The following is a 72,089-nucleotide window of genomic DNA, read 5'->3' as shown; positions in this document are numbered from 1 at the left end:
TTTTTAATACCGGGCCATACCTCTGATCTGTAGAGATACGTGAACTGACTCTTTTTTGTCGCTTAATGCTTTCGCATTTTTTTGAAAATTCACAGAGTCGCCACCGACCTTTTATTTTATCCAATTAAGGAAAGGTTTATAAAAGAAACAGAAAAAAGACCTTTAAGAAATTCTGGGTAAGGGGGTAGGTTATACAAAGGGAAGGTGTTAGCACCCTTTGTATCCATGGTTATCCATGGGCTCTTAAGTTTGCTTAGCTCACTTGTTTTTCGATCACTTTTCAATTGCTCTGAAATTGCTCATATGTGGTTTCAAATACCTTTGTAATTTGAATTTTGTAATGATCCGTGTGTGGATGTATACAAAATGCTTGTTTATCTTTCGAAAGATGTTTTGAAAAGAACGTTAACTTTGTAATAACCCGTGTTTGGATGTATACAAAGTATTGTCTTTTTTGAAAGTTTTGAAAAATCAACAGTGTATGAGAATTTTGTTTGTTTTGATTTTGAGCAAGCAAACTAGGAGGTCTACCCTGAGTTGTAAGGTCTTTATCCTATTTCCTTTAAAAATCTATCCTTTCACCGGATATAAAAGCAAGGTTCGATTTTGTACTCAAAACAGTGGAATTTTGACTTTGATTTTGAAAGGAATGAGAAGGGATTACCTGAAGAGGTGCAAGTGTGATTGTGATTGGATTCAGATATTTTATCTTTGAAGTTAGTGATCTAACGGTTCAATTTTATCTTTGACATACACGCAGTTTATATTTGCTGGAAATTAAAGTGCGGAAATGTAAAGTGCGGAAAGTAAATCTACGCTATTACATCGATTGTGCAGGAAATATAAACTAGCCTATTTACATGAATTTGACATCCTATACATTTATCTAGGAATTTAAATTGCAAGAAAAATAAAAGGCATGTTTTTGGATTTTTTATGATTTATTTTAATTATAATTAATGCATAATTAATTAAATTAAAATGAAGAAAAAAAATGAAAGTAGATTTAAACCTAGAAATTAAGTTTAAAATATGTACAAAATATTTGTTAATTAATTTTAAAACAAAAACTAATTTTTTTTGGAATTTTTGAAATTGGTTTGAAATTGATTAAGTTAATTAATACATAATTATACAAATAATTATACAAGTAATTAAAGCTTAAAAAGAAAATTATTCAAAATATGTACAAAATTAGTTTATAATATATAAACAATATTTAACACAAAGAACAATTTTTTTTATGATTTTTTGATTGGTTAGAATAATTAAAAAGCAAATATATAAATATATACTAATTAATTATGCAAAATATTGAAATTATGAAGAAAATAAAATATTTTTATTTCAGAAAATAATATATTATTTTAGAAGTCTAAAAATATTTTTTGTGTATTTTTTGGATTTTTAAAACTATTTTTAATTAATTTAACAAAGAAATTAAAATAAAATAGAAAATAAAATAGAAATTAAAAGGGATACTTATCAGGTGTGATGGGATGGATAGTGCATGATATGGACTGCTTGTATGATGCGTTGGATTGGCTTTGAGATTGATCATGTGGCTCAGATTGAAGAGAATATGGTACACTTGTGTTGACCAGTCACGTGGGATTATCAAGACCTTTAGTAAGTCAGACTGGGCCCCACTTTTGCCTGCGTGGACGAAGACAAGTTGACTGACGAACCACGCTTGGACGCGTGGTCGTCTTCAACCTCCATCTCTTTTATTTTTTAAACAGATAGCGGGGGTTTTTAACCTCCCCTATTTGTACGTCAGAAACGCCATTTTTGATGGCTTCATTAACTTTATATGATCTTAGAAGATGATTGGAATGATTGTATTGTATTGATATTGATTGGAAATATGAAATTGAAAATTACAAAGTTATGGAATTTTGAGAGAAGTTTGGTGTGTTTCTATGCTATGCTTGCTATATTTTCGTGGGTGTCTTGGCTCCCTTTGTTGCTGAAATATCTTGAGCTATTTATAGGCCAAGATGTGCTTAAATTTGAAGCTAAGAAGCATTGATGGCTTTTGTTGAAATTTTGGCTTTCAAACTTAAGTTTCAAGCAACCATTGCTTGATTTCTACACACTCTTGCTCTAGGCCTTCATTGAATCTTCTTTGCTGCAGAATATTGACTATTTTTTGATGAGTCATGCTTAGGAATTAAGCTACCATTTATCCATGCATTTTCCTTTTAATTTTAATCTTAAAGTAAGATAAAATCATGCAAAAATGGATAAAAAAAAGCATGGGCTTAGTCTTGGTCGTGGGAGGCCCATAACATCATGGAAATGATGTTTGAATGCTGAAAACTTGGCCCCATTTGGAAAAAATGCAATTTTGAACAATGTTGATTTCATGTATTTTTCCAAAATTTAGCCAACTTCAACAAGGTGTAAATCCCTCAATTTTTGTCATATGAAGGAGTTATTGCACTTTTTGGAAACCTCAAAGAGTCCTCTAACCAATGTCTTTGGTCTCATGTCAAAATGATTTTTGAAGCTCCTTGTGTGTCCTTTTGAAAAAAGTGTCTTTTTGTTGACTTTGAAAATGACCTGTAATGTCTTTGATCATATTTTTCAAATGGTGAATCCAATGACCATGGGATCAATGGCATTTGAAAGATAATTGAATTTCCTTCAAAACAAGCTTTGGTTTGAATTTTTTGGATGAAGGATGAGAGAGTTATGATCAGTCAAAGTTGAGTTGACTTTTCAGGCAAAAACCCTAATTTTGAATCTTAGGGTTTTGTTGATTTTTGATCTTTCCTTGATGAATTATGATCATCCAATGATCAAATGATGAATCCTTTGACAAAATATGGACTTTGACAAAAAATTTCATTTTTGACTGTCTGTTGACTTTTTTGGTCAAACGGGTCGTTTGTTGACTGTTTGAGCTGCTGACGGTGCGTCTGAGTGAATTGAAGTTTGAAAATTTGTATGATGGTACTTTGAGATATATGGATGTGTATGAAATCCATTTGAGCTCTCAAAAACTTGTTGCTCCTGTAAAAACAAGAAAAACCCTAGTCAGGGACTATTTATGTAGGAGACAGTTAAGCGTACCTGATTTTTGCGCAGTGTTAAGTCTCTGCTAATAGTACAGTCTGAGTTTCCTGATTCTGCGCCTGCAAAAAGATTTAACTCTGTACCAATTGTGTAAGTACTATTTATCTGTAAATAAATAAATAGCATGTGTGAAGTAATAAACAGTATTTGGCGTTTGCGTAAGAATAAATTCAACTGCAAGCCAAATTACTGTATAAGAAAAATTCTAAAAACTAAGTATTTCATATGTCAGGATATTTGTTGAAATAAAAATCCATGATTATATGAGACTCTTAATTTTCAGATTGGAGTTTTCTTGAAAAATATGTGGGCAAATTTTGGGGTATAACAGTTGCCCCTATTCAATCTTCTTAAACCTGAAGAGATTGTCTGAAATCTGAAGGTAGAAGATGATTGAATATTTAGATGCCCTGAAAATTTGCACTTACCTTGATCAGAAGAGATGTTGGAAGTTGCATTTGAATGTCGTCTGCGAAATGTTGTTGGCAGATTGAAACATTACCTGAGATGGGCTTTCAGATGCCACCTGGTAAATGGGTTGAGGGTTTGTTCATCAGAATGAATCCATTGATTATATCTTGATGAAGGATTTGAAAGTCTTTGTGTTGACTGTTTCGGAACCGTCCAAGGTTACCGCTTTAAGTCTTGGAAGATAATCGTTACGGAACTTGTCCAAAGTTTTTCCGATTTAGATTTTGGAAGTTGATCATTGTGGAACCGTCTGAGGTATCGCTTTAGATCTGCAATGTTAGATCGTTCTGGAACCGTCTGAGGTATCGCTTTAGATCTGCAACGTTAGATCGTTCTGGAACCGTCTGAGGTATCGCTTTAGATCTGCAATGTTAGATCGTTTTGGAACCGTCTGAGGTATCGCTTTAGATCTGCAACGTTAGATCGTTCTGGAACCGTCTGAGGTATCGCTTTAGATCTGTGATGCTAGATCGTTCTGGAACCGTCTGAGGTATCGACTTTGATCTGTGATGCTTGTTTTTGAGTTGGTAAGTGATCAGAATGAATCTTCGGCTTGATTATATCTGAGAGAACCGTTCATGGAATTCAGGTGAACACGGCATGTGATTGAGAACATCTTTGTTGAAGATATCTGCCTACCTGAAAAATCAAGTTAGTGATATGCAATGTTTATGATGCATGTAAATGTGAGATATTCCCGGAGAAATATGCATGTTATGTTGTGTATGAATATGCGCATGATGCATGATGTATGATGTATGATGTATGAATGAATGTATGTGTAATGTATGAATGTGATGTATGTATGAATGTGATGTCAAGCTTCTAATTGGAAAAATAAATTCCCACTAGTCAGCTGGACATGAATGTATTGTGATCGTTGATGATCTTTTGTCTTGCTTGAGTACCCTCGTCTGGGGAAATTCTTTGAGAACCCGGGTATCCCGTTGAAGGATCTTTGACTACTGCTTGGGGAACCAAAGGTAACTGGAAGTTCTGATGCCCTTTCAAATGGGAATGAGGAAGATGCATAATCCTCCGATGCACTATCTGACCAAGTCCGGGTGCGGGGATCACACCTTCTGAAGATAGTAATCTGGAACAACCCTGCTGGGGAATAAGACTTCTTTTGAAGAGAAAATCTTTTTGAGGAATTTGCTGAGAAATGCGTTTCTCTTGGTGATTTCCTTCTGATGGAATGATGTCCAGATGATCGGGACATTTCCTGAATGCCATTCCTGTTTTTCCTGGTAAACATCAATCATATTCAAATGCATATGTTCATTCAAAATTATCATTGGGATGCTTACGTATTTAAACAGAAAAAATGAAAATAGTGATTTTTGAAAGAGCTGCATTGAAAAGAGCCATGATAGGCGGGTTAGCACAGGGAGACAACAATCCTAGAAGTAGGAAACTGTCAGAAAGTTTTGAAAAATATTTATGAAGATAAATAGCTATGTGAAAATGATCCAGTCAAGTTTCAACTCTGCTATTGCCAATCTGTCTTCGAGCATCTCATCCCTCACTTGTTGGAAGAAAGTGATTAGACTGATCGGTGTCTTTGAGGTGTTGAATCTTGATGGTGAGTAGGCAGCTGAACGGAACACAGTTGTATGCTTCATTCCCTAACTTTTGCCTAGGCCGCCCTTTCAGGTTTTCAGCCTACCGGGATAGTATTTGTTTAGTCTCTAATTTTTGCCTGGACCGCCCTTTCGGGTTTTCAATCCACCGAGACGCTCATTTTTGCCTAAGTTGCCCTTTCAGGTTTTCAACTTAGCGAGCTGTTTTTTTTTTTTTTTTAAGAGAAGTATTTTTTGACTATGTCAGCATTCACAGGGTGTGGGAAATCCTCGCCATCCATGGTGGTAAGCAACATGGCGCCGCCGGAGAATATTTTCTTGATTATGAATGGTCCCTCGTAGGTGGGAGTCCATTTGCCTCTGGGATCACCTTGTGGTAAGATGATGCGTTTGACAACCAAGCCACCAGTTTGGTATGCTTGACTTTTGACTTTTTTGTTGAAGGCTTTGATCATACGCTTTTGGTATAGCTGACCATGACAAATAGCTGCGAGCCTTTTCTCATCAATCAAGTTTATCTGGTCCAACCGTGTTTGAATCCAATCGTCTTCGTCTAGATTGGCTTCTTTCATAATCCTTAGGGAAGGAATCTGAATTTCAATTGGAAGAACTGCCTCCATACCATAGACTAAGGAGAATGGAGTTGCCCCTGTTGAAGTACGCGCAGATGTGCGATAACCATGAAGAGCAAAAGGTAACATCTCATGCCAGTCTTTGTAGGTTACTGTCATTTTTTGTATGATTTTCTTGATGTTCTTGTTGGCAGCTTCCACCGCGCCGTTCATCTTTGGTCGATATGGAGAGGAATTATGATGTTTGATCTTGAACTGTGTGCAAAGTTCAGTAATCATTCTGTTGTTTAGATTTGTGCCATTGTCCGTGATAATCCGTTCAGGGATGCCATACCGACAAATGAGATTGTATTTGATGAACCGGGCCACCACATTTTTGGTGACAGAAGCAAATGAAGCTGCTTCTACCCACTTTGTGAAGTAGTCAATAGCGACCAGGATAAAGCGATGTCCGTTGGAGGCAGTAGGTTTGATTTCTCCAATCATATCAATACCCCACATTGCAAAAGGCCAAGGAGCCGTCAGGACGCTTAATGGAACTGGAGGTACATGTACTTTGTCAGCGTATATCTGGCATTTGTGACATGTTCGGGAGTGATGATGGCAGTCTGTTTCCATGGTAGACCAGTAATAACCTGCTCTAAGGATCTTTTTAGCCATTGTATGTCCACTGGAATGAGTACCGAAGGCACCATTGTGTATTTCTTCCATGATCTGTTCTGCTTCCTTCTTGTTTACACAGCGAAGTAAAGTCGAGTCATGGTTGCGTTTGTATAGGGTTCCATTGCTTAGAAAGAATTTGGCAGCAAATCTCCTTAGAAACTTTCTGTCATTAATGGATGCCCCTTCAGGGTACTCCTGAGCTTCGAGATATCTTTTTACCTCATGGAACCATGGTTTTTCCTCGGTTCCTTCGGTATTGATCTCATTGCAATAGGATGGTTCATCTTGCCTGTAGATGGTGATCATAGGCGCCTCGTTGTCCCACCTGACTTTGAACATGGATGACATGGTAGCTAAAGCATCAGCTAGTTGATTTTCCTCGCGTGGGATGTGTTCGAAAGTGATTTCTTCGAAGTAAAGAATCAAACTCAGCACATATTCTTTGTAAGGAATTAGATTTGGGTGCTTCGTGTCCCATTCCCCTTTGACTTGGTAGATTACCAAGGCCGAGTCTCCGTAGACTTCCAGGAATTTGATTCTTAGATCGATTGCAGCTTTGAGACCCAGAATACATGCTTCGTATTCGGCTATATTGTTAGTGCAATTGAAGCATAACCTGGCAGTGAATGGTGTATGACCTCCTGCGGGGGAAATGATCACAGCTCCGATGCCATTGCCAAGTGCATTAGAAGCTCCGTCAAAAACCATAGTCCACCGGGATCCTGGCCCGGGTCCTTCTTCTGGTCCTGGTTGTTTGTAGTCATTGACTAGCATAATGTCTTCGTCTGGGAAGTCAAAGTTCAATGCTTGATAATCATCCACTGCTTGATGAGCCAGATGATCAGCTACCACACTTCCTTTGATTGCTTTTTGTGAAGTGTATTGAATGTCATATTCTGTTAAGATCATTTGCCATCTCGCTATTCTTCCAGAGAGAGCAGGTTTTTCGAACACGTATTTGATGGGATCCATCTTGGAGATTAGGAAAGTGGTGTGATTTAGCATGTACTGTCTTAGTCGGCGAGCTGCCCAAGCTAAGGCACAACAAGTTTTTTCGAGTAGTGAGTATCTTGTTTCACAATCGGTAAACTTTTTGCTAAGATAGTAGATTGCGTGCTCCTTTCGGCCGGATTCGTCATGTTGTCCTAGTACACACCCCATTGAGTCTTCTAACACAGTTAGGTACATTATCAGAGGTCTGCCTTCCACAGGTGGCAACAAGATTGGAGGTTTTTGGAGATATTCTTTGATTTTGTCAAAGGCTAACTGGCATTTGTCATTCCACCTTTCCACTTGATCTTTCTTCAACAGTTTGAAGATCGGCACACAAGTAGTAGTCATGTGGGCAATAAATCGGGCGATGTAATTCAGACGTCCCAAGAATCCTCTGACTTGTTTCTCGGTACGAGGTATAGGCATTTCTTGAATGGCTTTAACCTTGGCGGGATCAACCTCAATACCTTTGCTGCTGACGATGAAACCTAAGAGTTTGCCGGATCTTACTCCAAAGGTACACTTATTTGGGTTCAGTCGCAACTTGTATTTCTTGAGTCTGTCAAACAACTTGTGTAAATGACCCAAATGTTCTTCCTCGGTGTTGGATTTTGCAATCATGTCATCGACATACACCTCTATTTCTTGATGAATCATATCATGAAATAGCGCTACCATTGCACGTTGATAGGTTGCTCCTGCGTTTTTCAGACCAAAGGGCATTACTTTGTAACAAAAGGTTCCCCAGGGTGTTGTGAAGGTTGTTTTTTCCATGTCTTCGGGTGCCATCTTGATTTGATTGTACCCTGAGAATCCGTCCATAAAGGAGAATACCTTGCATTGTGCGGTATTGTCAACCAGTACATCGATGTGTGGTAAAGGGAAATCATCTTTGGGGCTTGCCCGGTTCAGATCTCTGTAGTCCACGCACATTCTGACTTTCCCGTCTTTTTTAGGTACAGGGACGATGTTAGCTATCCAAGGAGGATAACTTACAACTTTTAGGAATCCGGCATTGAACTGTTTTTCAACCTCGTCTTTGATCTTTTTTGACATATCAGGCCTACTCCTTCGTAGTTTCTGTTTGACTGGAGTGCTACCTTCTTTGATTGGTAGGCGATGAACTACGATGTCCGTGTCAAGGCCTGGCATATCCTCATAGGACCAGGCGAATATCTCGACGTAGTCTCGCAGCATTTGAATCAGTCTTTGCTTGACGCTGTGTTCTAAATCAGCCCCTATTTTGACTTCTTTCTTTTCTTCGTTGCTGCCCAAGTTGATGACCTCAATTGGCTCCTCGTGAGGCTGTATGGCCTTGTCTTCTTGTTCTAGCAGCCTTGCAAGTTCTCTTGGCACTTCACAATCTTCCTCACTTTCGTCCTCAGTTTGGTAGATCGGATTTTCAAAGTCATGACGGGCAATAGCAGAATCGTTGTTGACTGGATCCAGAGTGTATGTGAATCTGCAAGTTAATTATGTGAGTATGTGTGAAGAAAAAACATAGCTATTTGAAAGCGAAGAAAGAAGGAAAAAGGATCACAAAATTTAAATATGCAAGCGTCCCATGATTTTATTGAATGCACATGATCATGATATGATAAGCCCTTATAGAAGGACCAGTGTGCTAAGGCACACGGCTTTCAAGCTCATGGTTCGATTGTTCAGGAACCACTTTTATCTTTGCACATTATACACAAAGAAAACAGGAAATGGCATTTACTCCTGGTCAAAGGAGATCACATCCTCAGCTTTCCAGTTGTTCAATCCACTGTTGTGAGCAGGGGGTACCCAGCTGTTCCAGTTGCAGTTGTCTTTTTCATCTTCCACAGCATTGATTTCATTAGTGGGAAAATGAGCCGGTGATCCTTCGGGATAAGGGATATACTCTGCTGGATACGAGAGCCCAGGCTGAGATATCTCTGTTGGCTGAGCGAGATGCTCGATAAGGCCGTCCCATGAAGTCGGGATGATGTCTTGAATAGAGACTTGTGCATCTTGGTGAGGAGTGTATGCTGACAGAAAGCAACCCTCGTTATTTGGTATTTCCCTGGCTTTTTCAAGAGCGAAATTGTCATCGTAATGTTCATCCCATCCAGTTGGGACAATGTCCTCCATGGCAATTTGTGAGCTCGGAGGAGCGGAATATTTCACCATATAGTCATATTTGCCGCTGGGTTCTCCTAGCGTGTCCCATACTTCTTTGGGTGGATTTTGATATTGCTCAGTGACGGGACTTGTGAAAATTTGATCATTTCCAACTTGATCACCCCATCCAGTCGGGGTAAGGTCCTCCATAGCAATATAAGAATTCTGAGGTTCGGCATACTGATAATTATACCCGCCGTTTGGTTCTTGAACAGCATCCCACATTCCCATGGAAATGGGTGGAATTTCATCTGGATATGGCTGAATGATATGGTTCATGAACACTCCTTCATCTTCAATAGCGTTTACTTCTTGGCTGACGAAGTGTGACATTAATCCTCCAGAACGAGGACTTTGATCATTCTTTTGATTTTCACTATCATAGCCCAGACCTAGCTTGTCAGATTTGTAGGGTATATCGGGAAGCTGTCCCCATACTGTGCAATCACCCTGTTCAATCATGGCTTTGGCATCTTTGAGAGAAGCCATAGTTGTAGTTGGAGTAGCAGGAATATGCTTGGTGGTAGAGACATCTGGAGAGACCACCTCAAATGATTGGCATGGAGTTTCGATGAATTCGTCCTCCAACTCGACATATTTGGAATTGCTTAGGTGACTAACCACATATTCCTCTTCGCCATAGACTGTGACAATCTTTCCTTTTACTGGATATTTTAACTTCTGATGCAGGGTAGAAGTTACAGCGTTTGCCCCATGTATCCAAGGGCGTCCAAGTAAACAGGAGTAGGCTGGGTGAATTTCCATTACGTAAAAGATAGAATCAAAGATTTGAGAACCCACTCTGATTGGGAGATTCACTTTTCCGTATACCGTTCTGGTTGACCCGTCAAAGGCTCTTACCACAACATCACTTGGTTGTAACACAATTCCTTCGAAGTCAAGCTTTTCTAGTACTGTTTTCGGTAACACGTTCAGAGAAGAACCGTTATCTACTAGCACATGAGATAGAGTGGTGCCATTACATTCAATGGAGATATGTAAGGCTTTGTTGTGATTTTTTCCAGCAGGGGTTAGATCCACATCAGAGAAACCGAGACCATTGCTCACGGTTAGATTGGCAACACAATTCTCAAATTGGTCGACTGAGATCTCTTGAGGCACATGCGCAGCTTTCAGGAACTTCATCAGAGCTTTGGCATGAGCTTCTGAATATTTTAGCAGAGATAGCATTGAGATTTTTGAAGCAGTGTGCCCCAGTTGCTCAACAATATTGTAATCACTCTTGCAGATGATTTTCAATATTTCCTCCATTTCTTGCTTTGATGGATCCTCAGCAGTGATCTCCACCGGGGTTTGAATTTGTTCAACTTGTGGCTCTTTGCCTCGAGCGTTGACATTTTGATTAGGAACTGGGACTCGGACTGGACCAGCAGCAACATTTGGAGAAATTTCTGGTGAAAAGATTCTTCCACTTCTCGTGATCTTGCTGGTACCCACAATATTACCCACAGTTGGAGTAGTTAACTTTGCGGTCTCTTCAGTCGAGGTACTCTGCTTAACTCCATGAATGTAAACATTAGTGTCATATCCCCATGGGACAGCTTTGTCTGAGGAGTATGGAAATGGAGTTGGACTAGCAATGACTACTGATGCCACTTTGAGTGTAGCAGAAATTTTGAATGGAGCCTTGGCAGAGATTTTGAATGGTAAGCTGGAGATCACTGAGGCATCCTCTATTCTTATCCCGTTTGCAAAGACTTCGCACAGTACGTCCATAGAAGGGAGCCTCTCAAACATAATGATACGGCGATCCATCCATTTTTGAATTCCCATCCTCAGATTTTCACAACCATTGGGCAGGCATGAGCAGTAAAAGCAGTCGGGGTCACACCCTGGGAAGTAACCAGCTCGGATTAGCTTTCCTTTGACTTCGCAGAGTGGAGTTGATAATTCGTTCACATCATAGATGTAAACAGTGTCCAGGATAGCGTTGACAGTTTTGTCATGCTTTGGCATAGGTGCTGTGATGACATTTGGAGTTTCTGGAGGATCGAACTCAATTTCACCAGCATCTATCATATCTTGTATTTTATTTTTCAGGGCCCAGCAGTGATCTGCGTCATGTCCTGGACAGTTTGAGTGATAGGCACATGTCGCATCAGGGCGATAATTCAGAGAGGAAGTGTTGACATTCTTTGGAGGACCTCTTAAGGTGATCAGATCTGCTTTTAGCAAGTGCTGCAATGCCTGAGAAATTGGCATGTTGATTTTGGTGAAATTTCTTCTTGGTGCATCTGGTCGATGCGTATATTTTGGCTGTTGATCTTTTTGAGGTGCAGATGCGGAGATCAGAACTGCCCCTACAGATTGATGCTGCTCACTTTTGCGACTTTTTTGAATTTGAGTTGCATTGACCTCATTTCTCCCACTGATGGGCCTTTTTGTAGTACCAGAGGTGGAACCTATTTGAATTTTTCCATTTTGAATGCCACTTTCGACACGTTCTCCGGTCAGTATCAGGTCAGTGAAACCTGATGATGAACTTCCCAGCAAATGGCTATAGAAAGGGCCAGTTAAAGTGCCCATGAACATGTCAACTAGTTCGCGATCAGATAAGGGTGGTTGAACCCTTCCAGCCATATCTCTCCACTTTTGTGCATATCCTTTAAAACTTTCTTTTGGTCCCATAGACATGCCCCTTAGTTGAGTACGGGTTGGCGCAAGATCAGCATTGTATTGGTACTGTTTGTAAAAAGCAGCAGCTAATTCTTCCCAAGTATGAACCTTGGTATTTTCCAGCTGGTAGTACCACTCGAGTTGTGTACCCGACAGACTTTCTTGGAAGAAGTGAATCCACAATTTGTTATCCGTTGTATGAGGTTGTATCTTCCTCACATAGGATCTCAGATGTAGTTTCGGGCAAGAAACTCCATCATATTTTGCAAAGACAGGAACTTTGAATTTTGGAGGGATAACAACATCCGAGATGAGCCCCAGATCATTGAAATCTAAGCCAGGTATTTTTTGTATCTCCATAGCTTTCATACGGTCTTCCAGCTGTTGGTATTTTTCATTATCCGGTTCGTCCCCAGAATGATCATTTTCTTCATTTGAAGAGAGAGAGGGTTTAGCAGAACCCTGGTTGCTTTGATTGTCTTCTTGTTCATCATCACCGACTGTTTCAGGGATCGGTGGCTTTGTGAACTTTTTGACTGGAATTTTGATCTTTCTTCTCAGGTGACTCACACCTACAGATCCTTTGGGCTTCTTTTTCTTCTTGATTATCAGGGCTTTCAGTTCTTGCTGCCCCTTTGCCAGTTCCAGAATTGCCACTTGAACTTGGGCATTCTGTGCTTCGAGATTCTTGATGCTCATTTCGGATTCCATCTCTTCTGACTGAAATAAACAGCGAGAAGATGAGAAATCCGTCATGTGAACCTGTTATGCAATGTGTATGACTGGATGCCATGTGTATGCAATGTATGAAATGTATATGCAATGTATATGAATGCAATGTATGAAATGTATATGCAATGCATGAAGTGAAATGTGTGTGCAATGTTTCAAGGATCTTAGAGTTTAGATTTGTTAAAGAAGAAACAAACGTTAGTTAATCAATTTATTTCTTTTTTTTTTTTTTTTTTTTTTTTCTTTTTTCTTTGCCTCATTTGGGCTTACAAGACAGAAATAAAATAAATGATCCTTCAGGTCTCCCGTGGACGCTTTCTCTTTGCCCCCAGGAATGTGTTGATCTGCTGTTCTTCTTGAAGCTGTCCGGTGAGCTCCAATATCCTTCTCTCATAGTCCTGACAGTATGATTTGAAGGTGTCTCTTTCCTCTTTGAGTTGAACCCAAGATTTTTGCAACTCTTCTAGGTCAGTTGGCATGTCCGGGTGTAGAATAACTTGAGGTTCATATCCTTCGACCTCTGGTTCAATAGTCACAGGTAGAACAGCAGGATATGGCATAAGGAGTTTCTGAGCATGAGTGCGGACCCATCTGAGGTAGGGTTCCATAGGAATAGAATTCCATTGCCCCAGAGTTTTGCTTTCTATTCTATAGACACTGCCCCATGCATGTATGAACCTTCGTCGGTGTCTATGAGAATCATTCTCGTAATCAAACACAATGCCATGGATAATCATGTCATGAGGACCGTTGCTCCTTGCATATCCGAATTGGCGTAGAGCTAAAGAGGGATTGTAAGTGATGCCTCCTTTGATGCCAAGGAGTGGCACATTAGGGTATTCTCCACAATGATCAATGATAGTAATGTCTCTTTGAAAGAAGTTGTTCCACCGGATATCTGAATGAGACAAAGACATAATCCTGCGAGACCAATGCATTCTTTGTTCATTTCTCAACACTGATCGGGGAAGATGAAATGTAAACCACCTAGCCAGTAGTGGTATACAGCACATGAGAGTTCCTCGTTTCTTCATGGTACGAGTGTGTAGAGAATGTAGAATGTCTCCCAGCAATGTTGGTACCGGGTTACGGATTAGGAAAAGGTTGATGATGTGTACACTTATGAACTGGTCGGGATTTGGGAATAAAACCAACCCATAGATCAAAAGTGCCATAACTTCCTCAAAAGCTGGATAACTTTTGTTTTCTAGCAGTAGTCGAGCCTTTTCCAATAAGAATTTGGCAAGTAAACCCTTAACTCCACTCTTTGTTTCCCAATTGGACTCGATTTCTGATTTCCGCAGATGTAAAGCAGCAGCAATGACTTCAGGTTTTGGAATCCTTTCTAAACCAGTGAAAGGTAATTGATTTCGAACAGGCAATCCAATTAGTTCAGAGAATTCTTCCAAAGTGGGTACCAACTGGTAATCAGGAAAGGTAAAGCAATGATGTTCAGGGTCAAAGAACTGGAACAGGACCCGTATCATGTCTTCTTCAAATTTTGAGGTAACCAAATGGAGTAGGTGACCATGCCTTTCAGTGAATTGAACATTCCTGGGGAATTCTGACACTAAGTCTTTTAGTTCAGATGGTACCGTTGAGATGTTGATTCGGATGTAATCTTTGGTGGCGGGAGCCATTACCTGCAAAAACAAAGGTAAACTCTTTGATCCTTGAAGTGTTTGGTGCAAAAAATGATATGCTTATGATGCAAACATGTGGCACACAAAAACAAATCAAACAATAGCCTTAGGTTTAAAGGCTTGCATGGAGCTGATAGGTGATACCCTCCCCACTGAAGTTGAGTTGGTTAAAACCTGTCCTAGAATAGTATTCGGGTTCTATGATCCTTGGAAGTAACATCTCAATACGGCGCTCGAGCGGCCGATCAAAATATTCCTCGAGGATAACTAACTTCGATCAATTTCAAAGCTAGCCACTTAATAGGCCACAAGTCAAGTTCAACTAAAAAGGTTCTAAGACAAATTAGTGTTTAATGACATTTCGGAAGCCTAATATACTCCTTGATCGTTTTCAAGGGACATCAGTATAAACCAAAGTATCGCACTAACGATGACTACCAGATCAACCGTATCGGTACATGCCGTACAGTTTCCTTGGTCTATTGTCATATACTTAAGGTATCTCGAGATTCGGGTTAGAATCTTTCACACAAGCAAAATACCCAAACAAACCTTTGAAAAATAGAGCAATCAAGTCAATCAATTGAAAACATCGAAGTGATCTATTCTCTTAAGGTAACCCCTTTTGAAAACATTTTGTTTTTGAAAGTATTCCCCAGCAGAGTCGCCAGTTCTGTGGACCTCCGATTTTTTTTAATACCGGGCCATACCTCTGATCTGTAGAGATACGTGAACTGACTCTTTTTTGTCGCTTAATGCTTTCGCATTTTTTTTGAAAATTCACAGAGTCGCCACCGACCTTTTATTTTATCCAATTAAGGAAAGGTTTATAAAAGAAACAGAAAAAAGACCTTTAAGAAATTCTGGGTAAGGGGGTAGGTTATACAAAGGGAAGGTGTTAGCACCCTTTGTATCCATGGTTATCCATGGGCTCTTAAGTTTGCTTAGCTCACTTGTTTTTCGATCACTTTTCAATTGCTCTGAAATTGCTCATATGTGGTTTCAAATACCTTTGTAAATTGAATTTTGTAATGATCCGTGTGTGGATGTATACAAAATGCTTGTTTATCTTTCGAAAGATGTTTTGAAAAGAACGTTAACTTTGTAATAACCCGTGTTTGGATGTATACAAAGTATTGTCTTTTTTGAAAGTTTTGAAAAATCAACAGTGTATGAGAATTTTGTTTGTTTTGATTTGAGCAAGCAAACTAGGAGGTCTACCCTGAGTTGTAAGGTCTTTATCCTATTTCCTTTAAAAATCTATCCTTTCACCGGATATAAAAGCAAGGTTCGATTTTGTACTCAAAACAGTGGAATTTTGACTTTGATTTTGAAAGGAATGAGAAGGGATTACCTGAAGAGGTGCAAGTGTGATTGTGATTGGATTCAGATATTTATCTTTGAAGTTAGTGATCTAACGGTTCAATTTTATCTTTGACATACACGCAGTTTATATTTGCTGGAAATTAAAGTGCGGAAATGTAAAGTGCGGAAAGTAAATCTACGCTATTACATCGATTGTGCAGGAAATATAAACTAGCCTATTTACATGAATTTGACATCCTATACATTTATCTAGGAATTTAAATTGCAAGAAAAATAAAAGGCATGTTTTTGGATTTTTTATGATTTATTTTAATTATAATTAATGCATAATTAATTAAATTAAAATGAAGAAAAAAAATGAAAGTAGATTTAAACCTAGAAATTAAGTTTAAAATATGTACAAAATATTTGTTAATTAATTTTAAAACAAAAACTAATTTTTTTTGGAATTTTTGAAATTGGTTTGAAATTGATTAAGTTAATTAATACATAATTATACAAATAATTATACAAGTAATTAAAGCTTAAAAAGAAAATTATTCAAAATATGTACAAAATTAGTTTATAATATATAAACAATATTTAACACAAAGAACAATTTTTTTTATGATTTTTTGATTGGTTAGAATAATTAAAAAGCAAATATATAAATATATACTAATTAATTATGCAAAATATTGAAATTATGAAGAAAATAAAATATTTTTATTTCAGAAAATAATATATTATTTTAGAAGTCTAAAAATATTTTTTGTGTATTTTTTGGATTTTTAAAACTATTTTTAATTAATTTAACAAAGAAATTAAAATAAAATAGAAAATAAAATAGAAATTAAAAGGGATACTTATCAGGTGTGATGGGATGGATAGTGCATGATATGGACTGCTTGTATGATGCGTTGGATTGGCTTTGAGATTGATCATGTGGCTCAGATTGAAGAGAATATGGTACACTTGTGTTGACCAGTCACGTGGGATTATCAAGACCTTTAGTAAGTCAGACTGGGCCCCACTTTTGCCTGCGTGGACGAAGACAAGTTGACTGACGAACCACGCTTGGACGCGTGGTCGTCTTCAACCTCCATCTCTTTTATTTTTTAAACAGATAGCGGGGGTTTTTAACCTCCCCTATTTGTACGTCAGAAACGCCATTTTTGATGGCTTCATTAACTTTATATGATCTTAGAAGATGATTGGAATGATTGTATTGTATTGATATTGATTGGAAATATGAAATTGAAAATTACAAAGTTATGGAATTTTGAGAGAAGTTTGGTGTGTTTCTATGCTATGCTTGCTATATTTTCGTGGGTGTCTTGGCTCCCTTTGTTGCTGAAATATCTTGAGCTATTTATAGGCCAAGATGTGCTTAAATTTGAAGCTAAGAAGCATTGATGGCTTTTGTTGAAATTTTGGCTTTCAAACTTAAGTTTCAAGCAACCATTGCTTGATTTCTACACACTCTTGCTCTAGGCCTTCATTGAATCTTCTTTGCTGCAGAATATTGACTATTTTTTGATGAGTCATGCTTAGGAATTAAGCTACCATTTATCCATGCATTTTCCTTTTAATTTTAATCTTAAAGTAAGATAAAATCATGCAAAAATGGATAAAAAAAAGCATGGGCTTAGTCTTGGTCGTGGGAGGCCCATAACATCATGGAAATGATGTTTGAATGCTGAAAACTTGGCCCCATTTGGAAAAAATGCAATTTTGAACAATGTTGATTTCATGTATTTTTCCAAAATTTAGCCAACTTCAACAAGGTGTAAATCCCTCAATTTTTGTCATATGAAGGAGTTCTTGCACTTTTTGGAAACCTCAAAGAGTCCTCTAACCAATGTCTTTGGTCTCATGTCAAAATGATTTTTGAAGCTCCTTGTGTGTCCTTTTGAAAAAAGTGTCTTTTTGTTGACTTTGAAAATGACCTGTAATGTCTTTGATCATATTTTTCAAATGGTGAATCCAATGACCATGGGATCAATGGCATTTGAAAGATAATTGAATTTCCTTCAAAACAAGCTTTGGTTTGAATTTTTTGGATGAAGGATGAGAGAGTTATGATCAGTCAAAGTTGAGTTGACTTTTCAGGCAAAAACCCTAATTTTGAATCTTAGGGTTTTGTTGATTTTTGATCTTTCCTTGATGAATTATGATCATCCAATGATCAAATGATGAATCCTTTGACAAAATATGGACTTTGACAAAAAATTTCATTTTTGACTGTCTGTTGACTTTTTTGGTCAAACGGGTCGTTTGTTGACTGTTTGAGCTGCTGACGGTGCGTCTGAGTGAATTGAAGTTTGAAAATTTGTATGATGGTACTTTGAGATATATGGATGTGTATGAAATCCATTTGAGCTCTCAAAAACTTGTTGCTCCTGTAAAAACAAGAAAAACCCTAGTCAGGGACTATTTATGTAGGAGACAGTTAAGCGTACCTGATTTTTGCGCAGTGTTAAGTCTCTGCTAATCGCGTGATATTCAGAAGACTTCTAGAACAAAAATCTTGGAATTTTGAATTGTGAAAGATTGATTTGATTGATGGTACAAATCACTGAGAATTGTACTGCCAGCAGTTTGGCTGTCAACTGACTGTTACCAGTACAGTCTGAGTTTCCTGATTCTGCGCCTGCAAAAAGATTTAACTCTGTACCAATTGTGTAAGTACTATTTATCTGTAAATAAATAAATAGCATGTGTGAAGTAATAAACAGTATTTGGCGTTTGCGTAAGAATAAATTCAACTGCAAGCCACATTACTGTATAAGAAAAATTCTGAAAACTAAGTATTTCATATGTCAGGATATTTGTTGAAATAAAAATCCATGATTATATGAGACTCTTAATTTTCAGATTGGAGTTTTCTTGAAAAATATGTGGGCAAATTTTGGGGTATAACAGCACCCAACCAGATGCAATTACAGAATATGTCACAAAAGAAGGATGAATCATTCAAGGAGTATGCCCAAAGGTGGAGGGAAATGGCTTCTCGAGTCCAACCTCCCCTAATGGAAAAAGAACTGGTGGACATATTTATGAGTACCTTGCAAGGAGCATACTACGACAAGATGGTCGGAAGCATATCTTCAGGGTTCTCGGACTTGGTAGTCATTGGCGAAAGAATTGAAGATGGGATAAAAAATGGGAAGATACAAGGGGCACCCTCAGGTTCCTTTCACACAAAGAAGTCATATGACGGAAAAAAGGAATCCAACACTGTGGGGGCAATCATGGGTAATCAGACACCAACACTACAACAGAAGGATCAGCAAAAACAACAGGGTGGCCAACGCCCCTGGAGGTCCAAGCCAAAACGGTCATTCACCCCATTGCACATGCCACTGTCTCAAGCTCTGCAACGTCTGCTCAGTCAGAACTTGATAACTCTGCTGCCTCCATACTCAGCTCCGGCTAACCCCGCTCTCGGGTACAAGCATCATGCTAGGTGCGCTTATCATTCAGATAGTCCTGGTCATGATACAGAGGATTGTGGTCCATTGAAGCACAAGATCCAAGATTTGATTGAAGAAGGGCTCGTTGAGTTCGAAGATCCTCACAAGTCTAACACCGTAGGTGGCTAGAAGGAGGATTTCTTAGATCATTAGTTTTGTTTCCATTCGCAATTTCCTTCTGTTTTTTTAAACATTAGTCTTATGGCATATGCTATGTACTTTTCAAAAATCATTAATGCATTGCTTACGTTTGTCTTGATTCATTCCTAGTGTTCTCACTATATTTAAAACTGTGTTTTACTCGATTTTCTCATTTGTGATATTCAACTCTCGCTGAAAGTTTTACACCTTTAGAGGGAGAATGACGAAAACGATACCACAACTTCATGAATTATGCTTTCGAACAGATCGTGTTGACGATGTACAAGCATTGTTTCGATTCCCAAATAATGGAGATATAAGGATGTTAATCCCTCGTCAACCCCTTTGAGCCTAAAGAAGTAGGAGTTTTCCTTCATATAAAATAAAACCCTTAATACAAAACCTGGGGTAGGGTAGTTGCTCAGTTAATTTAATTATTCCGAGTTGTTCCTTTGAACGTAATCACCGATGGTTCCCCGTCATCATTAATTCCGGCAGTCAATATCCGCAGAAGAAAACAAAGAAAAAGAAAACAATGCAAGAGCCTGCTAAGTCAAAACCTATTAAGGAGACTTAGGCAAAATTGGGGCATCCCGCTGACTGTGGTTTTAAAACAAACAGTTCAGAAAAAGTTAGGGATAACAAAGTCGAAAAAGGTTACTATGTACCTTCGACAAAAGGAAAATATCACAAAAAAGGAGAATGACTGCCTTTGCAGATAAACCTTTGGTTTTTGAACCATCATATTACAATTCCTAAAGTCTTTTGGAACTTAAACATATAGTCAACTGAGCATAGGACTGGAGAACATCACGAAGATGGGGATGGGTACAAATAAACTTTGAGCCTCTATCTTTTGTTTCTTTAAACCGTGAACCAGGCCACGTTACAACCCTTAAAAGTCCTAACTGAAGCATGGTTAGTTCGAAAGCGTACTGTCACCAAAGGTATCCCGACTCCTTAAGGTCTACTTTAACTCTTGAGTTGATATCACTTTCTTACAAAAAAAAACTTTGTTTCACTCAAAAAATGTTTTTAAACTTTCAAGACAGACATATGCATTCGCATCTTATGAATTTCATTACAAAGTACACTTGTCTATATAGATTTAAATGTTAACATCAGGGAGAAGTTGCATGAGGCATGGCTAATGGTTAAAAATCCTACTGACTGACGAAGTAGCTTTAGAGGCTCATCAAAAGGAGAAACATCTCTTACACATGACTGAGATAGCTAAGGTGTACACGGGGAATAACCCGTCATTATCCCATTTACATGGGGCAATCTAATCAAGATCCATTGGAATCTCTCAAGGACGCTGAATAGCCCATGGGGCAAGCCCATTGTCTGGGGCATGTTGCAGAGGTCACTCAGTATCAGATGGCATCAATGCCACTCTCACATCCTTTCCAGGAACCTTTACAGGATATTTCTCAATCTGTCCATATAGTCTTCTTTAAGACATGTTCAAATACTTCTTACCCTTTCTAGGAGCCTTTTTCAGACAGTCTTTTAAAGACCCACCTTCTTATCCTTTCTATTTTCAAACCCTTTCAGACAGTCTTCTCTAAGACATATTCATTTCCAAGAACCTTTTCTAGGTAGTCTTCTGTAAGACATCCCTTAACTTTTTTCAGTTAGTCTTTTAAGACATATTCAAACTTCTCTTATGCTTTCAAGAACCTTGTCAAACTTTGTTTAAAGTACAGAGTCTTTTCTAAGACAGTTCACCATCCTTTCTAGGGTGATCTTCTTCAAGATGTTTTTTCCTAAGTTTTGTGTAAAACCCCACATTCCTTAAAACAGTCTTTATCCTCTATAGGAATCTTTTTGACCATCTACACAAACACATCCCTTTGAGCTTTGTTTAAAGCGCAATCTTGTTTAAGACAATTTCCCATTCTTTCCAAAGACCTCTTCAGGTAATCTTATAGCAGACATCATCTCATTCTGAGTACTCAGCAAATCACTGTCTGTCAGGATGCGACCGAAATGCATGACTCGTTTTGAAAAGCATCTGCTTCACATTCAAACCAATACTTACAATCAAGAATCCTATTGACTAGGGCCATATCTTTCAAGAGTTCAAACACTGGGGCAAGGCATATCAGGCAAGACATGGTGAAACTCGAGTTCTCTCTAAAGGCCCCTCCTTCAGATAAAGGGGTATGTCTCAAAACTTCTGATATTCGGGAAGTCACACTGGCATCATACCAAGAGCATTGTTGCATAATTGATCTTCCCACGCTTGTGCTATTTACATCCCGTAGTGTGGGATAGGCATACATGCATAATTCTCATTTATTTTGAGAGTCTCATTACATGACACATGCATCATGACATTGCATAAAACTAACGCTGCCTTTTCAGGTCACTTCATAATCAAAAGGATGTTATCATCCAATTACAGTGCAAATACGATCGTATCAACGATTCAATCTTAACAGATACAATTCCAATACCTCATTCCAAGTCTTTCTTCAAAGACAATCCATAAGCAATCAAAGAATTTCTTACCTCTCCAGGTAGTCTTGTCCAAGACAATCATCCAAACCTTTCCAAGCAGTCTTGTTTAAGACATATCCTAACCTTTCTAGGTAGTTTTGTTTAAAATATTTCATAGCCTTTATAGGAACCTTTCTAGGTAGTTTTGTTTAAAACGTCTTACGACCTTTATAGGAACCTTTCGAGGTAGTTTTGTTTAAAACATATCGTGTCTTTTATAGGAACCTTTATAGGTAGTTTTGTTTAAAACGTCTTATGTCCTTTATAGGAACCTTTATAGGTAGTTTTGTTTAAAACGTCTTATGTCCTTTATAGGAACCTTTATAGGTAGTTTTGTTTAAAACGTATCGTTCCCTTTATAGGAATCTTTCTAGATAGTTTTGTTTAAAACACATCGTTCCCTTTATAGGAATCTTTCTAGATAGTTTTGTTTAAAACATATCGGTCCCCTTATAGGAATCTTTCTAGATAGTTTTGTGTAAAACGTATCAAAAAAAAAAAACTTTCCTAGGTTAGTCTTGTGTAAGACGTGTCCTAATCTCTCTAGATAGTTTTGTTTAAAACGTTCCACGCCCTCTATAGGAATCTTTCTAGATAGTTTTGTTTAAAACGTATCGTATCCTTTATAGGAACCCTTCTAGGTAGTTTTGTTTAAAACATGCCATATCCTTTATAGGAATCTCTCTAGGCAGTTTTGTTAAAAAAATCTCACATCCTCTATAGGAACCTTTCTAGGCAGTTTTGTTTAAAACGCTTTCAAATCCTTTATAGAAACCTTTTTAGATGGTTTTGTTTAAAACATACTATGTCCTTTCTAGGGGCCTTCCCAGGTAAGTCTTGTTTAAGATATCCCGTATCCTGTCTAAGAGCCTCTCCAGGTCAGTCTTGTCTAAGACATATCACACCCTTTCCAAATACTTTTATAGGTTAATCTTGTTTAAGACGTATCATAATCTTTCTAGGCAATCTTGTTTAAGACATGTAATAACCTGTATAGGTAATTTTCTTCAAAATGTTTTCAAATCCTCTCTAAAAAAAAACCTCTTCAAGTAGTCTTCTTCAAGACATTCCTTTTTTTAAAGCCCACTTTCAGGTAGCTTTCTTCGAGACATTCTTGTTTTAAGTACCTTTTGAAGTAGTCTTCTTCGAGACATTCCTATTCTAAGTACCTTTTCAGGTAATCTTTTTAAAAAAAAAACAACAATTTGGCATCCTTTTCAGTCTTCTTTAAGACATTTTACGAACCTTTCTGGGTGGTCTTTTCTAAGACATCCATTGTCCTCTCCAAGAACCTCTTTAGGTAGTCTTTGTAAAACATTTTCAGTCTCTTCAGGTAGTCTTCTTCAAGACAAATTTTCATATCCATTCCAGAAACCTCTTCAGGTGGTCTTATGTAAGACGTTAGTTCTTCTCTCCTCAAATACAATCAAATGATCAAGGTCAGAAAAGCATATACTTTAGACAAGTATCCTGCCAGACAAATAGGTGGCATCTATAAGCCCATCTCCCACAGAGCTCTTTCCCTACGCAAGCAAATTTCAGGGCATTTCAGTGTCCAATCATCTTCTACCTCTTCAGGTTCAAGAAGATTGAACAGGGACAGCTGTCATACCCCAAAATTTGCCTCCCATATTCCATCTACAATGATTCAAAATTCAAGATCCAGTCCCAAAGATTATTCATTCAAAAGTCCAGATGATCCACAGTCAACTGGTTTGACCTAAAAGTCAACCATAATCAGAGCATAGTCAAAGCCTCCCAATTTTGGTCAACATCAAGTATATGAAGCATAACCATCATTTGATCAAAGATTGATCATGATTCCATTAATAGAAACTCAGAGATGAACGAATACAAAAAGGTTCAAATTAGGGTTTCTTAGGAGAAAGTCAACCCAACTTTGACTGGGCATAACTTTCACATGGAACATCAAAAATTCCCCACTCAAAGCCTAGTTTGAAGGAAATTGGATTCTCTACAACTTTGTCTCTCACAAGCCAGGGCTAGAAATGATTCATTTGAGAGATACAGTGCAAAAGATTACAGGTTATTTTCAGGCACCCTTCAAAAGCAGTTTTTTGTCAGAGAAGATATGATCAAGATAAAAGCTCCAAATGAAAAATATGTTCCAAAGTGGCTTGTAGAGGACACTTTGAGGTTTCCAAAAAGTCTTAGAACTCCCTCATAGCTTAAAAATTGAGTGAGATGTGATTGATCAAAGTTGGGTGATTTTGGAGGACTAAATGTGAAAAGAGAAGGTTCAAATTGAGAAATTTTGCAAATGGGCCTATGGTTTTATGATACAAACTTGATCCACAAGCTATCCAAACAACATGCCACGAATTTCACCCTTTATTTAATTTATATAATTTTATTTCATTTTTTAAATGATTTAAAATAGTTTAATTAAAGAGAAAATCAAATATTCTATTAAAGAGGTGCATATGGATTGATTTTAATCAGCATTTATGGCAAAGTACAATTCAATTTCGTGCATATTGTTTAGAGAAAAAAAATCAACACAAAATAGGGCCAAAATAGAAGGTTTCTATTTGAAAACAAAATCAATTTTCACAAGAATGGCAAGATTGGATGCAAAGGATTTGGGCTCTTTTTGTTGACCTAATTTTGTTCCCTATAAGTAGTAAACACAAGCCAAGGGAATAAGGGGAGGGATTCGGATCAGAGGCAAGAGTGCAAGAACAAAAAAATCTCTAAGAAGCTCACATTCGATTTTTACAAATCAAGAGGATTCAAGGAGATTCAAAGGTCCCAAAAGCTTCCTCGAGGCATTGTGAATCGATTGGGATACTCACACTACATCAGCAACCCCAGATTAATCTCCATTTAGCCAAGGTAAGTTGTTCTGAAACTTGAATCGATTTGCATAATTGAAGCATCCATATGTTAATTTGATTGTGTATTATGATTGGCATGATGACTGTGAACGTTTTTGAATAATTAATTGGATTTCTAGGCGGGTTTGGCATGAATCACCATTATCGGCCGAATTAGGGTTCATAGATGGGATTTGGGGCTTACTGGTTAGGGGTAAAATCAAGGGCAATTAGGAACACCATTGAGTTTGTATCATCTGGACGAAGAGTTTGGGAGGGTCGCGAAGTGTTTCTATGGCGTGTGCGTGGTTTTGGTAAAGCAGGGTTAAAAGGCTACGAATACGTTCGTAGCAAAAATCGTAGCAAAATCCATGTGCAATTTGCAGGTTTGGTTGGGGACGATGACTACGTGTCCTCATGGCATTGGCGCATTTGAAATTTGCGCGCGTTTGGTTCTGGGTCACCAGGTTTTCAATATTATGATGTGGGCGCGTAAAATAAACAAGTTGGCACATGTGGTTGAGTGGTTAAGAGAGACGGTTGCGAGGGAAGGGTCGCTGGTTCGAATCCTTCCTCCAACAATATTTTTTGAATGAATATTGATTCATGATTCAGTGCGTGTACAGCACTGTGGGCGCACCACACTCCCTCAGATCTGGACCTTAGAACCACCAGCCATGTAGATCTAGCGCGTCCAGGATGTAATCCCTATACCATGGTCCTTAGCAATAACCACATAGGATTTTAACCTTTAATAAAATTTAAATAATTTCAATTATTTATTTTGTTTTAATTAAAATACCTTTTAATATCTTAATTATATAATAATTATTTTTATAAATAAATTATTATATGATATTTATATTAAAATGTTTAATTTGTTGTTCGTGCCGATTAAATCGATTAATCGCTATGGTCAACAATAATTTTAATTAAAAGGATATTTAAATAAAATACAAATCAAATTATATTCGATTAAATGGTTGCAATTATCTTATTGATTGTGATGATTAATCCTCCCTTGTTCTAAATTTAATTTGTTATTATTTGTAATCGTATTAATCGGTTATGAGGGGTAACAATACAAAATAAAATTCACAAAAATAATAAAACACATTAATTCATTATTAGTGATAATCGAATCAATCGATTTGAATTGGTAATGGTACAAAACCCCTAATCTCTTAACTATGGTGATCAAACCTATTGATCATTGCGGTTAATTGTGCCAAATCAGGGTTGTACGCCCGAATCTTAAAATATTTCTTAAATCCATTCAAAACTACAAAATCATCAAACTACGAAAGGCCATTCAAAAAGCCTCTAAAAAAACATTTCTAATCAAATTCAATTCTAATGGCGTACAACCCTCCCCGAACTACGTAGACTCTGATCCTCCCTAAGGAGGTACGTATGCACTTGGCAACAAGGCGAGTCCCCCTCTTTAAATTTCTAATCATATCAATACAATTCTGTTTGCCACCCTTCTTTATGAACCCTGCCATGAAACCCTGATCTTTGAAATATTAGCCTTTAGGAAAGGGTTGAGGGTGCCTAACACCTTCCCTCAACCTGATTATAATAACTTACCCTGAATCTCGTATCTGCGTAGGGTTTCCTATTCGCCCTTCAGAATAGGTGGCGACTCGAAGTTTAAATTTTTAGGCAAGTTGCTACATTGTATACAAATGATAAATAGTCCATTTAAAATTATATTTTATCTAAGGCCAAATATCATCTGTTTTATAAAAAAATTTGTTCATTTCAAAGTTTTTGTTTAAAATAAATTTTAATGATTTTTGCTTGAAATTGACTATAATTAATCAATTTTATTTTTGTTTAATTAATCCACTTTATTTTTAAATTAAAATCAATGAAAAAGACAAAAATGTCATTTTTGTTTAGACTCTTTTCTCATTTGGGTGGTGGTTTTCCCACCATTTTGGGGAAAATTGGTAAAAGTTGATACCGCCACTTTCTCTCCACCTACACACTACACACAATTGAACATCAAAATTCAAAAAAAAGAAAATTGCTTAGTAGAAAACCCTAGTGCTTGGGTATAATAAGCAAAGAAATTTTTTTTTTTTTGGCATAAGGGAGGTTCCAAAATATGAGGCTAAAAAAAAATAGAGAAAAGAGAGTATTGGAGTAAAAAAAAATAGAGGTTGAGATGGCAGAAAGAATACTCATTTTCATTCTAGAAAGACACCACTTTTTTACTTCCATCAACAATCCAAAATCACCATTTTCATACATAGAATCTTCATCATTTTTAGTTCCATCAAGAACAACATCACCACCTTGAACTTCACAACATCATTCCTTTTCTTAAGTTTGAAAGTTTGTTTTTGTTAGTGGAAATATTCATGTTAGTGGTAAGACATATTCATGTTGTTGTTGTTGTTGTAGTTTTGTGTGTTCTTCATAGAACATATTCATGTTATATTGTTTTAGTTTTATATGTTGTTCATAAAAAAATACATTCGCATATATGCATGTTCTGTTGTAGTTTTATGTGTTGTTCATAGAAAATACATATTGCATGTTGTTGTTTTTTTTTTTTTAAGTAAACTGGAATTAAAAAGCACTAGGGGTGCTTAACCCAAATACAAGAATACAAAAAAACGGTCGGTGAAACAAAAACTAACCAACCTATCAATGAATAATCCATCTAAAATCATAACGTGAAAAAACCCGGATCTAAGAACCACTCCTCCCGGGACCTATTACAAAAACATTTAAAGAAAACACTAAACCATTCCCAAGAAAGAGCTTTCATGCGAGATAAACCATCAAAGGATTTTACATCCATGCCATTGAAAATTGCTTCATTCCTACCAATCCACACAATCCAACAAAAAACAAGACCAAGGAACCACTTCAAACCAACTCCCCCCACTTTATCACAATGCTTCTCCATCCAACAAAGACGACCCACTATCGAATCAACCGCGGAATCGTCGATCAAATGTAACCAATAAAGAAAATTACTCCACCAACGATTAGTAAAAGAACACTCAAAGAAGAGATGATTGAGATCTTCCTCGAAATTAAGACAAAAAGGACAACGAATCTCACTTGGATTAACCAAAATGCCCCTCTTAGCTAATTCAACCTTGGTTGGTAGCCTATTCCAAATCAATCTCCAACCAAAAATAAGGATTCTACTAGGAACTTTTGTTTTCCAAAGACTAGAGAAAGCCACACGGAAAGAGGATTCCAAAGAAAAATCCGGAACAACACATAAGGAGAAAGAATCATAAGCATTACTAACCGAAAAACCGGAAGCGTGACGCCACCACTTGAAACCATCCTCTTCCACCCTAGTAGGATGAACCGGAACTAGAAGAATCTTGAGTTCTTCAAACTGAGCCGCGGCTGCCCGATCCATGGGTCTAATAAAAGATGTCAAATGCCAACTCCAAAAAACTCCATTCCAAAACCCCATGTCCGTTACCTTGCACCGAGAGTCTTCGGCTAACAAGAACAACTCCGGAAACATAGTGTTTAGCGGAATGTTACACAACCAATTGTTGTAGTTTAATGCGTTGTTCATAGAAAATACATATGCATGTTGTTGTAGTTTTATGTGTTGTTCATAGCAAAAATTCATGTTGTTGTTGTAGATTTGTTTGTGTTAACAAAAATATTTATGTAATTATTGTTGCATATGAGTATTGGTTGTTGTTGATTGGTAGAGGAATAAAATGGTGCATGAATAGTATCTCGCATCCCTTAACTAAACAATATTTTTTTTTGAAAATTCTCTATACATTTTTATACTTAAAAATTTCAAGTGAATTTTTTTTAAATTTTTTGGTATTAATTTCGGAGATCCATATATAAAATAACTTAATTTTTGGTGTTAAGATTTTTCAGATAAATAACCTAATATTTATTAAAAAATTAAAATTAAGGTGAATTAATTGTATTAAAGGAAATACTAACCAATGCTTTTAAGGCACTCTTTAAGTGATTAAATTGATAAAAAAAATTTAAAATGTTTGTATTTAATGTATTGAAAATGTATTAGAAACTGAAATATTAACTTTTATAAATTTTTTATTTATTTAGTATGTTTAAATGCCCTGAAGTTAAAGAGTGTCATGAAGACACTCGTTAGCAAAAACCTTGTATTAATAATATAATTAATTATATTAATCAAAATATATACCATTATAATCAAGATATAATAATAATATCAACCTATTAAATATTTAAATTAACACATTATTTTCATATAAAATTAATTAAAAAATTAATATAAATTAAAAATTATAATGTTAATAGGAGAATATTTTTAACATGATAATTCCATTAATTATAATGCATAATATTGTAATCAATTTAAATGTAATTACTTTTATAATTTAAAAAAATTTATGACAAATAAATTATTACAAAATTAAATTTTTATTGAATCTCTTTATTCCTTATTTATAACAATTTGCATTTAAATTATTTTTTATTAATAATAACTCACTTTAATTATATTATAACTATATTATAAATAAATATTTTTTAAAAATAAAATTAAAAAAATTGTGATATTGTTTAATTCAGATACGTGTATCTAAATTAGAATGAATGAATATTCTAAATTTCTTTTGAATGCTTTGATTAAACTGGGCTCAAAAACTTATTAATACTGAAAAATACTAAATTGCAGCCACTCAGGTAGACCACACCCCCTTTTCGTTTTCTATTTCTTGGTTAAACTGCGCTCAAAAGCTCATTAATATTGAAAAAACTAAACTGCATGCCCTCAGCAACCTGCACTCCCTCTCTTTCCAAGCTTAGTTTTTTTTTTTTTTTCGATTTATTTTTATTCCTTTTTTATTTATGCTTTAGAATACTTATTTTTTTATTCATTCTAGTTTTTATTTAGATTATTGATAATGGGCTTATATCCATTTGGGCCATTGACTTATAAGGTCCACTCGATTCATATTACTTATTATATCTTTTTTTTCTAAAATTAATTATTCTTTTTTTATCAAAAACTTGTATTGTATGAGTTAAGTCTATTAATCTTTTATTGGTTTATTAGATGTGATTTGTTTTCAATTAATAAATTCTTAGAAAGTGACTGTAATTTAATTATTTTAAAATCGAAGTTTCACTAAATTATGAATAATAATAATAATAATAATAAAATAAATAAGCAGACAATTAAAGTCAGAATATAAAATAAAGTAATCTGATATACATTCTTTTGCTCTTTGGATGTGCTTGACAAAGGAGAGAAATCTACCATATAAGAAAATCTTAAGACTATGAAAAACTTTTCTAACCTTTAGCCTTCTTCTGCCACGTCACAAATTTAAGGGTAAATTGAGTCTTTTTTATCCAAATCTTAACTATCCAACAAAATGTTTTGTTCCTAACCTAAGATGTTAAACCATACATGGTATATGTACATATATTGACAACTGAAAAACTTTTTACAGGTAATCAACTCTCGATTAACTACAAAACTTCTGAGTCATGCCTTTCTGCTTGATGTCCCATCCCAGTTGTTCCTACCGCTCTTCTATGCAACTTCACGCTTCCTTTCCTATCACTTCTCTCTACCATAACTTATCCTTCTACTCTCTCTTTCTTTCGTTTTCTCACTCCCAACTTTACTGGACTTTTGATTTCTTCACGACATCCACTGTTTTCCAAGGGTATCGACATGGCGAGACCTTACGAGATGATCAATGTTCTGCACCGAAATCCAGTTTTTTCCATAATATTCAAGCTGCAAATCGAGGTTTGTTGTTCGTTACTTATTTCTAACAAAAATCGTTTTAAAGTTTTCACCTTGCTATATTTATTTTAAAGTTATTTTGTTTTAACATTCAGATCTGGTGTGGCGGCAATGAGTGTGGTGGTGGTGGAAATGGGTTTCCGCCAATGAGTTGGGTGGTGGTGGTGGAAACGGATTTCCGGCGATAAGAATGATGGTGATGGAAACGAGTTTTCGGCGACAATTGTCTTAGTGGTCAGATTCATAAAGGTTTTATGTATGACTTTATCAATTTAGGTTTTGTTATTAACTTATTATGGTGGATTTGATCTGTTTAGGTTTTGAAATTTGGGTTATTGTTGTGGGTTATTTTTTCGTGGTTGATTCAATTTTTTATTGTATATGACAGAGACGACGCAATATTAACAAACTCCAGCGCGAAGTTATAATGATACACCATTGATAGATCTAAAAAAAACATGATTGCAGCTCCTAATGATTATTTTTATAAGAAATAACTGTTCTTTAAAAATAATATATAAAAATTGAAATATATATTTACTAATTTAAAACAATTTTAATAAAATAATTTTTTATTTTAAAAAACAGTTATTTCTTATAAAAATAATACCAAAATAACTATATGTGCGTATCATACCTGGACATGTGCGAATCCACGAATAACACATCAGTACCTGTGAACGCACGAGTAATCATACCAAAATTCGTAAAAATGCACGAGTTTTATATTTTTTTATGACAAACTGGTGACAATTCCACGGTCCACACCAGTACTCGTCTGAACGCAAGGGTAAACACCAGTACTGTGTGAACATATGGGTAATCAGTATTGAGAAATACATTTAATTTTTATCTATTTTGCACATTTTTTTCCTAAATTAGTGTTTAAATTTTTTCTTAACAATCATTGATTTAATTAACTTATATATTTATCTTTGATTTTTTTTTTTGAATTTTCCTTTTAAATTAACTTTAATTATTTTCTATTTTATTTGAATTTCAAAATCAAACGGGTGATAATTCCACAGTCCACATCAATACTTGTGCAAACACAAGGGTAACACATCAGCACCTATGCGAAGACATGAGTAATACAACAATATCGTGCGAACCCACGGGTATCATAGTAGTACCTGTTCAGACGCACAAATTATTACATTAAATACATATTTTTATGTGAATTATACTACTGACTTTTTTTTTAATGTTGTAAACTATAGTCCAAATTTTAATAAATACAACATTAAACTTAATTCTTTTATATCATTATCTTTTTGGACTTTAATGTAAAATTATGTTTCTACTTATTTTAAACTAATTTTAATTTTGAATATTTATTTTTCTCATTTACTAAACTTTTAAAGTTATTTTATTATTATAATCTTATACAATTATCCTGCAGTCTATTTTCTTTATTTTTTCTAATAATTTTTTAATTTTTTTAAAATTTATTTAAATTCGTCTGACAAATTGGTGACTTATCAACGATCCACACCAGAACCCGTACGGACGCAAGGGTTTTCCCTAATTAAGGAGAAAGAAAAAATGGCTTGGGCCCACACTTTTATTCTTCTCTCCAATATAGTGAAGAAAGACATATGAATGTTTAGATACTGCTGCTTTTATGTTTACTAATTCAAATAAAATGAAAAATAAGTATTTAAGTGTGTATAATAATTTTAAATTACAAATTTATTATTATATTTAATTAACTAATCAGTAAAATGTAAAAATTAGCTTAACTAATAACTAAAATAATAATAAAAAATAATAATTATATTATATTTAAAGAACATTAATTTAATATTTAGCATTGTCTTTTTCAAAATTAAATACACTTATCTCTCTTTTATTTCTTTTTTCTTTCTCTTGAATCAAACAATATCATAAATCTACTCTATTTCTTGCTTATTCCTCTCTTCACATCCTCTTTCTCACCTTATTCCCTCTTCTCAATTTATTTTTGGAATCATACATACCCTTAAGGATTCGGATGTAAGACCCACGTCTTGTCCGTTCTAACCCTCATTTTTCTCCTCAAATACAATTTAGTCAATCTAAAATTCGTTCGTCCTTTTTAATAAAATAATAACTAATTAAAGTGCAAAGAGATGTACATCTATTTTAACCGCCGAGTTTACGAGACGTAAGTTGTACAACTTGGTCGTTTCAATTCTTCATTTTTTATAAACCAAAATCGGATTTAAAAGGAAACAACTGGATGATTCTTTTATCCTTGAGTAAATGAACGCAATTTGTACGACTTGTTTTAGTTCAAATGCCCTTCTCCATCATAAAAACAACAACAACCAACAAACGTCTTCTGTCCGCCATAGCGAAAGCAAATTCCTTTTTATTTTCAATCAACGAACCTTTTTTCGCTTCTGCGCGATCAATTTTTTTAAATTTAAAATCAACCAACACACAAGTTTTTGCTACCCAGAACTATGTAGCTATGAATTCCCCATCACTCCTGAGGATACGTAGGAGCAAGATTCACATCTTGTCAAGCACCCTAATAAAAAAATTCTTTTTTCCATTTCTTGTAAATATACTGTAATAATTAGGAGAAATCAAATACATCATGAAGGATACAACTTCATTGAGTGTTGTGGTCATATCATACTCCCCCAACTCTACCATCGGGGGAACTCCTTTCACACTGGTGTATAGGGAGGACGACATGCTTCTAGTTGAAATCGACACGCTACAATGAAGCTCCTAGTACATTAAGGAGGAAAATGAGGATGGGTTAAGATGTGTCACTGGTCTAGTTGATGAAACAAGAGGCGCCACCCATATTCGAGAGTTTTTCGCTAAACAAAAAGCATTCATAATATATAACTCCAAGATGAGTCGATAAGAGATGCAAAAAGGCGATTTAGTACTGCGACAAATCGTTGTGCCTGCCCAACAGGAGAAATTGCAATCTAAATGGGAGGAACCGTATCGCATATATTTAAAGTTTCCTTGTATAACTTACAAGCTCGAAGAATTTGATAGACTACTCATTCCCAGTAAATGTGAGATTTTGTTATAGTTGATTGGTAGGAAGGCGAATCACCTATTTATTGAAACTCTTGTAAAAAGTTTTGATATTTACAATGGGTTATTATGCATTGGTTTTCAATAATTAAAATTTTGGACTTCCATAGGAAGATCCCTACCGCCCTATGGGGTAATTAAAATTTTGGACTTTCACATAAAGATTCTTGCCACCCAAAGGGGTACTTAAACTACTGGACTTCCATAATAAGATCATTATCGCCCTACGGGGTAATCAAACTAGTGGATTTCCATAGCGAAATCCTCGCCGCCTATGAGCAACTGCATTGCAAAGATCTTTTGAACTTCAATGAGGGACTTAACTAAGTCTCGCTCGAGGGACTCAACCAAGTCTCGTCAAGAAAACAAAATATGTCTCACCTGAGGGGATCGAATAGGTCTCTAACGATGGAATTAATTAAGTCTTGATAGGAAAACTAAATTAAGTCTCGTTTTAAGGAATCAAGAGTGTCGTTAGGAAAACTCAACTATGTCCCATTAAAAAGACTCAACTAAGTTTCTCTTGAGGGACTCAAATAAGTATCACTTGAGGGACTCGACTCAGTCTCGTCGAGAAGACTAAACTAAGTCTCTCTTTAGGAACTCAACTAAGGTTTTTTAGGAAGACTCAACTAAGTATCATCGGGAATACTCAACTAAGTCTCGTCGGGAAGAAGTAACTAAGTCTCGCAGAATCAACTAAGTCTCTTTTGAGGGACACACCTAAGTCTTGTCAAGAAGACTCAACTAAGTCTCGTCTGAAAGGCTCACATAAGTCTTGAGAATCGAAGGTAGGAATGAAGCTTCGATAACGATCCTATGAAAATCCCAAGGATGAATTACATGCTAAAACACTTCAGCCTCTACGAGCCCTCATGCTTGAGGGACTATGTAGTAGTGTAATTTGAAGGGGTCATAGAGGTGTGGCGAAGGTATATGTTTCACTCGTTGTTCTTTCCAAGTCGCCCCTTTGTTGGTTCGAGCGTCACTCTTTCGGTGATGGCACCCTTTTTTTGAATATGTTCCTCGAATTCGCCGTGTCTTCTTCTATAATGTGTGATCATGCGGGTAATGTGTGTTGGATCAACAAATGTAACACAGGGAATCATGGGATTCAATCGCGTTTCTTGAATTTTAGATATTCAACTACCCATTCCCATAGTGGTTGTTTCACCCTAGGAAGTCTTTAGTCTAGGCTTATGGTAGCTATAAATACCACAATATCGTGATAAGGAGACCTAACTTAGAAAGAGAAATACATGCATACATAACTTCTCATCCCACGTGAGCTACCTCTCAACCTCACAACAACCTTAAAGTCTCTAACAACCCTTAATCACTGGGAATTGTCACACATTTGTACTTTTAGCAAGTACAATTAATTACAAAAAATGTGACGCAAATTATCTCAAACTATGTCCTACTAGGCGTGTCAATTTGTCAACTGTAAATTATTTACTTTCAACGAATGAACTTGAATGATCAATCTAAAATTCAAGTTATATCTTATTGAGTTTTTAGTTGATATGATGTTGGTCTAAGTCTTTATAATTGTTTGAGTAAATTACAATTGTCTTAAATTTTACACATTTAAAGAAATGAAAAAAAATAATAAATGTGATAGCAAATAATAACATTAAGTAGAAATTGAATAAATATGTTTTATTAAGTCAGCTCAACTAATAGTTGTGCAAAGACATCAAAATATAGAGATGTGTGTTCAAATTTGCAATTACTCATTTATTCATCTTAAAAAGGTGAAATTGGAGCCACTAGCTAGGCTATTTGACAAAAAATGAAAAAATTGATTGAATACATTAATAAATTTAGAGACATATCTTTAATTATTATTCTCGAATAAAGTGGAGATGATATTCTTGTACGTGGATGTGCAATCTATTTTTAAATATAATTTAGGATGGAAAATGAAACTTCCGTAACAATAAAATTCATGTTTATAACGTGACAAACATGTTTATAATGTGAGAGACACGTTGATAAAGACACGAATTGTGTTGAGCGATTTTTAATTAAAAAATCTTGATTTGAAGAACTTTAATCTCATCAATTTAAAAATTTAGTTGCCACATGTCGTGCATCTAATTATCAAACTGGATAAATGGAGATATTGGAAGTGTAGGGGATTTCACCTCATTTTTCCCATGAATTTACCCTTAACAAAATCGTCATTTTGCATGAAATATTGAATCTCATAATTATGAAAAACACCATGAAAGTTCAACCACCCGTAAACAACAAACCATCCATAACAACCAGCTATTCAACCTTGGTCCCATACATACAAAAGTAAAGTCTTCAACTCCACATCAACCGACCTTCTAACCAGCCCCTCATGTCAACAAGTACTTACCAAAATTAAACTATTGCAATACTCACGAGTCCACCGTTTAAACAATCCAAAAAAGTCACAACTCATTTTTATTATTTTTGTACTCACCAACGAATCATTATTTATTCTACAATAACAAATTTGTCACAAACCTACACTAAAAAAAACCAATCACAAGACTCACAAACAAAATAAAACATATTTCCTCCGACATTATTATAAACAAAAATTCTTTTTTTAATTCGTTAAGTAATGAATGTATTTGGTCTACATAAAAGATCAGATACATTCATTATTCAATGAATTTAAAAAGAAAATCTTTGCTTATAAAATGATCAGAGAGTACATGAAAAACACTCTTGTCGACCCTGTTAATTTTTCAAGAAAGAAACCAAGCAATCAACTCATTTTGTTTCTGAGAATCTATCTCTCCCAACATCTTACTATCCCCTTCCCAATCATCATCTTCACACAACCAATTCAAGAGATTCTCTTTATTATGCTCCCTACTACTATCATCCTCCTCCTCAATATTAAACTTCATCACACTCTCCCAATTCCACTCACCACTCTCCCCATTATTTGACCCTTGGTAATTCACACTACTCTCCGGCTCCTCACATGAAGCCTGCTTATAATTAATACACACATCACCATCATCATTCATTGCTCTTCCATTTTCCTCCATTGTTTCTCTCTCCTCACTTAAATTTGTAGCAGACCCACATGTTTCCAGCAAACAGTTTTCCATGCACAACGCCCCACTCACTTCATTAATGTCGTCTAATAATTCACTCAATCCTAAGATGTCGTCACATAGTTCATACGTTGTTGTGGTTGATGTTCTCTCTTTCTCTTGTTCATGTGTTGTTTGAACTTCCACGTCGTTAACTAATTTCTCTTTAATACCAGGTTGAACAATAGTACTACTGTTACTATTAGTGGTGGTTTGTTTCTTGTAAATCTTGTTTTTCTTCATGGCCCAACGACTTGTTCTACCACATTTGCGTTTAGGAGGAGGAGTATCAATGATCTTTGTCTCTGTAGTTGTGGAAATTTTGGAGAAACAGTAAATTTTTCTACTGAGATGAGAATTCCAATGGTTTTTAATTTCGTTGTCGGTTCTTCCTGGCAAGTGGCTAGCAATCATGGACCACCTGAAAAATCAAACAAAATTCATAAACTTCAAATCATCTTTATTATTATTATTATTGCAATAATATGATGGTATATTCGTAACATTAATTTTATTATTATTCCCTACATCTTTAAGGCATACTGAATTATTAGGGACAACTTACTATAGTGATCTGTCAGAAATATTAGTCAATTTCATCAAAATTCTTTTAAGATTTTGTTGTTGTAAATAAATTTTTAAAATATTTCTCACTTTAAATTTATATTTTGGTTTTATTTTTAACATATAACTTTATCACGTCTCTTATTGAATATCTAGAATGTAAACTTGTGTATAAATTAATATTTTTTAATAAAGTAACTTTTAATTAAATATAAAATATTTTACAATCAATTTAATAATTAATTAAGTCTAAATCAAATAAATTCTTGGTCTATTTAAATCAACTGCTTTTGTTTTTTATAATCAATTCTGTACGTAGTACTAGTTGCATAGTACTAGTAGCAGTATCATTTAGTGAGTCACCAAATTCTTCGGCATGTGGGTGTTATAATAGTTATTACTCCTTTCTATATCAAAATAGGATTTAAAGGAAATACAATGCAGTGCTACTTCCAGGATTTTTTTAGGCCAAACTCGGGAACCTCTTCCTTTAGTGTAAAGCGGTTTTTTTACTGTTAGTGAAATTCAAACTGTTAAATTTTGTAAAAATTTAACTTTTCTTTTAAATTAAATATAAAGTATTTATTTTTAAAAGTTGTAATGCACCGATCGTGTAAAATATTTTACACTGACAGTGCACTACCATTAAACTCATCATAATAAATTCATTTGTAAAAAAATTAAAATAGAGTAAAGCTAATATGTGATCTTTCTTAGGATACATGTTAATAGCGTACATATTGAGAAACTTAAAATAAAAATTAAGTTTTAATTTTTAATTGAAACAATACATAATTTTAAAGAAAGAAGTTTTCCTTCTCAAATTTAATTAATTTATATTTTTTTTATTATTGTTATAATTAATTAATATATTGCTAAAATAATTATTTTACAATATCAGCTCATAATATATTCAAGATCATTAACATAATTTGACTTTAACATTTTTTTGAGTCACATACAAATTAATATACGTAAAATATGATACATCATTATAAATTCCAATAAAATAAAGCTAAAAAAACTAATGAATGACTTCTACCGAATAACTTAAAATTTTAAGGAAAAATATAGAGTTATTCCAAGAAAAATATTTAAATTTAATTAAAATAATAAAAAAAAATAGTTCAAGTAAAAAATAATAAGATTAACAGTCAAAAATAAATATTTTTAGGTTAGATCTCATCACTAAAACTTGAACTTTGTCAATTTAAATAATATTATCATTCTTTTATATAAGAGATAAAATAAAAAATATGAACCTTTGCATACCATTTCTTTTATTATCATTCTTTGCATATTTTTTAATCTGAATAAAATTATAATTGTCGCATTCTGTATATTTGTGATGTACCCCACTTATCATTTGGCGTACTATCATCATAACAATTGGCTTTTATTGATATTTTTAGAAAGAAAACCAAAAGAAAAAAAACTGGCTAAAAATGTGTATAATAGGAACCCTGGTGAGGACCGGCCTAATAATATAAAAATTACAATTTAAATACAGTTATTTATATATGTTTTATAATTAAAATCTAGAAAAAATTTCATTACAAAAAAATAATATTGCCAAGAATCGAACTCGATATTCTCCAAATATCGTCCTTTGCAGAAACTTATTTATCACTCGAATTCAAACGCTTGATTTATTCCATAGATCTTTTATGTAAAATATTGATACTACCACTGTACCACAACAACCGGTCCTGGTTATTGCAAACAGTAATTTTTTGTCAATATAAGTGAGATTCCATAACTAGTCAGACTAAACTAACTGGCCGACTGTACTAAAAACAATTTGCCATAGGAAGGACCACAAATTATTACACACTCATACTTTGATTTTTTACAACATATAGACAAAACTCAAAGGACTAAATCAAAGTGTATCTAAAAATTGACCTAACTTTATCGGAAATAATTTTCCAGTTTTCTTGGAACCAATGGCAACTTGTCAGAAGTAACTATCAAAGTTACTGAAGAAGGACAATGTAAAAATATAAAAGAACTTCTCAATATTCGGAAAATTAATTTTCATATATTAGTATATTATTGGAATATCCGACGAGTAAAAATAAACATCCCACATTCTAAAGTCAACTCGCAAATTTATGTTTGAACTTATATGGTGGGTGGGGTTGAAGAGTAGTTATTACTTTTATTTTATTTGTTTTGTATTATTTCCACGTGTAATAGCTAATAGCTAACTCAATTTATTGGAGGTTGCTACTTGCTACATGTAATTATTAATCTCATATTATATTTATTTTCTGAGGAAAAAGGTATTAATATTGGTTTTGATTTTACATTGTCATTTAATTTAATGCCAAGGTTTATTTTGAAAAGACAAATCAAAATTCACACATTAATGTATTATAGTCTTTAGGTAGTAAATGACAGGTATTATAGATAGTGGTCTCCATCTACATTATTATAATGAAGACATATACTAAACTTACGTGGACAAAAATGATCCTTAATAAAAACAGTTAAATTTTAAGTTTTTTTAATTCCATTTATAATTAAACATTTTCACTAACCTGTTGCCATAAGTAGTGTGCAACTTTACAATGGTATCCTCTTCTTCAGCAGAAATGTTTCCTCTTTTTAGATCAGTTCTCAAATAGTTAATCCATCTTAGTCTACAACTCTTCCCACACCTTAATAATCCTTCAAATTCCAAATAATTATGTAAGTAAAAAAATAATTAAATATTTTTTCAAACTCATATTATAAAAATAAATAAATATATATATATATATATATATATATATATATATATATATATATATATATATATATATATATATATATATATATATATATATATAAAACTACTCTTAATAATAAAAATATTCCTGTCAAAAATTGAAATCAAAACAAATAGTCGATCTTCTTTTAAATAATAATGCTAACTTGCGATTTAAAGACACGTGTTAAAAAATATAATAGGTTGTGTCGAAAAAAGTTAACACAAAGTTTATATATTTAACACGACTTTTATTTATGTATTTTTAATACGTGTCTTTCGAACACAAGTTAACATTATATTTTTTATAATATTAATTAATCTCGTTATCTTTCAATCATTTAAAAAATTGACTTTTATAATATCTAATGTAAAAGTCAATACGAATGATTGCTTGTAATTTTTAAATAATGTAAAATATTTTATAAAAAAACAATATATCAAAATTATTTCTTAGAACAAAATACATTAATTAAAACTGGTCCCTCCTAAAAGACAAGTAATATATAATTTAGACAAAAATAGTATTATTTATATAAATGACAAGAATTGTTACCTGCATTTTTGGGCAATGACCTCCAAGAACCTTCTCCATTGGCCTGAATATATTTCGACAAGATCTCATCTTCTTCTGTAGTCCATCTTCCTCTCTTCAACCCAACTTTCTCACAACAAGGAGCTCTTCCCATATCTAAAAAAAAAAACAATGTAGAAAAACATTACACTAAGAAAAGCAAAAACAACATCGTAGAAATTAAATGAAATGTGTATCTACCTAGTAAGAATTAGTAATAGCAAGTGTTAATATAAGAATGAGACTAGACAATATGGTTGAGAAATGGCAATGCATGTTGGTATCTTGTCATTAACAATTGCAAAAACAACCTCTGCTCGTGATATGTGAAAAGTATGAGAGAGGTGTAGAAGTGATTTATAGAATTGAAAAAGTGAGCAGTGTGTGTGGGATCATTGATTAAGACATATGTGTGGTGAAAGATTGTGCCACGTTAGTGTTTTTTATGAATGCTACGATCGTGGCTCATCCACCGTCAATACTCTCCTACGGGGCTTCCATCTCCCACGTTGGTGTGTGTGAGTGTTACAAGTACTCTCTTCTCTGTCCTAAGGATTCAATGCAATGACATTAATGTGTTAGTAGATTTTCATTGTACATTGGATCTGCCTTGCTGTTGAAATTTATTAACCGTTAAAATGGGATTTTGTTTATTTAAGTGATTTTAAAGACAAGTGAGATGAATTGTAATATGAATTTGTTTCCTCAACTTTAAAAACAACCGTTTAGAATTAATTTTAAGAAGTTGACATAAAATGAAGAGAGCTATAAAAAAAATAGATAAGAGATAAAAAAAAAACTTATTGTTGGGAAAGTAGCAATAATAAAGATTCATAAAATAAAATTAAAAAATTTATCATTCAATTTTCAATAAATCTTGGATAGAAAAGTTGGAAATTGTTGAAATGTAATTTAGATTCCAGTTTTGCATAGAAAAGTTGGAAATTGTTGAAATGTAACTTAGATTCAAGTTTTGCATTTGAGTTTAATCTCAGTTTAGTTGCATTTAGTTTTCATTTAAGATTCATTTAAAATTTGGCTAGTATATAAACCGAAGCTGCATTCAGTTTGTTATGTTGTTGAAAATAGTTGTGAATGTTTGTTAGAAAAATTTTTATGTTGTTTTCTTTTTTTCTCTCTATTCTTTCATCTTCATCTTCTTCGATTCTTGTGCATCAACGAATGTGTGAACTCTAAGAAATTGGTATCTAGAGCTTTGGTTCTGGTTTAAAGAAATACAAGTGTACATGAGGTGTGTGATTGATTTTGTTCCTCAAATTCACAATGAATTGAAGTTCGAATTCAGAGAAGAATCACATATCTTAATTCTTAAGGTTGGGAAAAACGAGTGTTTGTGAGATTTGAGTGATTTTCACAAGAACGAAGATGAACGACATAAACGGTAGCTTGAACACAAAGCCTCAAGTATTCGACGGAAAAATTGCAATTAGTGGTTGATTTGGATGCGTGTGTTATTTGGAGCTCAAGATGTTCTTGATCTCGTCAATGACGGTTACACGCCGATTGCAAAAGATAAAACATAAGTGCAAAGAAACATGCAACGTGATATGTGGAAGAAGGATCAGAAGACGTTATTCTACATCTATCAGTGTTGGATACGAAGGTGTTTGAGAAGATTGTCGACACGAAAACGACGAAAGCAGCGTGAGATACACTGGTGTGGTGTTATGGCAGTGACACATCAGTGAAGAAAGTGAAGTTGCAGTCCCTACACAAGTAATACGAGAATCTCAATATTAAGAATATTGAGAAGGTACCAAATTACATCTGTAGAGTGACTCTGATCATGAATGAGATGAAAGCTGAAAATCAGAGTCGACAGAGATTGAAGATCCTCATAAGTGATGGTGAAGGTGAGTTAAACTCTGGAAAGTTCAAGAAGTTTTATGAGGAGAATGGTATTAAGCACGAGGTGACAACTCCATACACTCCAAAACATAATAGGCTTGCTGAAAGAAGAAACAAAACTTTATTTGACATGACCAGAAGCATGTTAAAAGAGAAGAATTTACCTCATACTTTTTGGGGTGAAGTTGTTGCTACTGCAATTTATGTGCTCAACAAATGTCCAACTAAGAAGCTAAAGGAAATAGTTCCTTTGGAGAAATGAACTGGAAGAAAGCAAAGTGTGAGTCATTTGAAGGTGTTTGGTTCTGTTTGTTACAAATATGTTCTAGATGCTACTAGAAGGAAATTGGATGACAAAAGCAATGTCCTGTTGCTTATAGGTTACCAATCTACAGATGCCTATAAACTCTATTGCCAAGTCACTAATCACTACTACGAAAAACACCTTCGATAACACAATATTATCATGGCAATTTATCTACCGTAGTCATATCTCATTTTTTTACGCGCATTTTTTTATTTCATTAAGAAACTTTTCATCACGGTTCCTTTAAATAACCGTCGTCATGTAATTTAGGTGACAAGCTTTGAATCCCAACATCAATATTTTTTCCATTTTTTCAGTAAAAATAAGCGTGCGTCCCTTAACATTTATTTTTATTTAAAAATTGAAAGTATAAGAACTACGGGTGTTTCAACAAACCGTGGTTATATGTTCCATATTTCAATACGGTTGAATCATTCAACCGTTGTGAAATTGTTTCCCACAAAATTAAAACATAAAAAATACTTTATTCCTTTCATAACACACAATGGCACCCTAATGAACGAGACGACAACGAATATCATTTTTGGAAGCAAAATCTTCACCATCTTCATTCATTTCTGGAAGCGAAATCTTCACCATCCTCACCATCATCTTCGAATATCATTTCTGGTACGTTAGTGAATGAGACGACATTGATAGCAAAATCTTCACCATCTTCATTCATTTCTAGAAGTGAAATCTTCACCATTTTCACCATCCTCTTCGAATATCATTTCTGATACGTTACCATACTTTTCTGAATGTTTAGGTTCTTCGCTAGGGTTACTTGTTTTTTTTAAACGCATAAATGATGCTTTTGTTTACATGATATTTCATGAATCTATAACTTCTATTTATGGTCTTCGAAATTATCATGTGTATTGTTCATGTTTTATATAGATTTTGTGAATATGCTTTAGATTTCAGTGTTGGATATGCATATGCATATAATCATATTAAGATGTTGTGTGTGTAGCATTAGTGTGTCATTCACATTAGTCTTTTGATATAAATTTCAAAATTCGTTATAGATCGTAGTTGGATGAAAGTTGATAGATTATGTCCGGTGTACGAGAAAACAGTTCTTGAATTTCTTGAATTTGCGAAAAAAATGTTCCCGACAATAATGGTTTCTTTTATTGTCCTTCTGTTGTTTGCGAGAATATCAACAAACTGTCGAAAAAAGAAATATTTTATCACCTATGTTGTGAAGGAATATGTCAAAATTATACAACATGGACGTGGCATGGAGAAGTGGATAATAATCAAAATGAGATATCACAAATGGATGAAGATGATCAAGATATGGATTATCGACTAGAAGATATGATTCGTGATATGGGAGAATCGTCTTATATGAAAGCCCATATTAATGATAATTTATGTAGTGCCAAAGACGCACCAGTTTTACATGATTTTCTGTGTTGTTAAAATTGTTTAATCTAAAGGCAAAAAGCGGGTGGTCAGATAAAAGTTTTACATAATTGCTTGATTTGTTGAAACAACTGCTATTAGAAGATAAGAATTTTCTGAATCGTTGTTATGAGGCCAACAAGATATTGTGTCCAATGGGTTTGGCGTAAGTCAAAATACATGCATGCCCTGATGATTGCATATTCTACAAGAAAGGATTTGAAAATTTGGATCAATGTCCAGAATATGGTGAGTCACGCTACAAGTTGAAGAATAACAATGTTGATGACAATGACAATGTTATTAAGAAGCGTCCACATGCTAAAGTGTTATGGTACTTGTTAATAATTTCAAGGTTCAAGAGATTTTTTGCTAATGCAAATGACGCAAAGAATATAAGATGGCAATCAGACGAAAGAAAATGAGATGGAAACATTCGCCATGCAACTGATTCTTTACACTGGAAGAAAATTGATTCATTGTTTTTGGATATTGGGTTTGAGCCAAGAAACCTAAAGCTTGGGCTTGCCACTGATGGAATGAAATCCTTTGGTAATATGAGTGCTAACCATTCTTCGTGGTCTGTTCTTCTCACGATTTACAACCTATCTCCTTGGTTGAGCATGAAACGCAAGTATATGATGTTAAGTATGATGATTTCTGGACCAAGACAACCTAGAAACTACATAGATGTTTATCTAAGTCCATTAATTGAAGATTTATAACTTTTATGAGATAAAGGTGTTGACGTTCATGATACATATTTTGGTGAAAATTTTAAGGTGTGTGCAATATTATTTTGCACAATCAACGACTTTCATGCACATGGAAATTTGGCAAGATACTGTGTTAAAGGACATAAAGTGTGTCTTATATGTGAATTTGATACATGTTTTCACCAACTTGAGTTTGGAAAAAAGACTATTTACCTTGGGCGTCGAAAATTTCTAAAAGCCAAACATCCTTATTGTAGGTTGCGGAAGGCTTTTAACGGAGAGCAGGAGTACCAACGTGCTCCTGAACCTTTAACTGGTGATAAAGTTTATTAACGATAATAACATCTTAATGTTGTCTTTGTAAAGAATAATTACGGCCCCGTTGAGAGAAATATTTGGAAAACTATATGGATTTTCGTTGAGCTTCCATACTGGTCTAGTCTTGATGTAAGATATTGTCTTGATGTGATGCATGTGGAGAAAAATGTGTGTGATAGTTTGATAGGAACACTTCTAAACATTCCAGGAAAAACTAAAGATAGTAAGATTTTCCGTTTGTATATGGTAGCGATGGGTATTAGACAACAGTTGGCTCCAGAAGATAGAGGGAAAAATCTTATTTGCCCCCAGCATGTCACACTCTATCAAAAAAGGAAAAGAAATTTTTTTGAAAATGTTTGCAAGGTATCAAAGTTCCCCAAGGTTACTCTTAGAACAATAAAAAACTAGTATCAATGACAGATCTCAAGTTAATTGGCTTAAAATCTCATGATTGTCATGTCTTGATGCAATTACTTCTACCAGTGACTATCCATGGCATCCTTCCAAAAAGCTTCTATCATTGAAAGGTACATCACAAAAGAAGCTATTTACTTTTATTCAAAGTATTTGTCAGAAACAGAGTCTATTGGAATTCCAAAGTTTCGTCATGCTGACAAATTTGGTGGTACGGGTACTCAAGGTTTAAATGTTAAGTCAATGAGTTGGGACATAGTTGTTGAAGCACATTTCTATATATTGATTAATCTTAGTGTAGTTGAACCTTACATATAAGAACACAAAACAATTATAAAGAAAAAATATCACCGAATGCATGACAAGTGGTTGTTGACACAACATAACAAGAAATTCATAAGTTGGTTTAATAAGAGGGTTTCTAATGATGGTGATGCATCCGAGACAATTAAATGGTTGTCGTACATGTTGGAATTCACTGTGATAACTTGGACGGCATACGACATTTCTAATTATTCCTTTTATACAAAAGCAATAGATGATTGTAGTACAATGCAAAATAGTGGGGTTATGGTCGAGGCCGAATCCATGTATTTCTCTAGTTCGAAAGATAAGAAGCCTATTTTGGCAACCACTGCTTTCTATGGCGTCATTGAGGAGATTTTTGAGATTCATTATGTTACTTTCAAAGTGCCTTTATTTAACTGCAAATGAGTCCCTAATAACAATGGTGTACAAACTGATGAGTTGGGATTCACACGAGTTTATCTTGGCAAGGCAACTTATAATTCATCATGGCTACTCAAACGAAATAAGTTTTTTTATGTGAAAGACCCTGTAGACTTATCGAGGAGATGGTCAATTATTCTCAAAGGAAAACACATTCCTCATAATGATGATGAAAGTTTTAGAATTGATGTCACTCATTCTTACGCAACAAAAGTTCCTAATTCATATGAAGAAGTTGATAGAGATTACGTGCATGCAATTCGTAACGATCATCAAGAAGGAATATGGGAAAATTAACAAGTAAGTATTTTATATTCTCCATTCATATTTTATTCTTTGTTATAATTTCCAATGATGTTACTAATTTCTAACAACTAGTATCATTTTAAACTATAGGTGTTTTAAGTGAAGACACCAAGAGAACAAGACAACAAGATAGTATAATTTGATGCGATGATATGTACATTGTCGGTTGTTTTATCTCAATTTTGGTTTTTATGTAATATACAAGGTTTGGTTCCTAAAATAATTGTGTCATTGAATTAATACAATTTTTGGTCTAATTCAATTCACAAATGGGTGTATTGTTGTTTCTGGTATGATAAGTATCATAAATATTCAGGTTGCAAAATTGGGAATTATGCAAAAATTGAAAAATATATTTAAAAAAAGCACAAATAATATCACAAAGGTTGTTAATTCAACTATTGTTATAAGTAGAGCATTATCTAAAATAGTAAAAACCAAAAATGGCATATTGTAGGATTCAAACCCAAGACCTTTCAATTATTTCACAACGGTTGCTTCCATAAATCGAAGTTATAAGTAGCGCACAATCTAATTTATAACAACGGTTTCACGCTAGTTGTGGTAATAAACACACATACAATCACATGCTTCCTAATAAAGGACGTGCAACCGTCATTATATGTGTTTCGCAACCGTTATTGTATGTGTTTTTAGTAGTAGTGAATAGAGTTGTTGTCAATAGATATGTGATATTGAGAGAATTAGAAATATGGGACTGGAACAAGTTTGGTCCCACTTCTGGAGTTGAAGGTGTTTTTGAAGATGCCTCTGAAGGTGAATCTTCCTCTGAAGGAGATTATGCCTTTGAAGGAGACTATGAGTGTGACAGAGATTATGAGTCTGAAGGTGACTCATACTCTGAAGGTGACTCAGACTTTAAAGGTGGTCCATCCTCTAATGGTAGTCCAACCTCTGATGGTAATCCAGACTCTGGTGGTAATCCAGACTCTGATGGTAATCCAGCTTCTGAAGATGTAACTGGCTCTGAAGGTGAACTTGACAGTTCTAGAGGCCACAAAGAATCAGACAGATACTAAGAAGACTTTTAGACTTTGAGTTGCTACATGACACTGAGAATGACTCTAAAGGTGAAGTCATTTAGTGTGCCATGATAGTGGATGCTGAACCAATCAACATTGATGAGGCTCTCAAGAAGAAGGTGTGGATAAACTCCATGAAGGAAGAACTTGAGGCAATCGAAAGAAACAAGACATGGGAATTGACTACTTTTCCAAATAACAAGAAAGCCATAAGTGTGACATGGGTTTTCAAGATAAAGTTGAATCTAGATGGGTCGATTGCCAAGCATAAATCAAGGTTAGTAACAAGAGAATTCCTACAGAAATCAGGTTTAGAATATTTTGAAGTATTTGCATCTGTATCTAGACATGGAACAATTAGACTAGTGATTGTTATAGATGCAAATAGGATTTGACACATGTTACATTTAGATGTAAAATCTGCATTTCTGAATGGTCCATTGGAAGAAGTTTATGTGTTACAACCTTCTAGATTTGTGATAGAGAACAAATAAGTGATGATGTACAAACCGCATAAAGCTTTGTATGAACTTAAGTAAGCCCCAAGAGCTTGGAATCTAGAAATTGATTCATTTTTCAAGCATCAAGAATTCAAAAAAATTGAAATGGAGTGTAATTTGTACGTGCAGTATACCTCTTCATAAACAAACAATAAGCTAGACTCTGATCAACATGGTGAGGATGTAGATGCTACAAGCTTCAAACAGTTGGTTAGTGCTATGAGATATTTGTGCAATACCATATCTGATATATGTTATGCAGTTGAAATGATGAGTAGGTTTATGAGTAAACCAAAGTGGTCACAATACCAAGATGTAGTCAGAATCCTTAGGTATGTAAAGGGGACTCTGAAGCATGTAATTTTGTTTCCATCTGAATTGTTAGATGGTGCTGAGCTGATTTTCTATTCAGAATCTAACATGTGTGGAGACAAAGTTGACAAAAGAAGCACTACATGTTACATGTTTATGAATTTAGATGCTCCCATTTCTTGGTGTTCCAAGAAGAAACTGATGGTTGCATTGTCAACCTATGAAGCTGAATAAATTGGTGGAGCATTGTCTGTGTGTCAAGTTGTTTGGATGTTGGATTTGTTGCAAGAAGTGAAGTTCAAGGTGAGCAAACCAATCAAGTTGATGATTGATAGCAAGTCAACAATAAACTTTTCCAAGAATCCGATGATGCATGAGAGAAGCAAGCATATAGATACAAAGTATCATTTTCTGCGAAGTTAAGTTCAGAATGGAGTGCTCTAAGTTGTTCACTATAGCACTCGGAAGCAACTTGCATATGTGCTGACCAATGCAATCAAGACTGAACACTTCATCAATTTGAGGGATGGAATTGGTGTTGTTGATTTTAACTTGAATATGAATTAGGGAATGGTGTTGAAATGTAATTCAGATTGAAGTCTAGCATTTGAGTTTAATCTCAGTTTAGTTGCATTTAGTTTTCATATGAGATTCATTTGGAACTTGGCTAGTATATAAACTAAAGTTGCATTCAATTTGTTATGTAGTTTAAAACAGTTGAGAAAGGTTTGTTATGTTCTCTCTCTCTCTCTCTCTCTCTCTATATATATATATATATATATATATATATATATATATATATATATATATATATATATATATATATTCTTTCATCTTCATCTTCTTCAATTCTTGTGCATCAATAGAGGTGTGAACTCCAACAAAAATTATGTCAAGAACAATTTTTATACAAAAAAAATAGAAATCCCTCCACTATAATTTTTGCACCACAGAAAAAATGTAAACTATTTTTAAGCTCTCACATGACACTCAAATACTAAAACGTCATTACACTCACAATTATATTTTGTTGTGGTGAGAAAACTCAAATTAACTATTCTCTCTATCTCAAAATAAATGTCATATTTCAAAAAATAATTTATCCCAAAATAATTATCATATTTAATTTCCAATGCAACTTTAAATTATATCTTTCAATTCTACTTTTTAAATAATACTCCTCATTTATTATTTCTTTTACATTGCATTAATGATAATTATAATACACTAATAATCAATAAAGTTTTAGTACCTACTATTTTTAAAAATTTTAAAAACTGTTTAATTACCATTGAACTTTTAAATTTTTGAATAATTTTTTACATATGTGTTTAGAATACTATAAAACATTTCTTTACCAAATTATATAATTTTTTAAAATGAGAAGAATTAAATATGAATTTTTTAAATTTTAAAAACATAATAAAAGTAATGCAAATTTCGACTTAGAAATCAAATTTTGAGTTTCTTTTTTTCCGAGGAATTTTTTATAACGTTCTAAACATGTCTGTAAAATAATTATTCAAAAATACACATTGTTTAACAATAAAAAATAAAACTACGTGCATAAATAATTTTGTGGGGACCAAAACATATTTTTTTTACTAAAAATTAAAATTTAATAATTTTATAGGGACCAAAACATATTTAACCCAAATATTAAATGCGGTATATATTTATTTGAGTACAAATGGAATAATTTTATTTATATTAATACTCTAAAATTTTATTCCTTCAACAACCCTACATGTGAATTAAATAAATACATTCTTTTGTCAAACACAATATATTTTATTTTAATTTGTCTCAAAACTAGGAAGCATATGTCTACTTTCTAGTATACAACGAGTGTCACACTTAAATATATTCTACAATTTTTCTTTTTGTTCTGATAAATTAATTTTATTAAGAAAAACATATATAAACTTAAAAGAAGCACATGTGTACGTCCAAAAAAAAATCAATACAGTCGAGAAATCCCAAAACATCTCCACTATTAGAGATGCATCCAGACATGATTGGTCACAAAAGAGATATTAACTGTAATTTTGAAGAGCATAGCCATGTGAATGTGATGTTGTTGTCACAAAATGATGCCTTTGTTATGGAGCGGCTGAGCAGTAAACATCAGCGGAGGAGAAGGAGAGAAAATGTATATTCAGGAAAGAAAAAAAAAATTGATTTGAAGAACATGTTCAAATGTGTACTTCTTTTAATAGTAGTTTATATACCCTACATTCATTATGAACAGTGTTACAAGTTTTGGTTTTCTTCTAAATTGTTCAATAGTACTCTTGTAGGGTGTGACGGCTTTGTCCACATTATTATTAATAGTAACATTTTTTTTTTGGATACAATTAATAGTAACATTTTAAACATATGTTTTATTATAATTTAATATTATAAGTGTAACATTTAATAAAAAAAACTCTATAAAATGTCATTTATATAATATGTGCTTGTGTTTAGGATGGTAACCTATAATTTTTTCTTAGGGAAATGTTAATAAGTGCCCTCAGGGCAATGGTTAAAACTTTAAAATAGTAATTTTATCTCGGTAATCTGTGTATTTAATGTTTTGGAAATTAAAATATTATAACTTTTATAAAATATTTTCTTTTTTAGAAATGCTTAACCTTTATCCTGAGGGCACTGATTAGCAATACCCTTTTTCTTAATGAGCTATCATATATTAAAAAGAAAACAGGTAAAAAAGAGGAAGGACATTGTAGTGGGAAAAAATTAAGACCAAAGCTATTGATTGACTTAACTCATTATTTTAGTAAAAGTCGACATTGCGCTTTATTGTTTTAAAAAAAATAGGAAAAGAACAAAGTAAAACCCAAAGAAGTTTTTTAAATCAAAACTAATAAAACAAAACAAAAACTTTACGTACGAGGGTTGATTATGCAAGAGGAGAGTATTAACACCCCTCACATCTGTGGTACTCCACAAGAACTTTTTTTTGTAAATTTGTGTGTTAAAAGAATTGTGTGCAAAAGAGAGTTTGTTTGGTTTTAAAATTATTCTCGGCAAGACATCACATCTTGCGCCAACATACCTCCTGAGTACAATGAAGAAATCAGAGCAAATGCAGTTCCACTCAAAAGGGAAACAAAAATTTAGTTTAAAATTGGATAGACAAATTTGTTAAACATGTTTAAGTGAAATTCAAGCATCAATTTGGTGATTAGAGGTCACATTAATCAAATTCACTTTTGATTGTAAGTGGAAACTTAAGGCTTAAGATACCAACTTCAACATCATGGGGCAAGCAATGTAGGGACCTTTATGGTACAATCTTGGGCTCTTTGGAAAGCTGAGTGATCAAGCTTTATCATGAGATTTGAAAGTTTCCAATTGGATTATTTTATCAAAATTTATGGCTCCTCGAAGTGGGGAAAAATAATGCACAAAACACTTAGCCAATTTTAGCAACTTTGACATTTTTGGGCAGCTCAGTTCAATCTTAGGCCCTAAGAAATTGGTGTGTGCGTTTTGATATTTTATTTGAGCCAAATACTCTCCTTATCAAGATGAACACACTACAAAAAGAATTACCTCCAATAGGCTTCATGAATTGGGAGATATGCTTTTGTCAACTTGGGCAAAAATAAGGCAATCTTGCAAGGTCATTTCATCAAAATGAGTAATTTAGAACTTGAATTGATCAAAAGTCCCAACATGAAAGTTGTAGAGAATGGAAAAATAATATTATAGCCAAAAGTTATGCGAGAGAAAGTTAAAATTGAGCAATTTGGACTTGTGGTCAGTCTTGCATACATGATATACCTTAAAACCTAGGCATCTTGAAATGACCTCTAATGTTTCTCCTTCTTTCATGATCTTCCAGTAAAAATTTGCTCTTGATCTTCAAATATGAATTGAAGTAGACTCATTCAATATTACTATGCAAAAAGAATGGGCTCAAAATGATTAAAAAAATGAGCAAGTTATGGAGAATAATTTTCAAAAGGAAGCACTAAAAAATGTTGAAAATTAAGGGAGTTATGCCCTTGTGATCATAGAATCAAGGACTTGTCAAATTAGGTCAAACTTCTTGAATCAACTTTTAATCTCTTGAACTTTCCTTGCATTATAAAGCATGAGGAGGTACATAAGACCTTGAAATGATGTCTTATTGAAGCACACTTGATTGTGAGGCTCAAGGCTTGATGAAACTTGTTGAAGAATGCATAGAAATAAACACATGAACCTATGAAGTTTCTTGATGAATTGAGCCACATGATCTTGAGATAAATTTGATCAAATGAAGTTATGAGATGCTCAAGATATAACACTATGATGATAGGACCACTTTTTTAGAGATATAATACCTGATTTTTTCCGGTGTTGTTGCTGCCGGTATTGTAAGTATGTTTTTGACACCGGTTTTAAAAAAGGTATGGTAAATTGATTTAACACCAACGATAAACTGGTATTATAAGTGTTACATATGGGTGTTAAAACTAACATTTGACACCTTTTTTCTCTTTCAAAGAGGTGTAAACACTTATAAATCGTACCTATTTTTTCCATAAATCGGTGTTAAAGTTTAATGGAGAGTAGTTTGATTTAAAATTAACTTATGACACCCGTTTTTGCCTAATAAAAGATGTAGAACATACATATCGTACCAATTTTCTCCAAAATCGGGTGTTAAAAGTTTGACGGAGTTATTTGATTAGAAACCATCATTTCACACCTGATTTTTTTCTTAAATTGTTTGTATAGCATATGTATCACACCTGTTTTTTTATTTAAGTTAGTGTTATAAATGACATCGAGTGTCATTTGATTTTAGATGAACCCTCAACAAATAGTATTTTGTAAAATGGATGGAAAAAAGGCATAAGATAATTGTTTAATATTAAATCAAGTTGGGGATGCATATGTCACCAATAAACTTTTTATTATTGTTTCAACTGAACAAAATTAAACTCACAATTTTGGTTTAAATTCAACAAATTATACCATACACAATAAACCCAAACTCAAATATAAAATTATGTAAAAAAAAAAGTTAATTAATAATTCAATATTAATTCTTATAAAACACCGTCTTTTATCTAACTCCTTGTTTCTTTCTCTTCAAGTTGATGTTGTTCTTCAACTATTTGCAAAAAGAATTGAGCCCAAAGTTGTCGGATATTATCAATAATATCTTTGTCATATGATGATGGATCATCATATATCTACAAATATAAACATAAAATAAATTAAACGAGAACATGTTAAAACACGAAGTGATGTGATTTCCATATTAAATATTGAAATCTTTTCTTATTACCTCATGTAATTCTTGAAATATACCCGTCTGAATAATGTCAAACATATTTTTCATTACATAATAGCCACAAGCCCAACTATTTTCTTGTTGATGTGCCTACAAATTAAATGATTAAAAAAGCATATAATCATATATATATGAAATATCAATAAGTTTAAGATAATTTGCTTACCTTGATAGTTATAAAATTAGGCTTTTTATTCGCAATACGACCTCTCAGGATGTTATAGCCTCTCATAGCCCTAATAAAAATAATTAAAAAAAAAACTAATTATGTTTAGTAAACGTATAAAGATAAGCAATAGAGAAATTTCAAAATAAATTTTAAAAGATATATTTTACCTTAGAAGCGTGTCCTTAAAAGATTTGCTTGGTTGATTTCCAAGCGAACAAAACCAATAAATAATATTATCATCTGGACAAACAACAAATAATTGCCAATGATTGCTGAGAATTTACAAACAATCATGTTAGAAGCACATATAAACAAAAATATAACATGCAAAAAGATTGACAATCTGATTAGTAATATGCACTTACAGATTCAAACGTGGTCCTAAATAACATTTTTTAGGATGATTATACATCTTATTTTGTATGAATGCTTGCACAGCTTCTTCACTATGGCCCCCAGATTTGTTATTAAATGTCCTAAAAGGATCAAAGAAACCAAATTGCTCGCTAGAGGAATTCGAGATACACCAGCGATGCAGATATCTAAATTGTTGAAACAAATATAAATATAAATTAATCAATATAAAAAATGAATTTATTTAATATATATATATATATATATATATATATATATATATATATATATATATATATATATATATATATATATATATATATATATATATATATATATATATATATATATATATATATATATATATATATATATATATATATATATACATACACTTACGTGCACCACACGGACAAAATATGCATGGAAAGCCAATGGTTACCCATAATCAAATCATTAAGGTCATCTATATCAACATAGAAATATGGTTCAATTTTGTCGTGATCCAATTCAATTTTGAAAGTGTCTTTTTTGAGATTTATCATCTTTTCTTTAAAAATGGTAATCTTCTTGATGAAATCTTCATCATTTGCCATAACCACATTAGAGAAACTACCATTAGTTGTTGTATCCTGGGGAGAGATAATATTTTGTTGAGTATCATAATTGTTCATCCCAATAGATTCCATATGCTGTAAAAAAGTTAAAACAATGAACCATTTACAAATCATATATGAGAAGTGTATATAGTAATCTCACTAACAAGACTATATACTATTTAACTGTATGAATTATAATTACTATTTTCATCTCTACACAGTTTTAGAAAAATATGGACATTCATTCTTACCTCCTTTAGCACATTTAGTTGTTGTGAAAAATTCATTTGAATCTCTATTTGGAACTTTTCCATTTGTTCCTTTTGAATCTTTTCCATCTCCTTCAATTTGTTTTCAAACTCATTTTCAACCTCTTCTCTAATTTTTTTTTTCTATTTTCGGTTCCATTTGTTGACTCACTATATGAAGATCATCCATAGAGATACCTTTTGATGTGGAGCGTGAAGATTTACCATAATATTCTTTAAAGCCAACAAATCGACCTTCGGTGCGGATACGGCCGGGGTGTTCTTTTGTTCCAATTGCTTTAGTCAAGATATCTTCACGTCCTTCGGGAACATAAGTACCTTGAGTACTTTTTTCAACTAACTCCTCCTACAACATATGCATACATAATTTTAAACAGTGCACAAATTAAATTTAAAAGTATTACTAAAAAGATATTTACTTACAACCTTAGAAGCTACCAAAGTTGTTGCCTCAGATGTATAATCTCCTGATTTCTTTTGTCGGGCCGTCAACCATACTTCATATCGTTTTGGCATGGGAACATCAGTCAAACTTGAGCCCTCTTCAAGCATTGTTTTCATCCTTTCTTCCATCATCTTGGCTTTAAGCTTATTGTAACCCCCCCCCCCCGAGACAATCTATGGGGGTGAACATTTTTTAATGCATTTTGCTTGCCTTTTTCCCTTTTCTCCTATAAAAGTAACACAATAAAAAAAATCAACAAAAAAATTAAAATTAGTTAAGTCAAACAAAAATATTTTATTTCAACAAACCAGAAATTCTTTTTTGGTCCGGTCCTGAAAAAACTTATTCCAATCTTCCTCGGAGATGTATTTATACTTAACCACTGGTGTTAAGTTGCCTTCTTTATCTCCATCCCCAAATACATAGGTGTTGGTGAGATATGTCTTAAATTGCTTCCAACAATCCCCAATATAAACTAACCATTTCTTCTTACATTTGTCATTTTCAGGGTCAATGGGAATTGGACAAGTGAACTTATCCTACAAAAATTTCAAATATTAGTAACTATATATGAGTATTAAGAAAAATATAACTTTCAAAGAATTATTTTAATAGTAAATACCGTGATTTCTTGCCAAATCATAGTCTTCGCTACTTCACTTACGTCTTTCCATGTTTTTTCATTAATATTAACCTTGCTACGTGCAAGGTAAGATACATAACTAATAAATTGTGCAGCATTGTTTCCACTAGGTGCAAACATAACTTCATCAAAATCAACCTCACACTTCTTACCAGGTTCTATAGTTCCAATGAATCGTGACATAGTTGTGGCACCTCTTGTTTTTTTCTTTTGTGGAAGAGAGTCGGGTGAATCAATCATCTTTCCCTTTTTATCATAATAAATTAATGTGTCAGTTAACTTATCAATAGAAATTACTAAATAAATAAAAATAAAAATTAACAATATAAAAGTGGATAAAAACTAACAAATATAAACCTAGCAGAATGTCCTATGTTCTCATTTATTATTATCCTCCAATATCCCTTCTTGATGGTCATAACGAGTGGCATACACATCATCCACTTCATTTTCATTACTGAAAGATGGTCTTTGGGATGAAAAAGTAGTAATGTCACCAATATCAAAAGTCAAATCTTCATTTTCATCACTTTGATGCATGCTTCTTCTTTGGAGGACGACTGACCATTTGTGATTCGAGGGGTCCTTGACATAAAACACTTGTCTTGCATGGACTGCCATAATGAAAGGTTCATCCTTGTAACCTACCTTATCAAGGTCAACTAGTGTAAATCCTAATTCGTCAGTTTTTACACCAGTGTTACTATTAACCCACTTACATTTAAAAATAGGCACTTTAAACTTACAATATTTTAGCTCCCAAATCTCCTCAATGACACCAAAATAAGCTATGGATGCCAGAACAAGGTTTTTATCTTTTGAACTAGAGAAGTGCATCGAAGAAGCCATAACATGACTCCACTATTTTGCATGGTACTCTTGTCATCTTGTGACTTGGTACAAAAGCAGAATTTGTTTATATCATATCCACTCCAACATAAGACATTAAAGCTAGGCTCATTTGCTAACCATTTTAATGTATCAGAAGCAGTATGATCATTCATAATTTCTATTTTAAACCACTTTAGGAATGTCTTGTTATGTTCATTCAACAACCATTTTCCATTCATTCGAGGATACATCTCCTTGACAATGGTTTTATGTCTAGACAAATATGGCTCAACCTCAACAATGTTATTCAAAATATACAAATGTGCTTGAAATACTTCTGCATGAGCCATGTGCTTAACCTTTAGACGCGTACCCTTACCATCATGACGTGACTTAGGAAGGCCTACAGGTTTTGCATTTGATAAATAATCTGTACAAAACTCAATTGCTTCTTCTGTGATATACCTTTCAATAATAGATGCTTCAGGACGATATTGATTCTTCACATAGCCTTTCAATATTTTCATGTATCGTTCAAAAGGATACATCCACCTTAAATAAACAGGTCCACATATTCTAATCTCTCGCACTATATGAACTATTAAGTGAACCATGATGTCAAAAAATGAAGGTGGAAAGAACATCTCCAACTGACACAAGATAATAATAGACTCGTTTTCCAACTCGTCCAATTTCTCAGGGTCAATCACTTTACTACACACATCATTAAAGAATAAGCATAATCTAGTTATGGCGTGTCGAACATTTTTTGGTAAGATTCCACGGATAGCTACAGGAAGTAGTTGTTGCATCAATATGTGACAATCATGAGATTTTAATCCAACTAGCTTGAGATCTTTCATTGACACAAGACTTTTAACATTTGAAGAGTACCCTTGTGGAACTTTTACACCTTGTAAACACTCACAAAAACTTGTTTTCTCTTTTTTCGACAATGTATGGCATGCTGGTGGCAAATATATCTTCTTACATCTCGATTCTGGAGCTAATTGTTCTCTTATTTCCATTTCAACAAGATCTTTACGTGAATTCAAATTATCCTTTGTCTTGCCTTGAATGTTGAGAAGTGTTCCGATAACACTATCACAAACATTTTTCTCCACGTGCATAATGTCAATACAATGTCTTACATCAAGACTAGACCAATATGGAAGATCAAAGAACACTGACCTCTTCTTCCATATATTTTTTTTAGTAGAATGCTTTTGTTTCTTTCCAAAACTAACATGTATGTTCTTGACCCGCTGATATACTTGTTTCCCAGTTAAGGCCTTAGGAGCTAACTCATTCTCTGGATATCCATTAAATGCCTTTTTCAACCTTCGATATGGATGATTACGTTTGAGAAATCTTCGATGTCCAAGATAAACAGTTTTCTTTCCATGTTTCAATTGATGATAACATGTGTCTTCTTCACATATAGGACACGCTTTATGCCCTTTAACACTATAGCCAGACAAATTCCCATAAGCAGGAAAGTCATTAATTGTACAAAATAACATGGCACGCAATTTAAAATTTTCACATGAATACCCATCAAATACATCAATGCCTTCCTCCCACTGTATTTTTAAGTCTTCAATCAACGGACTGAGATAAACATCTATATCATTTCCTGGCTGTTTTGGTCCTGAAATCATCATCGATAACATAACATACTTGCGTTTCATGCATAACCAAGGAGATAGATTATAAATAACCAAGATAACAGGCCATGAACTGTGATTACTACTTAAACTACCATATGGATTCATTCCATCAGTAGAAAGTCCAAGTCTAAGGTTTCTTGGCTCATTTCCAAAATCCGGAAACAATGAATCAACTTTCTTCCATTGTAAAGAATCAGCTGGATGACAAAGTTTTCCATCACATTTTCTCTCTTCTGTATGCCATCTAATATTTTTTGCGTCATTTGCATTGGCAAACAATCTCTTAAATCTTGGAATAATTGGAAGATACCATAATACCTTTGCAGGAGGACCTTTTGTGATCTGTTCATGACCCTCATCATCCCCCTTCTTCTTATAACGTGAAACCATACACTTGGGACAATTGTCTAGGCCTTCATTCTCTTTCCAATACAATACACAGTCATTGGGGCATGCGTGTATTTTCTTATACTCAATACCCATTGGACATAATATCTTTTTCGCCTCATATGTACGATGTGGCAATGTATTCTCATCTGGAAGCATCTCCTTCAGTAACTCGAGCAATTCTGTAAAGCTCTTATCAGTCCAATTATTTATTGCCTTCAAATTGAACAATCTCAATATAGCCGACAATCGTGTAAAGTTTTTACAACCCGGATACAAAGGAATTTCTTTGTCACTACAAAGAGTATCATACACATATGCTCGCTGAAAAGAGTCTTGACCAATATCACGAATCATTTCTTCTAGTTGATCGCCCATCTCTACATCAACCTTTTGTTTTTTAAAGCCCTTTGGAGGGTCTAACAATTCTCCGTGCCATGTCCATGTCGTATAATTTTTGCAAATACCATGCATTCCTAAGTGTTCAAGTACGACCTCAACTTTTAGAGGTGCAATATTAAAACATTTAACACAAGGACAATGAATACTTCCATTACTTTGAGGAAGGTTAGTTTCAGCAAATTTCAAAAACTCTAATATTCCATTTTTATACTCCTCACTCGAGCGATTTTTTTGCATCCAACTGCGATCCATAGTTACGTTCTGAAATTATAAACACATAGACATTTATGTGGAGATTAAGAAGGTTGAATAAGACAGAAAGAAAAAGATGGATGGAGTGAGTTTAATATGTTTTGGATTGGAGCGAAGCTACGTGTAAACAGAGGTGGTCATGGCCACTCCAAACATTCCAAAATCTTTTTTTTTAATATGTAGGGATACATATTGAATGTGTTGTATGTGTGTGTGTGTATATATATATATATATATAAATATATATATATATATATATATATATATATATATATATATATATATATATATATATATATATATATATATATATAAATTATAATAAATTAAAAATAGTTTTAATTATAATAATCTAAACCAAACCTAATCGATTAATTTAACCGGTCCAATTAAGAACCGAATAATAATATAATTCGGTTGTCTTTATAAACTTCTGTATCAAATAACCAATATTAAAATGAAAGCAACTAGATTTAAACCAACTAAAACCGAGAACCGGCAATTTTTCAATTTTTAATATTGAACGAATTTAATTTATTAAAAAATAAATAAATTAGTATTATTTATCCTAAAGAAGTGTGTATGTTTTCATGATACAAGTCAAACTCTTTCAGCAAGTGAGGTATACTAGGCACATCAATTTATAATGAATGGTCAATGTGAGACAATACTGATCAAATTTTAAAACTACTTAAATTTAAATTTATTGACGTGGGACAATTTTTTTATCATGCTACTTTCTTTTCCAATATCTCTATTATAGTTTAATTAATTGTTTTGTATTTATTATTTTAAATATATTTTTTCAAATATGACAACTGAGATATACAAAAACAATCTTAAGATATTATTTAACTATTTAGAGCCAATTTTTACATGATAAATAGAATATTGTAGCAATCTGAATATTTTGCATAACTAGATTTAAAACTTCATACCTTACGTGTTAGTTTAATTGACAGTTTATTTCTTCGGTTTCTGTTGAATACGAAGAACTTTGGATATATGAAATGAAACTGCATGATAGAAACAAATCAAAATAAAATAATTATCACAAACAATGACCAATGGATTTCAAATAAGTAAAACACCTTATGATGAAAATCAAACTCTGTGCTTAAGAACTAATTCTCAACAATATGACTAATTGTTTTTATTTTATCTCTCAAACCAAAGTACCTAAAAAGTTAGCCACACAAATTTACAATTATCAATAACAATGACCAATGGACTTATACCAATTTAATTAAACCAAAGTAAAAAATTACTTTTTAAAAGTCAAACAAAATTATATAAAAATCACAAGGATATGCCAAAAATTCATAACATCCTACTACAAACAGAAAGCCAAAGTTCTAATATTTTAGAACTATAACCCAATGCAAACTAACCTTAAACAAAATCATAAAGAAATAATATTGAATAATTTTCTACTAAAATAAGGCCAAAGGACAGCTTCACCTATAAAAAAAATTCAAACAACATAAAGAATATCACTTATTGACATTAGAGTTCAACATGATTCATTGCCCAAATATTCTACGTGGAACTGCCTCACCAATGAGGTAAGGTAGGTTTCTGAAAGTAATAAGATTATGTTCCATTTAATCCTTAATTTGATCTCTCCCACACAAGTTTTATCAAACTTATCTTTCAAAACAACCAACATAATAAGAAACAAAAGTGTATTATGAATTTTTATAACGATCCTGCCCAGTGGCGGAGTCAGACTATAAAGTTTGGGGTGGCCAAAAAATTAAATTATAATTTATAGATCAAATATTCATACCACAATGTATATAAAATATTTAAGTTATAATAAACATAAAGTTGAACATGAAATTTTCAAAGTGTGTAACTTAAAAATACCTTATAACAATGCTCTACGGTCTTTGAGTAGCTTGAAATCATCAATAATAGTCTCAGAATCAATGTTTGCAGCAATTTCTCTTTCAATGTGAATCATCATGCTATCTCCTAAAAAATTAGCTTCCATTTTACTTCTCAATCTTGTCTTGATAATTTTCATTGCCGAAAAAGATCTTTCAGTAGTGGCCGTAGATACAGGAAGAGTCATGACAAGGCGGGGCAATCTATCAATCAAATAGTAAATTTCATTCTTTCTAGTTGCAACCATAGAGGAACACAAGTCTTGAATAGTTGATAAATTCTTCAAACTCGTTGCTTGACGAGCGTCAATAATAAAATGTCGAAGTTGAAATTGCAAATTAATTCTCTCTTGCTCATTAAAGTCCATAGGATAATATTTTTCAACTAGAGTGCAAATAGTATCAAAGTTAAAAGCCTTATAGTTATCCTTGGGAGATAAAGCACAACTTAGAGTTAACAAATCAATGGCTTGCTCACTAAATCTGCTATTCAACTCTTGTAGTTGTTTGTCAATGGTAGTAAAAAATATTTCAACTCTAAAATAATGCTCAATGGTTACCTGATTCTCTTCAAGACGAGAACGACCAAATCTTGTTGTTGAATGAACATCATCAAGATCAGGAATCTCAATATTATGCTTTTCACAAAAAGACTTCACACAAGTAAACAATTTATCCCAACCATCTTCTCTCAATTCTTGAATAAGAGTTTTTGTTGTACAAACCAAATGCATAGCATTAACTACATCCTGGGATTGTTGTTGTAAGGCTTGACAGAGCATATTTGTGACACTCATGATCTCTTTCATCAGATGCAATATGAATATAAAATCAAACGACTTCAAGTGATTGTAAGCACTATCAGCATCTCCACGTGAAGCATAATTTAATCCCTCCTTTGCAAATTTTTTAGAAACGGTACAAGTTGCTTCATACATATTTATCAAGCTAGAAATAGAAGAGTAGTGTGATCCCCAACGAGTATCCCCAGCACGTCTCAAAGTACCAATTTGATTTTCACCTCTACCAGTTACAATCTCACCAATCTCTAACAAATGTTCAATTTCCTCTAATTGAGAAGCTTGTAACTTATCATGGCGCTTTGTAGAAGAACAAACAACATTCACAATAAGAGTTATCTTATCAAAGAATTGATGAATTGGTTTAACTTCTCTTGCTGCAGTAACCAAGGCAAGTTGCAACCGATGAGCAAAACAATGAACATAATAGGCATAAGGACAATCCTTCATAAATAATGCTTGTAAACCGTTCCATTCTCCTCTCATATTGCTAGCACCATCATATCCTTGACCACGAATGTTAGAAACATCAAGGTCATGTTGAGAAAGTATATCACATACTTTTTGCTTAAGAGTTAAAGATGTAGTGTCATGAACACGTGCAAGACCAAAAAACCTCTCTTGTATGAAACCATCTTTATCAACAAATCTTAAAACAAGAGACATTTGCTCTTTTTTAGATTCATCACGAGCTTCATCTACAAGAATACAGAATTTGGAATCACCAATCTCTTCACGTATATGCTTTTTCACCCTACTTGAGAGAATATGCAAGATCTCTTTTTGAATGTGATGTGAAGTATACTTGCTATTAGATGGAGCATTTTCTAACACAACTTTTGCAACTTCATCATTGTAACATGCCAAGAGTTTTATCAATTGAAGAAAATTACCTTGGTTTAATGATTCTTTACTTTCATCATGACCTCTAAAAGCACAAGATTGAAAAGTTAACCAACGAACTGAGTCAATTGAAGTCTTGAGACGTAATCGATTCTTCTTAATGTCAATCGAACTTTGAGCTTGAACAATGTTCCTAATGTGCCCATCTTGATTCAACAAGTCTTGACAAGCTTTCATAGCATTGTTGTGTGGTGAACAAGGATCCATCCCTATGTGTTTAAGAAATGCACAATTCTTTCCATTTCTAACTTTCTTCCAACTTCTAAAACCTGTAGAAATGAAGACATCTGAACCCGGACGACCACTTGGTCTTTTGCTAAAAAGATAGCATGGTAAACAATAAGACGCATCTTCTGAAGGTGAATATTCTAACCATGAAGGAAAAATGCTAAACCAAGCATATTGAAATCTTCTTTTATGGTCTTCTTTACCAGACAATGGATATTTCTCTAATTGAATTTGATATGGACCCCATTTTAAATAAGCTCTCCGTATTTCATCCATTTGGTTTAGTGGATATTCCCACATTGAAGGACGTTTTCCAGGATCACGTTCTAAAGAATTCTCAATGTCATCCGGATCCGGGTAAACTCTATTCACATTTTCTTCAATTCTTGGATTCTCTAAAACTCTTTGAGGTTCTGATATAGAAGCATTATTTTCTTCATCTCTTTCTTTCCTCTTGAAAAAAGAATCAATTTTTCTACTCTTCATCATCAATCTTGTGCTACAAAATCATAAGAAAAATACACTTTAACAACCATATTATAATTATAACCTTAATTTAAGATTGTTTATTCTCCTAAGTTAAATTAGCAACCATATTATAATTTAATCTAAGGTTGTATACAAGACATCTAAAACAAATAAAACAGCAACAGTAGCAACAATATAAAACAACAACAATATAACAGCAATAGTAGCAAACCAAATAAAACATCTAAAAAGCAAAACATTGTATACAAGACATTGGTTTTATAATATACAATTAATATTACATTTTATACCAAAAGTTTTATATATAAACTCAAAAATCATAAATACAATTGCATCTAAAACTTACACAAAAACCTTTAATAGCTGTAAAACAAATTCAATAGCCTCTCTTGGACTTTTCTTGTCGGTGGCGGTGGCTCTAATCGTAGCTACAGCATGTGGAATGGCCTACAACAATGAATTATTAAGCAAAAAATGAGTTCCAAAGTATAAAAGAAAATATGAAACTGGTTTATTATCTAATCACTAGCAGAACATACATAGCCCTTCAGACTTATCACAAAATTCACTTGCTTTAATTGTTAGTAATGTAAAGAAACTAACCTCTAATCCTCAATCTCAAGAGCTGGAGAAAAAAGAACAAATATGCAAGACAAGCAATGGAAGAGTAGTAAAAGGAGAGAAAGAGGGAGAGAGTTTATGTTTTTAATCAAAAAAGTGAGAAAGAGGGAAAATGCCGTAAAATGGGAGAAGAAGAGAATTTTAGGGTTGAGTGGCAAGGTTGTAAATATTTAATTTCATTAAGGGTATTTTTGTATTTTCACATACATTAAAAAAAATTTAAAAAAACTTGGGGTGGCCGTGGCCCCCCCTGTCCACACATACCTCCGCCTCTGATCCTGCCAGAGATCGACACAACGAGCACCGCACCGACCAGCTAGAACGAACCAACCAAGCAAAAAAACAGATCGCCCAACACCAGACCTCCTTCACTTTTACTCAGATGTTACAAGGTCCCAAACAAACTAATGGATTCAAACCAAAGTAAATAGTTGATGCAGAATTAATTAACTATCCTTTTTGTTATATAATGCAGACTATATTATGAACCATCACAACAAACAATACTTAGATATCAAGTGTCAAATAACATAATCAATATCAAATAACAGTTATAACCTTGAGTCAAAGTGATATGAAATTTTTGTTTTAATCAAAAGAAGATTATATTCAATCAAAAAGAAAAGTGATATGAAATTTCATCCACAAATTAAATAAAACTAATTAAATGAGAGTGAGGGTTTAAGAAAAACCATAGTAAATAAAAGGACATACCACGAGAATCTCGACACGGCGGTGTGTAGCAAGCTGGAGGGAACACCGATTCTCTGCAAACAAATTAACAAATCAATATATATTCTAATTCCATAGTAAAAGGGATCAACAATTCCAATTTAAAGAAAGATTGAAACTTAAAAGAGAGGGATTACATTTGTGATTATGCAAAACTGGTTTTGAGATAGATTTTGATTCTGAATATTTTTTTAGAAGTTTTTTCAACTTTGATTGATTGAGAGAAGATGCAATTGTAAAGCAGTGACCGTGAAATCCTAATATGAGAGCATAAGGGTTTTACGTAATATGCAGCTTCACGTTTCATAAGTGTTGGCTTTTCAAAAGTGCAATTTTTCTGAAGCGCTGATATGAAGCGGATTTTTTTATAATTTTAGCGGCAATTTTAATCATTCATTTATGGTATATAATTATTTCAAATTGAACGACGCACAGACTTTAATTTTGGAATCACATCACATATTTCTAAAATTAGGTATGAGTTTATATATATGTGTTTTGTCATTTTATTATTTTATACTTAATTTTCTTTAAATCAGGTATCTTACATTAAATAAATTTATTTGTAAGAAAAGTAACATACATTAGACACTAGTTTTTTTAAAAATTGGGTATTAATGATTAATATTAAAATAAGAATTTTTATTTTAATTACAAAGTTGCCATTGTATATAAATTTTATATCTTTTTTTAATAAAATAGGTATTATATCAATAATTCTAATGTTATTTCTATACTAGTGGAGCGTTGATTTGAAGTTTAAGCCATTTAGATTTCATGAATGATCAACTGATTGAGTGTCGATCCTCAAAACCGTAGCTTTAGGAGAGAGAATGCACTTGATTTAATCACCTACAAGGCACAAAGATTTGAAAGAAAGAGTCATCTTTTTGTATTTTGGTTAGTATAACAAAGAAATATTCACAAGTTGCACAAACATGGTGCTTGGTGATCCCTCAAAGGCAAGATGAGCACAAAGTCAATGGTCACTTCTCAAGATGGTGATCTTGAATGTGTTGTAAGAATGCAAATGATTGGGAAATCTTGGGGTCAAAATTGGGGTATGACAGACACATTCCTCAAAAATGATGAAGGGAAAAAATAACTCCATTAATAGAAAGTGAATCTATAATAAGACATGCCTAATCTATTACTTACAAAATCATTTCTTAATGTTAGAACAAGATTTGTTCTGATCAATTATCTTAGTTTTGATGATAACAATAATATGAATTTTGCTTAAGATAATATGGTACTCTAATCCAATGCAATTTCCTTTTCAGGAAATATATAAAGAGTATGCATAATTCAGCGCTCAGAAGCTTTGTCTCAAAGGGTTCAGCATGCAACATCAGAACATGGTCTGGCAAGACATCAGAAGATGGTCGAAGCAGAATCAGAACATGGGTCTATGGAAGCATCAGAAGAACATGAGATCAGAAGCACTGAAGTTCTGATGGTATCACGCTTAGAAGCACTTCAAGGTCAGAAGATCAGAAGATGCTTTGCACCAAGCTGTTTGACTCTGATGATATTCAAACGTTATATTCACAAACATCAGATCAGAAGGAAGTACAAGTGGCAAGCTACGCTGACTGACAAAAGGAACGTTAAAAGCTATTATAGGCAACGTCAGTAGACACAGCGTGAACAAGGCTCGAGGTAGTTGACAAAAGCGTATAACATTAAATGCGATGCTGTACGAAACACGCAAAGCATTAAATGCACTCAACGGTCATCTTCTCCAACGCCTATAAATATGAAGTTCTGATGAGAAGCAAGGTTAACGATTCTGAACAAAACAACTCATATTAACTTGCTGAAACTCTGTTCTATTCAAAGCTCAGAATCTTCATCTTCATCAAAGCTCACTACATTGCTGTTGTAATATATTAGTGAGATTAAGCTTAAACGTTAAGAGAAATATCACAGTTTGTGATTATAGCTTTTAAGAAGCAATTGTAATACTCTTAGAATTGATTACATTAAGTTGTAAGGAACTAGAGTGATCGTGTGGATCAGAATACTCTAGAAAAGTCTTAGAGGGTATCTAAGCAGTTGTTCCTGGAGTGATCAGTGTGTGATCAGAAGACTCTGGAAGACTTAGTTGCTGACTAAGTGGAGAACCATTGTAATCCGTGCGATTAGTGGATTAAATCCTCAGTTGAGGTAAATCATCTCTGCGGGGGTGGACTGGAGTAGTTTAGTTAACAACGAACCAGGATAAAAATAACTGTGCAATTTATTTTTATCTGTCAAGTTTTTTAAAGCTACACTTATTCAAACCCCCCCTTTCTAAGTGTTTTTCTATCCTTCAATTGGCATCAGAGCGCCGGTTCTAAGGTGCAAGCACTTAACCGTGTTTAGAAAAGATTCAGGAAGAGAAAAACGCTTCAGTAAAAGATGGCTGATGAAACTGCAAAGTCTACACCTGCATCTACATCTGGCTCTGCTGAGCAACACAACGGTAACAATGGTTATACTAGACCGCCGGTATTTGATGGTGAAAACTTTGAATACTGGAAAGATAAACTGGAAAGTTACTTTCTTGGTCTAGATGGTGATCTATGGGATCTTCTGATGGATGGTTACAAACATCCAGTAAATGCCAGTGGCGTAAAGCTGACAAGGCAAAAAATGAACGATGATCAGAAGAAGCTTTTCAGGAATCATCATAAATGCAGAACTGTTTTGCTGAATGCTATCTCTCATGCTGAGTATGAGAAGATATCTAACAGGGAAACGGCCTATGACATATATGAGTCCTTGAAAATGACTCATGAAGGAAATGCTCAAGTCAAGGAGACTAAAGCTCTCGCTTTAATCCAGAAGTATGAAGCCTTCAAGATGGAGGATGATGAAGACATTGAAAAGATGTTTTCAAGATTTCAAACTCTTACTGCTGGATTGAGAGTTCTTGACAAGGGATACACCAAGGCTGATCACGTAAAGAAGATCATCAGAAGCTTACCCAGAAGATGGGGTCCTATGGTGACTGCATTCAAGATTGCAAAGAATCTGAATGAAGTTTCTCTGGAAGAGCTTATCAGTGCCTTGAGAAGCCATGAAATAGAGCTGGATGCAAATGAGCCTCAAAAGAAAGGTAAGTCTATTGCATTAAAATCCAATATCAAGAAATGCACTAACGCTTTTCAGGCTAGAGAAGAAGATCCTGAAGAATCAGAATCTGAAGAAGAAGATGAACTGTCCTTGATCTCCAGAAGGCTAAATCAACTCTGGAAGAACAAGCAAAGGAAGTTCAGAGGAGTCAGAAGTTCAAAGAAATTTGAACGTAGAGAATCTTCTGATGACAGAAGATTTGACAAGAAGAAGGTCATGTGCTATGAATGCAATGAGCCTGGACATTTCAAGAATGAATGTCCAAAACTTCAGAAGGAAAATCCCAAGAAGAAGTTTCATAAGAAGAAAGGTCTTATGGCAACCTGGGATGAGTCAGAAGATGATTCAGACTCTGAAGATGAGCAGGCTAACTGTGCGCTGATGGCGACAGAAGATGACGGATCAGAATCTACATCAGAATCAGATTCTGAAGAGGTATTTTCTGAACTTACTAGAGATGAGTTAGTTTCCGGTCTAACAGAACTTCTGGAATTCAAGTCTCAGATTAGTCTCAAATACAAAAAGCTGAAAAAGCTATTTGAATTTGAAACAAAGAAGCTTGAGTTGGAAAATTCTGAATTAAAAGAAAAACTTTTAAAATTATCCAATAATGTTGGATCTCCTTCTGATTCAGAAAAATCCACTCCTAGTCTAAACCATATTCTGAAAGAATATGATTTAAGTTTCAGGAAGTTCTTATCTAGAAGTATTGGCAGAAGTCAGCTAGCTTCTATGATATATGCTGTGTCTGGAAACAAAAGAGTCGGCATTGGTTTTGAGGGTGAAACCCCATACAAACTTGAACCTGTTGATGAAATGAAATTCACATACAAGCCATTGTATGATCAGTTCAAGTATGGCCACTCCCATGATATTAGGCACACTTCACATGCTCAAAGTTTTCACATAACACACACCAAAAAGCATGTGACACAACCTAGGAAATATCATGAAACTCACATTAAAAATTATCATGCTGTTCCTCCTATTGCTTACAATGTTAAACCCAAGTTCAATCAGAACTTGAGAAAATCTAACAAGAAAGGACCCAAGAAAATGTGGGTACCTAAGGATAAGATTATTCCTATTGCAGATATCCTTGGCTGCAAAAAGGACAAAGCACAACATGTCGTGGTACCTGGACTCTGGATGCTCACGACACATGACAGGAAGAAGGTCTATGTTCCAAGACCTGGTGCTTAAGTCTGGAGGAGAAGTCAAGTTTGGAGGAGATCAGAAGGGCAAGATAATTGGCTCTGGAACTATAAAGTCTGGTAACTCTCCTTCCATTTCTAATGTACTTCTTGTAGAAGGATTAACACATAACCTCTTATCTATCAGTCAATTGAGTGACAATGGTTATGATATAATCTTTAATCAAAAGTCTTGCAAGGCTGTAAATCAGAAGGATGGCTCAATCCTATTTACAGGCAAGAGGAAGAACAACATTTATAAGACAGATCTGCAAGATCTTATGAGTCAGAAGGTGACTTGTCTTATGTCTGTTTCTGAAGAGCAGTGGGTCTGGCACAGAAGATTAGGTCATGCTAGTTTGAGAAAGATTTCTCAGATTAACAAACTGGATCTTGTCAGAGGACTCCCTAATCTGAAATTCAAATCAGATGCTCTTTGTGAAGCATGTCAGAAGGGCAAGTTCTCCAAACCTGCATTCAAGTCCAAGAATGTTGTTTCTACCTCAAGGCCATTAGAACTCTTGCACATTGATCTGTTTGGCCCAGTCAAAACAGCATCTGTCAGAGGGAAGAAATATGGATTAGTCATCGTAGATGATTATAGCCGCTAGACGTGGGTAAAATTCTTGAAACACAAGGATGAGTCTCATTCAGTGTTCTTTGATTTCTGCATTCAGATTCAATCTGAAAAAGAGTGTAAAATCATAAAGGTTAGAAGTGATCATGGTGGTGAATTTGAGAACAGATCCTTTGAAGAATTCTTCAAAGAAAATGGTATTGCCCATGATTTCTCTTGTCCTAGAACTCCACAGCAAAATGGAGTTGTAGAACGAAAGAATAGGACTCTGCAAGAAATGGCCAGAACCATGATCAATGAAACCAATATGGCTAAGCATTTCTGGGCAGAAGCAATAAACACTGCATGCTATATTCAAAATAGAATCTCTATCAGACCTATTCTAAATAAGACTCCTTATGAATTGTGGAAGAATAAAAAGCCCAACATTTCATATTTCCATCCTTTTGGATGTGTATGCTTTATTCTGAACACTAAAGATCATCTTGGTAAGTTTGATTCCAAAGCACAAAAATGTTTCCTTCTTGGATATTCTGAACGCTCAAAAGGCTACAGAGTATACAATACTGAAACATTGATTGTAGAAGAATCAATCAATATCAGGTTTGATGATAAGCTTGGTTCTGAAAAACCAAATCAGTTTGATAATTTTGCAGATTGGGATATTGATATATCAGAAGTTGTTGAGCCAAGAAGCAACGCATCAGAAGCAGAGCTTCTCAGAAGCAAAGAATCTGAAGATCAAGTATCAGCTTCTCTGGAGAATCTAAGCATTTATGAAGAACCATCTGTCAGAAGATCATCCAGACTCATCTCTGGTCATTCAGAAGATGTCATTCTTGGAAAGAAGGATGATCCAATCAGAACAAGAGCATTCCTTAAGAACAATGCAGACTGTCAATTAGGCCTTGTATCTTTGATCGAGCCAACTTCTGTTGATCATGCTCTAGAAGATCCAGACTGGATAATTGCTATGCAAGAAGAACTGAATCAGTTTACAAGGAATGATGTTTGGGATCTTGTTCCTAGACCAGATGGATTCAATATAATCGGTACAAAATGGGTCTTCAGAAACAAGCTCAGTGAGAAAGGTGAAGTGGTAAGGAACAAAGCCAGACTGGTGGCTCAGGGTTATAGTCAGCAAGAAGGGATTGACTATACAGAAACCTTTGCACCAGTGGCCAGGTTAGAATCTATTCGTCTATTAATTTCATTTGCCACTCAACATAACATCACTCTCTATCAGATGGATGTTAAGAGTGCCTTCTTAAATGGTTATATAGATGAAGAAGTTTATGTTCATCAACCTCCTGGGTTTGAAGACTCTATGTCTCCTAATCATGTTTTTAAACTAAAGAAATCGTTGTATGGATTGAAACAAGCTCCCAGAGCTTGGTATGAACGCTTAAGTTCTTTCCTTCTGGATAATGGTTTCACTAGAGGAAAAGTGGACACTACTCTCTTTTGTAAAACCTTTAAAAGGGATATTTTAATTTGTCAAATATATGTAGATGATATTATTTTTGGAACATCTAATGCTACACTTGGAAAGGAGTTTGCTGAGTCTATGCAGGCTGAGTTTGAAATGAGCATGATGGGAGAACTCAAGTATTTCCTTGGAATACAAATAAATCAAACATCAGAAGGAACGTATGTTCACCAAACCAAGTATGTGAAGGAACTTCTGAAGAAGTTTAATCTTCTAGACTGCAAAGAAGCCAAAACTCCTA

At 33.9% G+C, this 72,089-nt stretch overlaps 4 protein-coding genes across 4 annotated transcripts; all 4 read right to left on the bottom strand.

Annotated features, from left to right (window-relative positions):
• Positions 1-27,464: 27,464 nt before the first annotated feature.
• Positions 27,465-28,178, bottom strand: LOC131629195 (uncharacterized). The gene has a single exon (XM_058899991.1). The coding sequence runs from the start codon at positions 28,176-28,178 to the stop codon at positions 27,465-27,467; it is 714 nt and encodes a 237-aa protein (XP_058755974.1).
• A 7,587-nt stretch (positions 28,179-35,765) lies between these two features.
• LOC131629209 (myb-related protein 308-like) lies at positions 35,766-40,769 on the bottom strand. The gene is made up of 4 exons (XM_058900004.1): positions 40,762-40,769; positions 40,543-40,677; positions 39,778-39,907; positions 35,766-37,091 (listed from the first exon to the last, which is right to left on the bottom strand). Exons 2-4 carry the CDS (start codon positions 40,673-40,675, stop codon positions 36,314-36,316), a joined length of 1,041 nt encoding a protein of 346 aa, XP_058755987.1. The 5' UTR covers positions 40,676-40,677; positions 40,762-40,769; the 3' UTR covers positions 35,766-36,313.
• Positions 40,770-56,643: 15,874 nt separating this feature from the next.
• Positions 56,644-59,807, bottom strand: LOC131629194 (uncharacterized). The gene is made up of 2 exons (XM_058899989.1): positions 57,235-59,807; positions 56,644-57,088 (listed from the first exon to the last, which is right to left on the bottom strand). The coding sequence occupies exons 1-2, from the start codon at positions 59,805-59,807 to the stop codon at positions 56,644-56,646; spliced, it is 3,018 nt and encodes a 1,005-aa protein (XP_058755972.1).
• Positions 59,808-61,677: 1,870 nt separating this feature from the next.
• LOC131629208 (uncharacterized) lies at positions 61,678-64,113 on the bottom strand. The gene has a single exon (XM_058900003.1). The coding sequence runs from the start codon at positions 64,111-64,113 to the stop codon at positions 61,678-61,680; it is 2,436 nt and encodes an 811-aa protein (XP_058755986.1).
• Between the last annotated feature and the right edge of the window lie 7,976 nt (positions 64,114-72,089).

This window comes from Vicia villosa, unplaced genomic scaffold, assembly GCF_029867415.1.
Source record: "Vicia villosa cultivar HV-30 ecotype Madison, WI unplaced genomic scaffold, Vvil1.0 ctg.000534F_1_1, whole genome shotgun sequence".
NCBI lineage: Eukaryota > Viridiplantae > Streptophyta > Magnoliopsida > Fabales > Fabaceae > Vicia > Vicia villosa.
This window is presented reverse-complemented; position numbering and strand designations above follow the sequence as displayed.

Coding starts and splice junctions, on each gene's coding strand:
- LOC131629195 (XM_058899991.1), bottom strand. CDS start 28,178: ATGGATCGGGCAGCCGCGGCTCAGTTTGAAGAACTCAAGATTCTTCTA.
- LOC131629209 (XM_058900004.1), bottom strand. CDS start 40,675: ATGGGAAGAGCTCCTTGTTGTGAGAAAGTTGGGTTGAAGAGAGGAAGA. Junction 39,908..40,542: donor GTCATTGCCCAAAAATGCAG/GTAACAATTCTT, acceptor TGGAATTTGAAG/GATTATTAAGGTGTGGGAAG. Junction 37,092..39,777: donor CACACTACTTATGGCAACAG/GTTAGTGAAAAT, acceptor TTGATTTTTCAG/GTGGTCCATGATTGCTAGCC.
- LOC131629208 (XM_058900003.1), bottom strand. CDS start 64,113: ATGAAGAGTAGAAAAATTGATTCTTTTTTCAAGAGGAAAGAAAGAGAT.
- LOC131629194 (XM_058899989.1), bottom strand. CDS start 59,807: ATGGATCGCAGTTGGATGCAAAAAAATCGCTCGAGTGAGGAGTATAAA. Junction 57,089..57,234: donor GCTTCTGATACATTAAAATG/GTTAGCAAATGA, acceptor GCACTTCTCTAG/TTCAAAAGATAAAAACCTTG.